This window comes from Taudactylus pleione, unplaced genomic scaffold (assembly GCF_031769625.1).
Source record: "Taudactylus pleione unplaced genomic scaffold, aTauple2 ptg000086l, whole genome shotgun sequence".
Classification (NCBI taxonomy): domain Eukaryota; kingdom Metazoa; phylum Chordata; class Amphibia; order Anura; family Myobatrachidae; genus Taudactylus; species Taudactylus pleione.
Window position 1 is genome coordinate 5,980,129 of NW_028284488.1, and position 60,948 is coordinate 6,041,076.

General features: G+C 44.1%; 1 protein-coding gene across 1 annotated transcript; it reads left to right on the forward strand.

Annotated features, from left to right (window-relative positions):
- The first annotated feature begins 5,242 nt into the window (after nt 1–5,242).
- LOC148529138 (carboxypeptidase A1-like) lies at nt 5,243–60,055 on the forward strand. The gene is made up of 11 exons (XM_088468887.1): nt 5,243–5,306; nt 7,300–7,382; nt 7,641–7,775; nt 37,973–38,077; nt 38,229–38,330; nt 38,573–38,671; nt 39,091–39,201; nt 39,321–39,411; nt 39,820–40,019; nt 40,646–40,730; nt 59,868–60,055. Exons 1-11 carry the CDS (start codon nt 5,243–5,245, stop codon nt 60,053–60,055), a joined length of 1,263 nt encoding a protein of 420 aa, XP_088325013.1.
- Nucleotides 60,056–60,948: the final 893 nt, after the last annotated feature.

Below are 60,948 nucleotides of genomic sequence, written 5' to 3' on the forward strand. Positions count from 1 at the left end.
GAGAATCTATGCCTGAAATAATAGGTTGCCCAGGAGGTGAGGTGAGGGATTTGTGTATTTTCGGTAAATGATAATAAATGGGTGTAGTGGGATGTGCAAAAAACAAAAACTGGAATTCTTCCCTGGAAATGACTCCATCCATCAGAGCTCCATCGAACAAGGTTTGGAGTTCCAATAGTAAACTCTGAGTGGGATCTATATACAATTTCTTATAAAATTGGTCATTTCCTAACTGTCTCATGGCTTCGGCAATATAATCCATTTTATCTTGCACCACTAATCCACCCCCCTTATCAGCCTCTTTAATTATAATAGAGGTGTCTTTCATTAGGTCCTTTATGGCTTTTCTTTCCCATTTATTTCAATTAGATTTCTTCCCATTGGATTTAGATTTACACATTAATTTGAAGTCCTCCAAAGTAGTTTTGTAAAAACTATCTATGCTTGAACCCTTAGATTTAATCAGGTAGAACTCAGACTTTAATTTGAATCCCTTTCCATTTTTCTTTAGATCGAATAATTTTTCAGTTTCTGGTAATGGATTACTATTACTCTCTTCCCATAGTTCTGTTAAGATTTTTAATCCTAAATCATCATTAGTATCCAAAACAATAGGATAGGCATCTTCTTTTCTCTTAGTTAGATTCTGTTTTGCAAAAAAACGTTTACGACATAATGTCCTCACAAATCTATTGAGCTCTACAAACAAATCAAATATATTTGGTGGTGTAGATGGGGAAAATTTAAGGCCCTTATTAAGAAAAGAAACCTCTATTTCAGTGAGTTTTCTAGACGATAAATTGAAAATGGTGGTATTCCTGTCGTTCTTTTCTCTTTTTCTTTCCCTTTCTTTCTTTAATTTCCTTTTTAAATTTACAACTCGTCCTCCTCTTCTTCCTCTAAATCTGTATTTCTCCTTCTTTTTGGAGGTCCTATCTCCCACTCTTGGTTTAACCCATAATCTCTGTGTCGTCTTTTGGGTCGTTGGTCTAAAAAAACCTCTGGGGAATGCTTGGAGACAGATGGTGAAAGAGGCTTCCTGATCTTTGGTCTAGCCCCTGTATAAATAGGGCTAGGCACAAAATCATCCATTTGTCTCAGATGACCATGTCTTCTATTGGAATCTCGGAATTGGTGATCAGGAAAAACTCTCTGTCTCTCCACCTTCTTAATGGTTGGATAATCAACCCATCTATGTGAATGAGTTTGTTGTTGTTTATTCCATTGTTGGGGACGATGTTCTATTCTTCTTTGGTTAGATCTAACATTATTTGTCCCTTTGTTCTTATTTTTATAAGTTCTCACCAGATCATTCCTGTAGTCCTCCTGATCCCTTTTATATTTTTTACATTTTGTCTCTATTAGGGTTTGTTCTAATTTATTTACCCTTTCCATTATCATTCGATCTCTTTCCTTAAACCCTTGTATGACTAGTAGGTTCTAACTTGGTTTTTAATATCTCAATTTCTGTTTCCAGAGTTTTAACTTTTTGTGTCCTATAGGTGATTATCAATTCCATTAAGGAGAAGGAACACTTATCTAGGATTCTTTCCCATTCATCAAGGTATTTCTGTAGATTCGTGCTATCTAACCAATGTTTCAATTCTGATTTCAACAAATCTTCCAATCTATAGAAACCATCTTTAAGTTCATTATTTATATCACTTCTATTTTCTTCCACTGATGAGTCCCATTTTGAAAAATAGGTCTGCCTTCTATTAACACGTTCTTCAAAATTAGAAAAGCAACTCATGACTGCCGCCCGTAGGTGACTAGGTATAAAACAAGATAAAAAGATACCCGATTGGGTACAAACAGGCGCTGAAATGTGTTGCTTTTCTAGCAGCTACTAAGAAAAATAGGGGAGTCACTCCCTATAGGTACAAAATCACATGCAATAGAACAAGTAGCGCTAGTGGTATAGTTATTAACATAACATATAGACTGTGGTATTGGATATATAAAACAATTTATTGTAAAAAATGTTGCTGATTCCACATTAGGATATTATCTATCAGCACATAACATTAAAATCACAAGTTCTCACCCATAATCTCAAGTCTGTATTAAACTTTGATATAAGATCCTAGTGAAGTACCATCGATGTTACCTCAATTGGGGACTGTTCTTTGGATGTTGTCACTAGCTGCCGCTAGAGGAATATCCCTTAGGTATTATAATCCAATTGCTGGGTCCTCAAGTGATGCGGTCTCCTATATATTGTAATTGCTGCTTAATATAGTGCCTAGTGCCGCTAGAGGAATGTCCCTTATATACGATAGTTCCAGTAATGGGTCCTCAATTCATGCGGTAGCTGGATAGCAAAATTCTGGATGCAGCATAAATGATGTTGAGCATTTCACTGAGTCCTCAGCTCCAAAGGCTAGTGTGGTGATTGAGCAGCAGAGTCTGCTTGTATATGAAAATAGTCACCCAATCTCCAGGTCCTTAGCTCCAAGAGCTGCTGGAGTGAGAGATAATGGTACAAGCGATGTTCCAATAAGGATCTATAAAGTAGGGTGATGTCTCAAAAAAATTCTGACGCGTTTCCCTGCATCTAGGCGCAGCTTTATCAAAGGTAAGGAATGTATATCAAACATGGTGCTTTTATACCCTTAAGTAGGGTTATTAAGAGGCACCTGATTTCAATTAAGAAAATACCACAGATACAATTGTTACTAGTTTTCACCAGATTTGTATTTTAACCATACATAAGTAAGTACAAACATATGGACATATAAACATTTAGAGGGCAGACCCATTTTTCGAAAAAACTTTTATTACCATACTATATAGAAAACATTATTAGAGTTTCCGGTTGCTCAATACCTCATCATGTGATGTAAACAAGGGAGTACTGTTTGTATTTAATCCCTTATTCCTGCCGATCGCGGCTGTCTAACTAAATTCTCTCCTATAAGAGAGTTTATACAGGGTCACAAAATCATGATTACCTTTATTTTTAAGCTGTAAGTTTCCGTAGCAGCGTTCCATAGCTCATAGTCCGGTCACATGTCCCTGTCATGTACCGGAGTCACTCCCCCTATGTGACATAAAGTCACATGGTGCGTGGTTAAGCTCATCATTAGCAGTTGGATGTAGATGTTATTTTAATCACGTGTGAATATCTTGTGATCCGCCCTAATCTACATCCCGCGGTCACGTGATTGATATACTCCTGTCAACATAGACAGTTTAGCTGAGGCTTCTGGGACATGTAGTTAGAAGATTAATAATATATATACATAGTTCTTGCAGTATATCTCAAATCTCTGGACACAATAAGACACTATTTACTTCACATATAAGGACACAATAAGACACTATTTACTTAACTTAAACAGTGAACTTTGGACCTGATTCAGAGCTGGATGCTCTTTGAGAGCACTCGCTCTGAATCAGGGCATCCCTTTTTTTTTAAAGACGGCCTCCTGGCCGCTCGCATAGCTGTGGGTGACCACCCACAGCTTATGCGAGCGGCCAGGTGATGGTCGCGATGGTCTTCATTTTAACCTTCTGTTTTGTCCAAAATAAATTACCTAATACACTATTTCTGTAAAATGTTCTCATTTCATGGTTATAAACTGTTATGGTGCATACACATGGTCAGATTTTTCTTCATATTTGAACGATAACGATTTTAAAAATCGTTCAATCATTCAAATCTGAAAGAAAAATCTGACATGTGTGCAACGATGAGCGATACACATTCCCGATTGTCAGATAACGATATCTGACATCTGATGTGTTTGCAGTCAGTTTTGGACGATTTCCATTAATTTTAATACAGTCAAAAATCATTCAATCGTTTACAAATCGTTGGTCAAATCGTTGGGAAATCGTTCAATCGTTCATCTGACATATCTAACCGTGTGTATGCACCATTACAGATGAGCTTGCACTATTTTGTTTCCAATTTGCTTTTAATACACCTAGTAGGTGCATTGTCTTCCAATCTCCCTGGAAATGCACATACTAGCAGTAATACTGGCTTTAGAAAATAAATTCTAACACCAGACTGTTTACACCACCAGACACATCAAACTCAATGCCTGGGACACCCTAACCTCCCGTCTGGGATTCCCAGGTTTGGGAAACCCAGACGGGCAGTATAAAGGAAATCCCACCATGCGGCACTTGTGACATAACTGCCAGTGTATCACCAACTGGACTGGCCCACTCTGCTGCTCTTCCTCCAGCCTGCCCCTGGCCTACCTCCCCTTAATGGTCCTTCTGGGCACCGGTGGTGGAGACAAGTGTAGTTGAGCTTAGTTTCCCCTTGGATAGCTAAAGCTGAAGATAAGAGGGGGCTCTGACAGAAATAAAGGCACGAGGGGCTCTGGGCAGACATAAGGACATGAGAGGGCTCTGGACAGACATAAGGACATGAGTGGGCTCTGGTATATATTGGGGTATGAGGGTGCTCTGAGGCATATATAGGGGCACGAGGAGGCCCTGGGATGCCATTTAATGGGACATGTGGAGGCTCTTTATTAGAGTGGTAAGAAAATGGCTTCAAATTTGACAAACAAAATAGCTGTAACCTTATTGCGGTTTTGCCCACTACCTAACCACGTTTCCTGATCACACCCATGCCAGGAATCTAGCCACTTAAACTTTTCATGTTCCCTAACATGGCTGTAGGGAGGGCGAAAGTTTGAATTGGCTGGTTTACACTTTATAGAGTTACGCTATTTAAGATATATTGAATATCTGTTTCGATATAATTATCATGATTACTTTTCTTGTTAATATATTATTTGACTTACACTCTGTGCTCAATCATGGAGCACCCATTTTAACTGTGATTACAAAAAGCTGCAGAAATGTATTTTATTTGCCCACACACCCTACAAATAATTAGAAGGAACATTGCTGCTCACTACAGCTTGTTGCATGTTATGTGAATTCTGTAAGGATTACACTTTTGCCAAAGTTGATTATGTCAAGATGTAATTTGCCATATTGAAATATGAAATGACAGCATCAAATTTCATAGTACTGCTCCACAGTATTGCATGGAGTTACAATAGCAAGGAGAGATTTCTGCTGACAAAATCAACATTTAAATATAGTAACCTGGCTAGCAGCTGGTTTGTTCCCGGTATGTTAATATATATTAGAAGAAAGACAGATGTACCTGAGGCATTGCCCAATCACTGTGTTGTATTCTGCACTCTTTGAACACAGAACAGTATATATACACATTGTCCTGAATGTTCAAAACGCTACCAATTCCAAGATGAAGGGCGTATTGGCATTACTTGCCTTGGTGGCAGCTGTCACCAGTTTGAAGGATTTTACAGGATAAGTATTGAATCTTTATGGGAAAGCTTTATGTTTAAGCCTTATATTAAAAGAAAAGTATTTCTACAAATAATCTCTATATTAGTTTAATGTTTTAACAACATAGCCGGAACCATGAATTAATATATTCTCCATAAAGCTATTCCATCATCTGAGCATCAATCCAGCGCACTGAACACAAAAAAAAAATTATTTAACGAATAGATGATAAAGAGGCTTCCCAATCTTCCCCTCTACACATCGTATGACATGTCGTTATGCTGGTGACACACAGACAGGGTGACATTACTGTATAACTCATGCATGCTGCCCTTGGCTAGTTTGTCCTCCCATTCACATAGGGGTGCCGAGAGGGGGGGGGGAGCGGGTACAAATTACCTCGGCCCGGGCTTCCTGGGGGACCCGGCGGGGACCCGGGTCCGCCGCCGCCCCCCCTCCCTCACAGCATCCCAGCACACAGCGTGTGCTGAGCTGCAGTGGGAGACTGCTCGTGGCTGCTGAGCAGCAGCCACAGCAGTCTCCTATGCCTGTGGGAGGGAGTGATCACACTGACCGTGCCCCCCCTGGCTTTGCGTTGGGCTGAGGGGGCTCAGAGCGCCCCCCTCGCCAGCACGTGCGCTGAAAATCTTTTTTTTTCCCGAAGGGGGAGTGGCCACGCTTCCCGTGATTAGGCCACACCCCCTGTTACCCGGGCCCGCCACGGCTCTTGACGACCACTGTGTCATTAGACCCGGCACGAGAACCAACCCTAAAGAGTCTATGTACTAAGACCTTGGAAAGAGAAAAGTGGATGAAGATAAAGTACCAACCAATCAGCTCCTGCAATTTTTCAACACAGCCTATAAAGGGACAGTTAGGAGCTGATTGGTTGGTACTTTTTTGTCCACTTCATCTCTCCCCATGGTACATAGACCCCTAAATTTGCTCTTTCGTCAAAAGTAAATAAATCTGAGGAAACATGTAATGTAATGTCTGCTAGTCCTAATGCTTGGTATAATTACAGGAGGGAAAATACTTGATAAATTAAAGTGATTGTACATATTGAAAAGCAGGTATACTTTTCATGCATACGCTGTAGGGATTACTTTGTTGTAGTACAGGATTTATCTGTAATCTACACTTAAATGATATGTCACTGCAGTCACCATGCCAGAAAAAGGGAAAGGGGATGTAATTGAAGATTATTTTAAAAAGTGGAATCTGATTACTGGTTATATTATGAAACTAGAACTTTCAGAATCAGAATGTATAAGGTATAGTCTACATAAAAATGACAAAACCTGCGCTTGTAACAAATAAATATATCAAATATATTCTTAGTATAAGGTACACTTATTATAAACAATGTTGCAAAATGTACTTTATATAAAATATACTAATTTAAGAGCCACATACCCCTGAACCGAGATTCCTCCTTCTGTCGACCCCATATACTGGTCAAAACCGCCAATTCGCTGACATCGATGATATGCGATCCATCAGCGGAACATGAAAATTCAACATGTTAAAATTCCCCGACTCACCAATTCTGATCATTCTTGGATCGGGATTGGGTAATCAAGATTTTTCAACATGTTGAATATCCCGGTTCCACAGCCCCAACGTCAGCAGAACAGGATATTGTGGCAATCTATCACAGATGTAAAGGATGATATTATGTCCTCAGAAGTCCTTTCATGAATCGCAGTAATTTCGATGGACAAATGCAAAGCGTTTTTCAATTCAAATATACTAAGCACCAGACTAATGGAACCTTTTTAGGAAAACAATGCTTCACTTCCACAAATCCCTCCGGATATCCCGATTTAAGGCATCTAGTCAGCTGTACAGACGAATAATAGTTCTGATGTTCAGTGGTTAGCTGGTTAATATACAGTAGGTGTTGTAGTATTCAACTTCCAACTGCATAAAATTCCATCTGCGTCTTTTGCATAGAGCTGCTCTTACTATGAACTGGTCATTTATTGTACAATTATCCCTAATGCTTCTACAGACAACAGGTCCTGCGAATTCTCCCAACTAATGAGGAGCAGGTGAACTTGGTGCGAGACCTGGAAAACTTTGAGAATCTGCAGGTAAGATGACACAGGGTGCAATACATTTATCCAGTTATCTTTCTCATATAGCTTTAATTTTAGCTCTATAATTGTAAATTTGCTGAGAAAAAAATATGAATTTGTAGAACATGAAAAAAACACTATGAAGATTATCGCAAATATGTACTGTAGAATTTTTTATTTTTTTTCAGAAGAAATTATGAAATGTTGGTTTCACATATGTTGTTGTTATTTCTTCAGAATTAGTTGACTTATAATTTGTTTTATGTTTTAAAGCTCGATTTCTGGCAGAAACCTTCAAAACCAGGTAGATTCATTGACATCCGTGTGCCATTCTTCACTCTTCAGGATGTAAAACTCTATCTGGAGTTCAACAACATCCAGTACAGCGTCATGATTCATGACTTGCAGGTGAATTACACTTTCCAGCATGAATAAGGCAATAGCTCTGTTTTAAAAAATTTTAGTGTTAGGGGAATGGAATTTACTAATATAGAATATCGGGGCCGGTTCTAGGCTAAGGGAAAAAATTCTCTTTGGCTCGGCCCCCCACCCGACAACAAATAAAAACCTATACAAACCCATGCAAAAATTAAAGCTGGCGTTCTTCTGCGAGCGCTAAGGCACGTGCACTCCCAAAAAGGGGGTGTGGCTTTGTGAAAAGTCCTCTATTCATCGCAGTAGGGGGCATGCCCACCCAACAAAAAGTTGATGCACTGCTGTTCCATCCTCTTCCATAGCTGCTCCCAAAATGCCATGTGTGACTACGTCATGCACCACCGGTATTCTGGGAGACTAAAGGTGCCCACACACATAGCAATTTTTCATGCAATTTGGCCGATTTTGACAAATCATGACCACGAATCGGGTAATAAAAGTACAAATCGTGGGTTTATACTCACGAGCACGATGCCGATGCGCGTCCCCGCTCGTCGTTCCTTGCATCCTCTGGTCTGCCCTGCTGTAGGGCAGATTAGCCAACCTGGAACACGATGGAAGCCGATCGTGTGCGTTTTTTTCCCTCACGACAAATCGTACGATTCATCGCACAACGCGGAATTTGATAAACAGCTTCCTGTGCACGCCCCATCGCCATCTTGTGCAGCATCGTGTATGGAGGATGATAGACGCACTTTGGGAGCCTGCACACTGAAGTCTTGTTTTGTTGGAATTTGGTGAGTGTTGGTACAGTTTAAATGCAACCACACTGACCACCAATATGTGCTCCCCTACTACCCACCAATGTGTGCCCCCAGATAATAAATGCATGACCCAGCTACCACACGCCGTATTGAGGCGGGCGGTGGCTGGGTCATGCATTAAGCTCCCACTGCCCACCAATGTGTGCCCCCAGGTAATAAATGCATGACCCAGCTACCGCACGCAGTATTGAGGTGGGCGGTGGCTGGGTCATGCATTAAGCTCCCACTGCCCACCAATGTGTGCCCCCAGGTAATAAATGCATGACCCAGCCACCACCTGCCGTATTGAGGTGGGCGGTGGCTAGGTCATGCATTAAGCTCCCACTGCCCACCAATGTGTGCCCCCTACCTAACCACTAACTTGCAACCAAATTAATAGACAAAAATATTTAATCAAGATAAACAAATACATTCCAGGAAGATTATTCATATTGAAATAACATAAAATATTAATAATAAACATGTTTAAAAATCAATTCAATACAGATAAGATACAAATATATTTTAAGTAATATAACAAAAAAATAAATAAAGAAACACGTATTTAACAAAATAATCACCATACATTACATTTAAAAACACAAATTATTTAAAGCTGGGGTTTTCTACCTTTCGGTCTCCAGCTGTTGTGGAACTACAGAACCCAGGATGCCCTGCTACCCACCCTTGGGAAATAACAGCATGTTAAAACTCTTTTTAGGGCATCCTGGGATCTGTAGTTCTACAACAGCAACAGGCCCAAAGGTGGAAGACCCATGCTGTCAAACAAAGAAAAACATTATATTACCAAGAAATGAACAGATGACATTCCTGTAAAAGAAAACACGATCACAATACCATAACAATCCTTTAAAAACCTGTAAAAAATAAAATATTAAAACATTGAAAATATTAACTATAACATTACATTTTTAAAACCTGTAAAAAAGAAAATATAAAAAAATTAAAAATGTTAACTATAACAACATTAAAGTTTTAAAACCTGTAAAAAAGAAAATATTAAAACATTAAAAATGTCAACTATAACAACATAAAAATTTTAAAACCTGTAAAAAAGAAAATATTAAAACATTAAAAATGTTAACTATAACATAAAAATTTTAAAACCTGTAAAAAAGAAAATATTAAAACATTAAAAATGTTAACTATAACAACATTAAATTTAACAAAACTATATACACAAATATTTAAAAGTCCTTTTTTTTCCTCTTCATAGAAAATGTCCATCGATAGTGAACGTGAATTCGTTACAGGATTCATTGAAATCCTGCACTCGAAAGAGTGTCTGTGGAAGATCAGTTCTTGGAAGTACCACAACAAGTTGCACAAGTTGGCCGCACTAGAGGTACTTTTGGAGTATACAAAAAACTACATTTCTGATGCAGACCTGAAAACTGTATGGCAAAAGATTCAAAATCTCAGGACAGTGTACATCAAAGAAAAAAAGAAGGTGGATGACTCAAAAAAATCAGGAGCGGGCGTAGATGAAATATATATTCCTGCGCTCTGGTACTACCATATACTGTCATTCATCAGTGATCAAGAGCCTCAAAGGGAATCTATCGTCTTGATGGCTGAGCGTGAGGGAGAAGAGGAGGTTGCAGAAGTCTTGGTAAGTAGTGACACAGTTTAAACCAAAATCCTTAATGTTTTTGTTGTTAAATACCAAATGTCCAATTTAGTCAGTAGTTCACAGACAGTCCTCCTGCCATGGCACAGCACCTGGTCCGTTAAAATAGGCCATGTACTCCTCCCTCACTTCTTTGGCACGTGCGGTGGATGTTGTTGTAATTGGTGGTGCAGACACAGATGTCAAATGTTCAATGTCCTCCAGAGGTCCTACATCTTCTGGTCTATCTGGGACTGGTCCTCGTTGGGTAGATTTTCTTTGCAGAAAGTTGTGCAGCACACAGCACACCATCACGACCCAGTCTATCTTCTCCACACGTAGATTGATGGTGGTGTGGAAAATGCGGAAGCGGTTGCTCATTATTCCAAATGCATTTTCCACAATTCGTCGTGCCCGGGATAGATGGTGGTTGTATATCCTCTTCTCTCTGGTCAGGCCCCTCTGTGCAAATGACTTCATTACATGTTCATGTAATGCAAAAGCCTCGTCTGCGACGAAAATGTAATTTAGGCTGTGCTTTGTCTGGTCCAGTGAGGGCAAGTTGAGGGTTTTGTTGGCGAGTCTCTGGTAGAAAGCCGTCTTTTGGAAGGACCCACCATCCGAAGCATGGCCATTCTTGCCGACATCCACAAACAGAAAATCGTAGTTGGCATTCACCACTGCCATGAGAACGACGCTGAAGAACCCTTTGTAGTTGTAGTAATATGATCCGGTGTTGGCAGGTGGGTTGATGTGAATGTGTTTCCCATCGATGGCTCCTCCGCAGTTAGGGAAATTCCAACGTTTTTCAAAATCTTCCGCGATGCTGGTCCACTCCTCCACAGTGTTAGAAAACTGTAAAAATAGTAAAAAAAGGGGTTAAAACATGACTATAATATTTTATTTTTCTCTTTTTCCTATATAGACTCCCACCAAGACCCTGATTTAGCATCCATACCAGATCTCAGTCTGCTTGGTGGTGACAGTGAGCCGGAGAATACCACACAAGTGGAAACTCCACTTCCACCTGGACCCTCATCTTCTTCTCAACAACCGCAAAAAAAAAAAAAACAGGGGAGAAAGGAGAACCTTACTGAACGTGAGGACAATTTTTTCCAAAATGCATAACGACTGCTGCAGAAATCCCCTAATGCAATAGATGATTTCACAGCTCATGTGAACATCACATTGATAAATATGGATACAGATATCCAAAGAAATTTTCTCAGGTTAAACTATGACCCGTCGAGTCGCTGTATGAGCAAAAATATCTCCAATTCTACATACATAGCAGACCCAATGCTATTTTCCCCTGCCCCAAATAGGTTTGTCCACCCCCCCCTGCCCAGTTAGATATTACTCCCCCACCAAGCACACCAAGCACCAGCACCACCTTGTATAATTCTCTGCTGGATGCAGCGGATGAGTCGCCCCAATATACAAAGATGTACATTTTTTCTTGCTTTTAATATCACCAAATTATATGAATTCTAATCGGTGCTTGCTGCATGGGATAGGGTGGTGATGACGCCATTTGGACAAGGTCATTATGCACATGGCACAAGTACACATTGCTGGAAGCCGGGGCCACAATGTATACTTGTGCCATGTGTGTATTGGCTTGTTCAAACTGGCGTCTGATCCACCCTATCACATACAGCCAGCTACCTATTGGGATTCATAAAATTTGGTGATATTTAATTTTGTTGTTTTTTTTTCTTGCTTTTAAAATCACCAAATTTAATGAATTATAATAGGTGCTTGCTGCATGGGATAGGGTGGTGATGAGGCCATTTGGACAAGGTCACTACGCACATGGCACAAGTACACATTGCTGGAAGCCGGGGCCACAATGTGTACTTGTGCCATACGTGTATTGGCCTGTTCAAACTGGCGTCTGACCCATCCTATCACATACAGCCGGCTACCTATTGGGATTCATAAAATTTGGTGATAATGTTCTTTTGTAAAATTGTTATAAAAAAAGGATATTGCACACAGTTTAGTGCACACTTTCAGTTGTCTGCAGGTCAGTGCACATTGTACTAAATGAAGGCTATTTTTTGCTTTATGTTGAGTAAAAAAATAATTTTCTTTACACAAGAAACCAATGTGTGGTGTGTTTTTTTTTACTTACCTTGCAATACTGGTACTGTAGCAGTTTAATGATGGCTTTGCAGGTCTCCGGAATGATGACGCCAGTGGCGGAACTCCTGGGGACAATGGAGTCATTTGCCGCCGGGCGTCAGCCCTGAAGGGGGCACCTGGCTGCATTGTCCCCGGGAGCTGCATGGAGAAGGAGCGCCGCTGATCGGCGCTCCACCTCCATTGGCGTAACTACGGAGGGTGCAAGGGGTGCGGTCGCACCCCTGCACCCTCCATTTGCCGGGCGCCCGCTGAGTGTGTTACCAGCGGGCGCCCGGCTCCTATCCTCCTGGCGGTAGCCGGAGGACGGAGCTCCCTCCATCTTCCGGGTCCCGCAGTGTACTATGGGAGTGACGTCATAACGTCACTCCCATAGTGCTGAGGAGCGGACGCCGGGGACGGAGCTCAGGAGTGAGCTCCGTCTTCCGGGTCCCGCAGTGCACTATGGGAGTGACGTAATAACGTCACTCCCATAGTACCGAGGAGCAGACACCGAGGATGGACGGCAGCAGTACTGGAGCGGGGATAAAGGTAAGTGTTTGTTTGTTTGTTTTTTGTGTGTGTGTGTGTGCGCGCGGTGGGGGCCATCACTACTGGGGGCAACTACAGGGGCCTACTACTGGGGGCAACTACAGGGGCCTACTACTGGGGGTAACTACAGGGGACTCACTACTGGGGGTAACTACAGGGGACTCACTACTGGGGGCAACTACAGGGGCCTCACTGCAGGGGACTCACTACTGGGGGCAACTACAGGGGCTCACTACTGGGGGCAACTACAGGGTGCTCACTACTGGGGCAACTACAGGGGCCTCACTACTGGGGACAACTACAGGGGCCTCACTACTGGGGACAACTACAGGGGCCTCACTACTGGGGGTAACTACAGGGGCCCCACTACTGGGGGTAACTACAGGGGCCTCACTACTGGGGGTAACTACAGGGGCCTCACTACTGAGGGCAACTACAGGGGCCTCACTACTGGGGGCAACTACAGGGGCCTCACTACTGGGGGCAACTACAGGGGCCTACTTCTGGGGGCAACTACTGGGGCCTACTACTGGGGGCAACTACTGGGGGCAACTACAGGGGACTCACTACTGGGGGCAACTACAGGGGCTCACTATTGGGGGCAACTACAGGGGCCTACTACTGGGGGCAACTACAGGGGCTCACTACTGGGGGCAACTACAGGGGCCTCACTACTGGGGGTAACTACAGGGGCCTCACTGCAGGGGACTCACTACTGGGGACAACTACAGGGGCTCACTACTGGGGGCAACTACAGGGTGCTCACTACTGGGGCAATTACAGGGGCCTCACTACTGGGGGCAACTACAGGGGCCTCACTACTGGGGGTAACTACAGTGGCCTCACTACTGGGGGTAACTACAGGGGCCTCACTGCAGGGGACTCACTACTGGGGGCAACTACAGGGTGCTCACTACTGGGGCAACTACAGGGGCCTCACTACTGGGGACAACTACAGGGGCCTCACTACTGGGGGTAACTACAGGGGCCCCACTACTGGGGGTAACTACAGGGGCCTCACTACTGGGGGTAACTACAGGGGCCACACTACTGGGGGCAACTACAGGGGCCTCACTACTGGGGGCAACTACAGGGGCCTACTTCTGGGGGCAACTACTGGGGCCTACTACTGGGGGCAACTACTGGGGGCAACTACAGGGGCCTCACTACTGGGGACAACTACAGGGGCCTCACTACTGGGGGTAACTACAGGGGCCCCACTACTGGGGGTAACTACAGGGGCCTCACTACTGGGGGTAACTACAGGGGCCTCACTACTGAGGGCAACTACAGGGGCCTCACTACTGGGGGCAACTACAGGGGCCTCACTACTGGGGGCAACTACAGGGGCCTACTTCTGGGGGCAACTACTGGGGCCTACTACTGGGGGCAACTACTGGGGGCAACTACAGGGGACTCACTACTGGGGGCAACTACAGGGGCTCACTATTGGGGGCAACTACAGGGGCCTACTACTGGGGGCAACTACAGGGGCTCACTACTGGGGGCAACTACAGGGGCCTCACTACTGGGGGTAACTACAGGGGCCTCACTGCAGGGGACTCACTACTGGGGACAACTACAGGGGCTCACTACTGGGGGCAACTACAGGGTGCTCACTACTGGGGCAATTACAGGGGCCTCACTACTGGGGGCAACTACAGGGGCCTCACTACTGGGGGTAACTACAATGGCCTCACTACTGGGGGTAACTACAGGGGCCTCACTGCAGGGGACTCACTACTGGGGGCAACTACAGGGTGCTCACTACTGGGGCAACTACAGGGGCCTCACTACTGGGGACAACTACAGGGGCCTCACTACTGGGGGTAACTACAGGGGCCCCACTACTGGGGGTAACTACAGGGGCCTCACTACTGGGGGTAACTACAGGGGCCTCACTACTGGGGGCAACTACAGGGGCCTCACTACTGGGGGCAACTACAGGGGCCTACTTCTGGGGGCAACTACTGGGGCCTACTACTGGGGGCAACTACTGGGGGCAACTACAGGGGACTCACTACTTGGGGCAACTACAGGGGCTCACTATTGGGGGCAACTACAGGGGCCTACTACTGGGGGCAACTACAGGGGCTCACTACTGGGGGCAACTACAGGGACCTCACTACTGGGGGTAACTACAGGGGCCTCACTGCAGGGGACTCACTACTGGGGACAACTACAGGGGCTCACTACTGGGGGCAACTACAGGGTGCTCACTACTGTGGCAATTACAGGGGCCTCACTACTGGGGGCAACTACAGGGGCCTCACTACTTGGGGTAACTACAGTGGCCTCACTACTGGGGGTAACTACAGGGGCCTCACTACTGGGGGTAACTACAGGGTACTCACTACTGGGGGCAACTACAGGGGGCTCACTACTGGGGGCAACTACAAGGGGCCTCACTACTGGGGGCTACTACCAGGGCCTCACTACTGGGGGCAACTACAAGGGGCCTCACTACTGGGGGCAACTACCGGGGGCTCACTACTGGATGTACTGCATAGGGGGACCATTACTGGGGAGCACTACATAGGCGGACCACTACTGGGGGCATTATATAAAAGGAACTGCATAAGGGGGGCGGCGGCAGCTGGGGCTGGCATAGGTGCTGGGGGTCGTACATTTTAGTTTGGGGGGGGGGCACCAACATTTATCTTGCCTCCAGGCACCTGGGGTGAAGTTACGCCACTGGATGACGCCCAAGGACTGAGGTGAGATGAGTGTCCCAAACTTCAGGTCTTCAAATGACCTTCCCGTAGCCAGGTACCTCAGGGTAGCCACCAGTATCTCTTCAGCAGGGATTGCTCTCCGCCACCTTATGTCCTGTCTCTGGATATGGGGGGTTACCAGATGCAGCAATTCCTGGAAGGTCGCGTCATCCATGCGCAGGTAGTTCCGATAGTCATCCGGGTTGTTCTCCTTGATCTCCATCAGCAGGGACATGTGAGAGCGGGTATCCCTTTGTAGAAGCCACTCCTTTTTCCAGAATGCTCTCGTCCTTCTTTGCTGGGCCCTCTTCCTAATCTCCCGGACACCGGCTTCAACGACCAACACTCTATACCGATAGGGATGCATCGGTACAGAATTCAGGAACAGGATAGAATGCAGGTAGGTAGCACACACTTGCAGGTAGAATACACTTTGTAAAAGGCAAGCCAAATACAAAGAGCACAGTAGCAATGTACAGGATTCAGCAGGAATACACCTAGCCTCATCTAGTAGCAGAGCAGAATGTACACAGATTTTAAAGGGTGCCTGCTTTTTAAACTCCCTAGATAGCCCCTCCCATTGTTATGGCTATTTAAATTTCCCACCAATAGTCAAGAGTCTGTTTTTTTGGGTTTTTTTACCTCGCGATTTGTTATGGCCAATCTCACAATGTGTACGATCCGATAGATCGTGAGATCGTAAACAGATGTCTTTTTTCCAAAATCGTGATCACGACAACAAGGGAGCTCTCGTGAAAGTTCATGAAGAAATTGGACACGAAATCGGATCGTGAGCACACGTGTATGGGCAGAGGGATTGGGAACAAGAGCACAGTTTGCGAATATGGTGCCGCCAGAGATTGTATGTTATGCCACACAGAGCCCATTCACATTATGCCACACAGTAGTACTCCTTATACACATTATGCCACACTCTAGTAGTACCCCTTATAACACATTATGCACCCCTTACATATTATGCCACGCAGTAATGCCCCTTACACATTATGCCATGCAGAAATGTCCCTTAAACATTTTGTAACACACAGTAATGCCCTTTCTAACACATTATGCCACATATAGTAATGCCCTTTACACATTATGCCACACTAAGTAATGCCAATAACACATTATGCCACACTCAGTAATGCCCTTTACACATCAGTATGCCACACTCACTAATGCACTTTACATATTAATATACCACACTCAGTAATGCCCTTTACACACTAATATGCCACACTCAGTAATGGCCTTTACACATTAATATACGACCGTCCCCAAGGCAATAGCTATGCTTGGTCGCCCCTAGAACTGCTACTGTAGACTATTATTAATGCCGTCTAGTCGCTATGAAAAATAATAGCTTTCCAATCTAATCGTGTTGTTCCAAAGCACAAAAAGTGATTTTATGTAAACAGGTAACATGATAGAAGTTTAACAATTACAGTAAAAAAAAAAAATATATACAATAAGTACAGCCGATACATACGCACGCGCACTGGATCCACCATACAGTCATTCAGTCCTGAAGTCTGCAGTCACAAAGAAGATGACTTAATGCTGGAGTCAGAACACCGGCATATATACGGTTCAGGTTACATAGATAACAAAGAAGACAAGTTGGCAGGTTTTCATTGGTTCCGGCTTCAGGTCAGTCTGGTACAATACAGGTCATTGGTCAGTTCATAAGATGTCATCAGAGGTATGGGTCAGTTCTCCAACAGCTACATTGTGTCATTTTCCCGCCGAAGAACTAGTTCAAACTGGCTAAAACACTACATACAGAGAATTACATTCTAATCAATAACTCCCTATTATCCATAACTAGCGTACGCATGGTGCGATCTCTTTGCTGATAGTAACGGATGTCTGCAAATAAATAGGGATTTAGTATGGTACCAAACATGACATGTCTACTGTATCCTGAACCTTAGATCTTTTTTAAATACCTTACATCGTAATTATTAGCTAACAATACCTTTAATAACTCTGGTTATTAACTATAATGTGTAGGAACCATTTTATAAGTGCGTGTGTGTGGGTGCGTATATGTGTGTGCGTTCGCATGTAATTGTGTTAAATTCGCACCAGCATTCAGTAGCGTGCCAGTCACATGCTATTAGACAAGGGACGATAGTGTCGACAGATAATAATTGTTAAAATGATCCCATCCAATCATCTGACATTGACACTATATAAAGAATTTTAAAACTAGAAACTACTGGTTTGTCCATTTTTATTATTTTGTAAATCGATTTTTAATTTTACATGTAGGGAAAATTCTTTCCATTTTGCCATAAACTTCCATGAGAGATATCATGTAGTGTGACTCCGGCAGTGGTGTGCTCAATGGGCCTGATTCAGAGCCGGACGCTCTGACCAGAGCACTCGCTCTGAATCAGGGCCCTCCTCCATTAAAATGGAGCGTCCTCCTGGACGCTCATATAGCTGTGGGTGACCACCCACAGCATATACGAGCGTCCAAAAAGATGGTCGCGATGGTCTTGACCATCGCGAATATCGGACTTGCGACGGAGACCCTGCGGTAGGTCTCCCTGCCACAAGCCCTGGAGTGATTTTGGCTCTATCAGAGCCAAAATCACTCCCACTGGCATCACTAGTGATGTCAGTGGGGCCGGCTTCAGACGGTAGGCGTTCCCATGGGAACGCCTCCGTCTGGCAGGCACGCCCCCGGCACGCCCACCAAAGGGGTCGTGCTGTCAGTCACCATCGACAGCACGCCCCCTTTGGTGCGAGACCCGGAGTGACAGCTTGGCTGTCGCAGTCCGGGTCTCGCGCATGCGCACGACGGAGCTCCCTCCGTTGTGCGCATGCGCAGTGGGGAACATCGACCCACTTGCGAGCGTACTGCCGCTTGGGAGTGGGTCTGAATGACCCCCAATGTCCTTAACGACATTGAGCACCCACACTGAACGATATATATTGTTTAGTGACGTCACCCTCCCTCATCCCCGTACTTGCAGAACCTGACTATATCATCAGGTTGCTTTGCAAAAACGGGTGATAATATATGTCGTACATGACCAGCGGGAGCAGGCATCGCTGGTCATTGATGACATATCCACTGGCCGATATAATGAACGATTGAACGATAACGATAAAATATCGGTTAGTGGATACTCGGCTTTAGTGGTATCTAAAGCTGGGTACACACCTGTACAATCAGCGAACAATAGAGTAAAACTCTCCCGATCAGCCATGCAGTGTGTCCCCAGTGTGACCCCCTGTCAGCTACCTGTGAGCCACGTACACAGGGCCTGATACAGCAAGGAACGCAGTTGCTAATACGCATGCAATCGGTCTATTAATTCACACTGCGTATGCAACGCTCCGAACTGCGATTGCAGAGGGTAAGCAGACCCATGGCAGAGTGATTGATAGGAAGTTTGTTTGTTGGTGCTGAAGGGGGGGGTTGTCGGGCAAACGCAGGCGTGCCAGTGCATTGCAACACCGTTGCAGGGGCGTGGTTAAATTATCCACTTCATGGCCATACGCACATACGCAGCCTTAGGCCTTATAGCATACACCGAGGTTAACAATTCCTGAGTGAGGTCTTTCCTGCCTTAACTGTGCGTATGGGTCTGATGTTACTCGATGTTACCGATTATTTTGCTATTTTGCCCAAGTATACAGATGTGTGTAAGAGGAAGTGGGCGTCCTTATGGTAGGCTGTGATCACAATGCGATTGCAAACATTTGCATTTCACAGCTGATATTAGCAACGGCGTAGAGTGCATATTAGCAGAATAGCGATCCTTGCTAAATCAGGCCCACAATGTGCAGATATAGCACAGTGTGTACGGGCCTCTATGGGATAGGGTGGTCAGTCCGATGGATGAATATGAATATAAGTATTTTAAAAATATTGATGACCTGTGAAGGGTTTGACATTGCAGCTCGCAATCCAAAGAAAAATGTCCATTTATTTAAAAATATGTTTGGTAATTAATTTAGTTTGCATCAGTCCCAGTGCCTGATTCAGAGTTGTACGCTAATGCCACCGCAGCAGGGCTCTTTGTGTAGCGTTTGTGCGAAAATATGCAAATGTCGCAGCTACCCGGATTTCTACTGAGATGCCCACCTGGCGGCTTTGCAAATCTAAGCGACTGCGTACAAAGACATGCGGGCCTGTGTGCAGCCTTCTTTTGGGCTCCCTCATCTCTGTCAGAAACTACTGCGCATCCGCGGGTCTCCGGGAAAATGGCACCTGCGCCTTTTTCCCGGGGCATCTTTTTTGCGGATGCGCCGCCATTTTCCCAGTAATTTTTTGCTGCTCTGCAGCGCCAGTCCGGAGCTACAGACTAGCACACCTGAATCTGTGGAAAGGTAAGTAAAATTAACTATGGGTGCAGGGGCACCGCACACCTGCACCCATCATGGGGGCAGCACAGATGGTGTAATGGTCAGCGTTACTGCCTCACAGCACTGAAGTCGTGGGTTCAATTCCGACCATGGCCCTAACTGTGCAGAGTTTGTATATTCTCCCTGTGTTGCGTGGGTTTCCTCCAGGTACTCCGGTTTCCTCCCGCACTCCAAAAATATACTGGTAGGTTTATTGGCTCCCAACAAGAAATTAACCCTAGTGTGTATGTGTGTGAGCATGTGTTAGGGAATATAGGCCCTGATTCAGAGCCGGACGCTCTGACCAGAGCGCTCGCTCTGAATCAGGACCCACCTCCATAAATATGGAGCGTCCTCCTGGACGCTCGTATAGCTGTGGGTCACCACCCACAGCCTATACGAGCATGCAGGATGATGGTCGCGATGGTCTTGACCATCGCGACCATCGCCAGTGCGAGCAGAAGCCTGCGGTTGAGTTTCTCAACCGCAAGGCCAGGAGTGATTTTGGCTCTATCAGAGCCAAAATCACTCCCACTGACATCACTAGTAATGTCAGTGGGGCTGGCTTCTGATGGTAGGCGTTCCCTTGGGAACGCCTCCGTCTGGCAGGCACGCCCCCGGCACGCCCACCAAAGGGGGCGTGCTGTCAATCAACATCGACAGCACACCCCCTTTGATCAGACACAACGAGCGAAGGAAAGTCCTTCGCTTGTTGCGTCTCGCGCATGCGCACGGCGGAGCTCCCTCCGTCGTGCGCATGCGCAGTGCACACCATCGACACACTTGCGAGCGGACAGCCGCTCACGAGTGGGTCTGAATCAGGCCCATAGATTGTAAGCTCCACTGGGCCAAATATTCTCTGTAAAGTGCTGCGGAATATGTGTGCGCTATATATAAATAACTGGTAAAAATAAATAAATGATAAAGACGCCCCTGGGAGCAACTCAGACGCATGCGCTGATTACCCATAATCGCTCACCTGTGTAAACATCGGAATTACGTCCATCTCTGAATCAGACCTTCAATCTCCTATATGTGTATAAAGATAAGAGAAAAAGAACTCCTTGTATGAGGCACACCCCTGATAGTACAGAAAGGGGAGAGAAAAATACAAATAGCATGTACTCTAGATAGAAAAAAAATGGATAATATTAAAATTTTACCTTTATTAATACAACTATAAAACCTAGTGTTGACCGATAGACAATAATAAATCTGCAACCAAAGTATACTAAGACAGCATTAAACCTGCAGATTATTCTGCATAATCAATCTTTAAATGCATGTACCAAACCAGCCCATATCCTAATATTCCTGAGCCTGTATAACGGCTACAGTAGCTGGTTAAAGAGGCATGAATTGGAATCAAAATAATGACATATAATAAATCATAGAGGTATACAACCTCTTATACCTTGGCGAAGATATAACTTAAACAAATATAACAATACAATGTGGACACAACACATAATTAAAAAGCTGTACACCAAACCCACATATCACTTAGTGGCAATTCACTGGTATAGGATACTGAGAGGCGTCCCTCTATTTAGATTTAGTGGAGAATATATATATAATATCTGTATAGATGTGAAAGGTAAAGTGTGTGTATTTATGGGTCAGATTCTGCTGTTCCACGTCATATGTATATATAGAGGACGTGGAATGAGTTTCACTGGCACCCAGCACACATGGAAACAGTGCAGCCTGCTTCTACTGTTAGTGTCAATCTTGCTATGAAAAGCCTGTTGCTATCAGCAGCGCAGGAGTTCACAGCATAGACATCTAATGAGAGAGCAGGGAAAGAAGATATTAGGACAGTACCTGTCAGAAATTTCTCCAAAGGGGTATGCGGTGAAGGGATCCTCAGTGCGCACTGGGATCCCCCAGCTGGAAGACCGACGCGCATTTCGCCGGGAGCGGGCTTTTTCAAGGAAGCTGTCATAGTACAGAAGGAAAGCCGGGTATTGTAGTCCCGGAGGCTGCATGATTGTCTTGTTTTACTTGACGGACAATAGATAACAGCCAATCAGAGTTACACCAGGCTAGAGGGCGGGATTAAGTATCGTCGTAGTGTTGAAGTGAAAGTAAAATAGAGTCAGTTCACATCCCATTGTGAACTGTACAGTTACATCGTCTTTTACATCTATCCAGATAGAAAAATAATAAAGGACATCCTGTTATGTTTGTGGGCAGATAGATTATTCTGTGGGACATAAAAGCCAAAATTTGCAATATGTCCTTAACAAAAAGTATATATGTGATGAATATTTAATGCACAGGGACTGGTTAATTGAATATCAGAGCCAGAATGGCTGTGCCATACACAAAAAAGTGCTTTATTAATCACGGCCACCAATCCTACATTAGAAAGACATGACTCCACCATAAGGCTATGGTCTATTAGGAAGTGCCATAGATTCTAACAATCATCACAATACAACAACAGGTAAGTACGTTACTGAATAAATAGTATCACATATAGAACAAGAGAGACATATTCTATCAGAGACGGATGGATACACTACTAATGTATATTTATCTTTATATAATCTTTTTCTCTTATCTTTATATACCATTATACTTACTCCTGGGAGCACCCCCTGTCTCTTTTGCTATGCCTATTTTTAATGAATTATATGTGAAGAAATACTCCTGTGCAACTGTACTTTCCCCTTTTCCTCTTTTTCCCTATCTATATGGCATTGATTTATCCTGGTTTATCCAGGTTTCTTGCGGTTAGCACGGAGTTCACTATCATAATGAAATACTGATTATCCAATATAGTTATCAATAGGGTCTTCTTTTTCTTCTCTTCTTTTTTCCTTTTTCGTATTTCTTTTTTCTTCTTTTTTCTCCATCAAATGGCAAGTTTCAATTTGAGGAGTGAACTTATCAGTAAACGTCATACACTAGAAGAACTAGAGAACATTTTTCCAGAAAAAATCCAAGACATTTCTCCTAATGTCAATTGGGAAGAGGATTTTAATTCTCTAAAACAGATCTTACAAAAAAGGACTAGAACCCACTGGGATGTTACAACAATAGAAAGCTATCTTAAACAAAAATTTTCCCCTAGAGGTCTCAGACCTAAAATCTTCCCTGCCTTTCAGCTAGCCACACCCACTTTACAAGGAGAATGGGAAACATGTCTCCTTAAATGTTCCCAGGATTTGATGACAATATTAGTAAAGCACGATCTACTCATCCTGGAGGAATGTGATAAGGAGATTAAGCTATTAAGCAAAAAACTAGAACTATGGGAGAAAGATCTGAGTTTTCAAAAATGCTTTGAGAAGGCCAAATTAGACCTAAATGAATATGAAAAGGGGATCATTGAAAGGAAAAAACAGAAGTTCGCTAGAGATAAACGAGACTTTATGAATGGACTGATTTTCAAATGGAATAGGAAAACCAAAAGGGATTACATTAAGCCATACAATCCCCAATACACTTCATCTGAAGCGGAATCATCCGGTACTGAGGATATTTTGGACACCAACACTACCATCTCTAGATCCTCCCCCGGTGTAACTACTTTTTTAGAGAATCCCCAGGGACCCAGATCAAGGTTAAAAACGTCAAGAGGAAACAGACAAGGAGGGGCCAGAAGAGAAAGAGAGGACAGAATATGGGATACACCAATGCCACAACGACAGTCTCAACGGATCAACAGACGACGTTGATGGAAAATGATAAATTACTTATTATGAATCTGTCAAATAAAATATTAAGTAACCAACATATATCTGTCCTTCAGAGGGGGCTATCCTTTTCACCGACTGGAAAATTTGATCGTTTCAGCTGGGAAAAGGATCTGCATCTCTTCTGTAGAAAACTCTCTCTAGCTAAGTTCTTCTCTAATAGTAAAAATGAGGACCACAATGATACACACAGGGAGGATCATATACCGCCCATAAGCAAATCCTCAGGAAATCAAAAGGTTTCGAATGAGGGAATATCTGGGTTGGAACATTGGATTATCCCTAGAGACCGTCCCCTGAAACAAGTATCTGATCCTCTCACACTTGAAACATCAGAAGAAGTAGAAGCTCTGGAAAATCTAGAGGATTTATGGGAATCCAATTACATTTCGAATTCAGCAGTATTGACAGGAACCAACAGACCAATATGTAGAAGAAAATCTTCTTTTTATCCTCAGAATACCAATTGTCCTGAAATTAAAATCTTTCAGGACTTGGTATCCAGAGACATGGATGAAATGTTTATAAAAAACACAAGGACCAAATATTCATCTAGGAACCAAAATCTGGATGTGTATGAAACTCAAGCACTGAAAGAGATTAGAACATGGCAGGACGTAGTTATCAAACCCTCAGATAAGGGGGGTAATGTGGTGATATGGCCGGTTGATATGTATCTTAAAGAGGCATACCGGCAATTGGATGACCGTGAATGTTATCAATATCTACTCTTCAATCCCACTAATAACTATGTAACCCTATATAATAGGATCATTGAACATGCCAGAACTGAGGGAATCATTACAAAACACGAGTTCGAATTTTTGAAAGTGGCCTATCCAAACCACCTGGATGACCCATTGTATCTGGTATAGGGGGGCTATCTGAACAGGATAGTACATTTGTTGATGTTCATCTCAGACAGTATGTAACAACATTGCCATCTTATGTTCAAGACACTCCAGATGTCTTGAGGAAGTTAAACGGCATCAAACTAGAAAAAGGCCAAATTTTAGCCAGCATCGATATTGAATCACTTTATACGTGCATACATCATAATAAAGGCATACAAGCTGTACAATTCTTTCTTAATATGGCTGGCACATCGGACTTCCACAAACTACTGATTGAACTACTTGATTTCATTCTGCATAGGAATTACTTTATGTTCAATAGGAACTCCTATCTTCAAGTAAGGGGAACGGCGATGGGGTCGGCGTGTGCTCCCACCTATGCAAACCTTTTTTTGGGGTGGTGGGAGCGCACGTGTGTTTTCAATGATGAAAATGAAGAACTAAACTCATCAATATCACTCTGAATCCGATATATTGATAATATTTTTGTCATATGGAACGGACCAGAAGTGAATTTTCATCAATTTATGAGAAAACTGAACACAAACGACCTTAATCTGAGATTCACATATGAGATCAGTAAAGAATCAATAACCTTTCTGGATCTTAAATTATCTGTTGATAATCAAGGTAATCTAGTGTCTGATCTCTATCGCAAACCTACCGCTACCAATAGCTTGTTACATCATAACAGCAGCCACTTCCCACCAACAATCTTTAATGTGCCAAAGGGAGAATATTTGAGACTAAGGAGGAATTGCTCCAATGATCAAATGTTTAAAAAACAGAGTGAAGAATTGGCCTTAAGATTGAAAAATAGGGGATACAGCAATAGGTCTATCAAAAAAGCACATCATTTGGTTTCCAGGATTGACAGGGATACATTAATTTTTCCCAATAACAATAAGAAGGAGGAAACTCCAGACAGAATCCGATTCATTGGCAATTTTTGCCAGGATTGGCAATCTATACGAACCATTATCCAAAAACATTGGAATATATTGATGTTGGATCCTGATCTACAACAGTGTCTGGGTCCCAAAGCCCAAATAAGTTGGCGAAGAGCCAAAAATTTAAGGGATATATGTGTTCGCAGCCACTTCAATGTGGAACCCTTAAAAAAGTCAAAAATAACAGGGTCATTTTCATGTGGACATTGTAAAGCCTGCCCTAATATGATGAACAATAAAAAAGAGATAGTGAACAAAAAAAAAGATATGTCGGCATGACGACAAGACCCCTGAAGCAGCGAATTCTGGAACATATCGGAAACATAAAGAATGTGACCAGGGACTCACAGAGGATGAAAAAGATAACAACGGTAGCTAAACATTTTTCCTCTTGCCATCATGGATCCTGGAAAGATCTAAATGCTTTTGGATTGGAAAAAATCTCTATTGGCCCTAGACAAGGGGATATAACCAAAGAACTTCTAAAAAAGGAGTGTGAGTGGACGTTCAGACTAGATACAGTTAGTCCACGTGGGATGAACGAAATGATGAACTATAGTCCATTTTTGAATATTTAAAATCGTCTACGAGTCCTTTTTTGAACCTTTAAAAACGTCCATGTTATGTATTTTCTTAAATTTCTTTAGGTTATCATTTATTAATGTGTCCATATTATTTAGATATTGGAGGACATATATTTTATAATCACAAGGGCGATACTTTCAATGATAATATTGTCATGCACAGAAATCATACAAACTAATATCACATTATCTATAGCACTTCTCCTATTTCACGTAGTGGTTACACAATCACTTATGGATTTGTTCTTACCATTATCACATTTTTTGTTTTTTTATTCACGATTTTTATTTAGTTACCATACACTGTATCTAGGCCTATAATATCATTATTATTAAAATGTATACACTTTTCACATCACTTAGTTGACACTATAAGTGGATATATATGTGTTCATGCACAGGCGTGCATACATGTGCACATGTGTATGTATGTATATGTGTGTATATATATGTATGTATATATGTGTGGGTGGGCATGGGTATCTCATTTTATTTCATTTTTTAGTATATTTCACTTAATATATGCACGACCATTAATGATCACTTTATGTTGTCACTATTACTATTGTCATTAGGGATTATTGGGGAATCCATGCCCAATTGATTGAAGGGATTTAGGATTGTATCATTATAGTGTGGCACCATATCCAATGGGATATACTAGTGTATTTTACAACATGAATGTTGATGGTACTTCACGATCTTAAACTATTTACTATTCATACTATTTATTCTTCTTTATATATTATTAATTCAATTTTTTTATTCTATATTTTTTATTTTTACACATGTGTTTGACATAAAAATACTTTTAAATCACTGCAATTAGTGTATATTTATCTTTATATAATAAGTGCTGAATAGTTACTACAATTGTGGATATTGGGATGTTTTTTATAACGCTTAATCACATTCACTTTTCCTTTCTGCCCTTCTTCCCTTCCATTTCATGATCAAATATGAATTCCTGTTCTAATAATATGATATATAACTCAGCGTGATATACTTATCCTAGTTTACTTAATTTTATTTATGGACAGTATAATACTGATCTCTTGCGCTATATGCAATGTCACTTACCTAGTAGTATATCCAACCATTTTTGTTTTTGTTATTGTTTTCCTGCTCTATTTGGGATATTTAACTAGTAATGTACTTACCTGCTCTTTCGCTATGTGATACTAGGAATATACTTCATTTTGTTAACTAATATCACAGGTGACGCAAGTGATCCTGGTGACATGCCGGGAATGATATAATATTGTTCTCTTGTTCTATAAGCAATATCACTCACTTAGTAGTGTATCCATCCGTCTCTGGTAGAATATGTCTCTCTTGTTCTATATGTGATACTATTTATTCAGTAACGTACTTACCTGTTGTTGTATTGTGATGATTGTTAGAATCTATGGCACTTCCTAATAGACCATAGCCTTATGGTGGAGTCATGTCTTTCTAATGTAGGATTGGTGGCCGTGATTAATAAAGCACTTTTTTGTGTATGGCACAGCCATTCTGGCTCTGATATTCAATTAACCAGTCCCTGTGCATTAAATATTCATCACATATATACTTTTTGTTAAGGACATATTGCAAATTTTGGCTTTTATGTCCCACAGAATAATCTATCTGCCCACAAACATAACAGGATGTCCTTTATTATTTTTCTATCTGGATAGATGTAAAAGACGATGTAACTGTACAGTTCACAATGGGATGTGAACTGACTCTATTTTACTTTCACTTCAACACTACGACGATACTTAATCCCGCCCTCTAGCCTGGTGTAACTGATTGGCTGTTATCTATTGTCCATCAAGTAAAACAAGCCAATCATGCAGCCTCCGGGACTACAATACCCGGCTTTCCTTCTGTACTATGACAGCTTCCTTGAAAAAGCCCGCTCCCGGCGAAATGCACGTCGGTCTTCCAGCTGGGGGATCCCAGTGCGCACTGAGGATCCCTTCACCGCATACCCCTTTGGAGAAATTTCTGACAGGTACTGTCCTAATATCTTCTTTCCCTGCTCTCTCATTAGATGTCTATGCTGTGAACTCCTGCGCTGCTGATAGCAACAGGCTTTTCACAGCAAGATTGACACTAACAGTAGAAGCAGGCTGCACTGTTTCCATGTGTGCTGGGTGCCAGTGAAACTCATTCCACGTCCTCTATATATACATATGACGTGGAACAGCAGAATCTGACCCATAAATACACACACTTTACCTTTCACATCTATACAGATATTATATATATATTCTCCACTAAATCTAAATAGAGGGACGCCTCTCAGTATCCTATACCAGTGAATTGCCACTAAGTGATATGTGGGTTTGGTGTACAGCTTTTCAATTATGTGTTGTGTTCACATTGTATTGTCATATTTGTTTATGTTATATCTTCGCCAAGGTATAAGAGGTTGTATACCTCTATGATTTATTATATGTCATTATTTTGATTCCAATTCATGCCTCTTTAACCAGCTACTGTAGCCGTTATACAGGCTCAGGAATATTAGGATATGGGCTGGTTTGGTACATGCATTTAAAGATTGATTATGCAGAATAATCTGCAGGTTTAATGCTGTCTTAGTATACTTTGGTTGCAGATTGATTATTGTCTATTGGTCAACACTAGGTTTTATAGTTCTATTAATAAAGGTTAAATTTTAATATTATCCATTTTTTTTCTATCTAGAGTACATGCTATTTGTATTTTTCTCTCCCCTTTCTGTACTATCAGGGGTGTGCCTCATACAAGGAGTTCTTTTTCTCTTATCTTTATATACCATTATACTTACTCCTGGGAGCACCCCCTGTCTCTTTTGCTATCCCTATTTTTAATGAATTATGGCCCTCATTCAGAGCCACTCGCAAACAGCAGTATGCTCGTTGCGTTCCGATGTTGAATAACCGCGCATGCGTCGGTGTAACACTGCGCATGTGCGTACGGCAGATTGCGAGTTTTTTTGGTCTCGTTCGTCAAATAGCGTACAGGAAGTGACATGTCAAATGTGATTGACAGAACAGGGCGTTTTTGGGTGTTGACGGGGGGTGGAGATGGAAAAACGCAGGCGTGACGAGGCGTTTTTGGGGCGTACATACATTAGCAGATGCGAGCGTAATATGTGTTCGGACCGACTCATACGTCACTGGATGATCCTCTTTCCCTTCAAAATGCTCGCACAGCTTAGGGTCTGGATTACTCGACCACATTGGCGATGGCCTTCTCCTCCGTCCTGGGACTCCACGATGTTGTTGCGATTAATCGCGGGTGATTTGAAAAGCAATTAGTGTTGGATTGAAAACCGGCTTGGTATGTGTTTTGAAATCAGTTTTTTGGGATAGCACAAAACTGTACGCAGGTGGAAATCAGAGCTGCTAATGTCAGGATGACACAATCAATTTGCGTACATTTGTGGGGGTTTATTTTGGCCTCAATTTGGTGGTTAGGGCCTATTGTAACAATAATGTCATCATGTTTTAATTTTCTCACCATTTTATTTTTGCCTCTTGAATTTGCCTCGTTATATGAATTTTTTAACGTTCCTTAAAGAGCCCTTTTTAAAAAAAAATTATTTATTTTTTTTTGGCAAGTTTTTGCCTTTTGGGCCAGGATTAAATGTAACCCATTTGTACAATAATGTCACAATACAATGTCAGATTTTTGGCGTCAATTTATTGGTCAAACCAAAACTAATTTACTAAAAAATTTGGGGACATCTTTTTTTGGCAAAGATCAGTCCCAAAATCAAACAAATTGGCCCAACATAACTGTTGACATAAACATACAACAAAAAATTAAAAACATTTCACAAGAAAGGAGAGGGAAGTTTTGACCAGAAAGGAATATGAGCCAAGCACAGAAGGAGTGTGGGAAAAGTCGCCATTGCTGTCACCGTTTTTTCACCCGTTTGGATGGGGGAGGGAGGGTGCCAGACCGTGTCCGGGATGTCATCGGGCTGGCCTGTCCAGAGGCAGATGTTGCGGCCTCTGGACTAGGCACAGGGCTAGGCACATTTGGAGGATTGGCTGATGTTGTGCCAGAGGTGGAGGATCCTGATGTTCCGGCAGGAAGGGAGGTCGGCTCCACCATGTGCTGGCGAACGAGCTGCTCCAGGGCATTGGCGATGCGGATGTTGGCCCTGGTATTTTCCGCCAGGGCCTGACCAATGGTCACGTTGGCCGCAGCATTTTGCTCCAGGGCCTCAGCCACCCGTAGCAGACTGGCGTCCATCCTCTGCAGAATCTCCGTATGGAAATCCGATTTGAAATTGAGTTCTGTGAGGAGGGACACTGCCTGCGAGGGGGATCGCCCTGGACTGGCTTCTGCAGGGTCCTCAGCCGGATGTACTGGTTCCTCCCCTGCTGAGCCAGCAGAAATTCGGCGGCCAAGGCTCCCCTCTGGAGCAGACTCATCCGCCTGTGTCTCTGTTAGGAAAAATGAGAAAAGACTCACATTAGAATCTACATATTGGCCCACTAACATTTCAGAGTTGGTGAAATCAAAAGATTTACCTGGGACAACATGAGGAGCCGCAAAGTCTGGCATGTCCGTATCCATGTTGGACACGCCAAACACCTCCACAGGCTGCACACACCCCTGTGCCAGCTCTTCTAAATCCGTCAACTCCAATGGCACAGGGGTGGGACCCCCACCTGTCCCCCTTGCATGCCTAGCCCTGTCCGCGAGTTTTTGCTTTAGGCGATATTTGAAGTCGGCCCATCTGTGGGAAAAAATGGAAGCCATTATCCTTTTGTTTAAAATGGTGTTTGTTTTTAGGGGGGGCAAGTGTTTACTTACCGCCGTTTGACATCCCGGGCTAGACGGACATAATCACCCACCCTATTGACAGCAACGGCTACCTCTTCCCACATTCTCCACTTCTGGCTTAGACTCATATTCCTGTCTGCCTGTGGCAGGATGTCCACACACTTCTGTATCAAAACCTCCATCTCCTTTCTTGTGAAATGTGGCTGCCTTTTTTTTTTTGCAGCTTTGGCCGGAATACTGGGCCCAGCAGCCTCTTCCATGTCATCCTCCTCACCTATTTGTGTAAATATTCAGATTTCACAAATTCACAACTTGCCCAATCTTATGTTTCAAATTAATCATTGATACAAAATGCATGAAAGACTTACCGCCTGACTCTTGGGCATTGTTTCCCTGGTCTGTCGCCATGTCTGAGGTCCAAACAAGAAATACACCAGAATTTAAATGTGTTTTCGTGACGTATTTATACATGCGTCCTTATTTTGCGGCCGCATCATTGATTGTGCGTTCCTATGATCCCTCCTTAATTTGTGCGGGAAACGAAACACTATTTATGGCTTGGTGTGTCTCGAGTCGAGGTGGCGTTTTTGGATTGTTGGAGGTTACCTTGGTTGGAGTTTCTTGTTTGCGGATAAAGGAGTTGGCGTTTGGAGTTTATTTTGTTTGCTAGATTTGCGTTTTTATTTTCCGTTCTCTTTTTTGGTATTTTTTTTTTTTGGCCTCGTTTCTTGATTTGGTAAGTTTTGTGAAGTCTAACTTTTGTTCAATTGGTGTCTCATTGTGTTTCTTCTTGTTTTTAATTTTTGGATCCATAATTTCATATCTTTTAGCTTTTTATTAATTTCGGACCCAAAGACCTTTTGATTTGGACTCTTATATATTTGCTCTTGGTAAGTCCATTTTTTATCTTGTATTTGTGAACTAATTAGCGCATTTTTCTCAGTTTGTATAGTGACTTGTATTTGCGAACTAATTAGCGCATTTTTACTACTTACTATTGTGACTTGTATTTGCGAACTAATTAGCGCATTTTTACTACTTACTATTGTGACTTGTATTTGCGAACTAATTAGCGCATTTTTACTACTTACTATTGTGACTTGTATTTGCAAACTAATTAGCGCATTTTTACTACTTACTATTGTGACTTGTATTTGCGAACTAATTAGCGCATTTTTCTCAGTTTGTTTATTAACTTGTATTTGCGAACTAATTAGCGCATTTTTAAATGCTTATTAATCCTGTAAAAATTTTTGTGGTTGCCCTTTCGCTTTTTTGGGAAACATTTCAACCCATTTTGATGTACTGTGTGCAATGTCATTTTGCTCTTTGGCCAAATGTGTGTTTCGCATATTTTAAGTTTTGTCTAGCACAAAATTTAGAAACATAAATGCACAGAGTAAAATTTGTCAAATTATTTTTGTGATTAATTTCAGTTTGGACGTATCATGACAATACCCCGGCATGTAAGCAGCAATGGATGGTATCATCAAGCTAAGTTGTTCTTAATTTTCTTTTGGGGTGGGTCCAAAGCCTTACATTCCAATCTTGCCATTTCAGGTTGATCTTGGGCGGATTGTTCTGGCCATGCTCCCGGAAGCCGACCAACCTCAATCTCGTCCCAGGCGTAGGCATCGTAGGCGTGCAAGGCCCCAGATATTTCAAACACGTGTCACCCTTTTTGGAATGCCCGATGATGAGGTTTTAAGACGCTACTGTCTTCCTCCCAAAATCATCATAGACACTCTCTCATTAATAGAGAGTGAATCTTGAGCGGCAAATTGACAGTCCAACAGCAATACCACCACTTACGCAAATTATGGCGGTGTTACATTTCTGTGCCTCAGGATCGTTTCAAACAACGGTGGGAATAGTGGCGGGCATCTCACAATCCTCCTTTTCCCGGATCCTGAGGGCAGTGATGGAGGCACTTTTCAAGCACCTCCATCATTTTATTCAAATGCCTTTGGATATGGGTGCCCTTAGTGTGGCCAAGGCCAATTTTTACCAAATAGCTGGCTACCCACACATCATAGGGGTTGTGGATGGTACTCACATACCACTTCAGCCTCCAGCACGGCTGGAGGCCATATTTCGAAACAGGAAACACTATCACTCCCTGAATGTAATGGTGGTATGTGATGCCTGCCTCCAGATCCTGTCCCTGAATGCAAAATTACCAGGAAGTGCACATGACTCCTTCGTCATCCGGCAATCAGGGATATGGCACAAATTAAACAACCTACAAGCTGGTGATGCGTGGCTTCTGGGTAAGTGTAGACCTTTAGTACATAACAATGTTAAGCTTGATACACAGTGATCCTGATGTTGTCTATTCTTTTTCACAGGAGACAGTGGATACCCTTGCATGCCCTGGCTGCTCACTCCTTATTTGGCTCCCACACCAGGTCCACAAACTGAGTTTAATACCGCACTTACAGCCACCAGGCAAGTGGTGGAGCACTGTATCGGCCTTTTAAAAGGCCGATTCAGATGCCTCCACCGCTCTGGTGGCAAGCTCATGTATTTGCCGGATATGGTTTCAAAAATTGTGGTCCTGTGTGGGATCTTTCACAACATCGCCATAAGGAGTGGTGTTCCAATGCAGCCAGAGGATGCCTTACCTGAGGATGGCCCCCCCGAGGTTGGTCGGAGGTCAGTATGTGGGGGGCCATACGCGATGATGTGGTGGCCCGATATTTTAGGTAATTATTGACCAAACAACAGTGTGTATACCCAATGTGTTACGGTTTTTTAACGTTCATCTTTTTTGATATTAATTCTTGCACCATCTTCTGTTTGTTTGCATAATCTTTGGCACTCCCACGATGACTACTTCCTGCTACCCTTCAAAAACCTTTATGTTGAAACTTCGGGAATATATTCTGACACCAATATTGCAACGCCATATTTTTGAAATCATGTGGGCATGGACCTTCGTCAACCAGTTCTTGATTTGTTGTGTGTTTGTTTCGTGTTTTTGGTATGTGGTGTATTTCTGATTATCACTGTGTGTTTTGTTTGTGAGTGACCACTTTGTATTTTGATTTCTGTTGTGAATAAATATTTGGAGAGTGTAATTTGTTTCCTTTTTGGGCACGTTAGAAGCAAGTGTAAACAAACTCCCAAACGTTAATTTTACCTAAGGGGTAACCCAGTAATGAAGCAAGTGGAGCTAAAATGTAATATGTTTTCGGGGTACTAACCAACACAACAAGGAATCGTGTACAATCAGTTGCCTTCGTAAGATTGTCCTAAGCAGTTTGGCCACCAAATAGGAACCTGAAAAATGGTGTAAACTATCATGTTGACCACCACAAAAAAGGAAAATGACATTGGTACTGGGAGGTGTTTCTTGTGCCTGTTTGCCTTCAAAATACAACACACAATCTGTAGTGAGATTCTGTGGCAATCCTTGCTTGAAGAGTCTACTTATGTCAGTGTAAAGAATCTTGGATTTACTCCAAACGCATGAGACAGAGCTTGATTTAAAACTGATTTATTATGAAACAAATCGAAAATAAAATGAAAAAAAAACTAATTCCTAAGGAGGACCAACAGATGGTCAAGGCCCTGCATAAGCCCTGTGACCTGCTCCCGCATACGGCCCACACAATTCACTAGCTCTTCCCGACGCCTCTGTTCCTCTGTGGGTGACAAAAGTTTGGGGATTAATAAATCGATAATGAAGCAACATTCTAAAAAAACACAAAACAAGCAAACCAAAACTTACAAGCTTGTGGGCCAAAAAAACATTACACGGATAAAACCCAGCACCCCAAAATGTCTAAGGGCAAAAATACAAGGGCCCTTAAAAAAGGCACACAGGTGTGATATGTGTATGGTGACATCAGCAGGAACAGGTAAAGACAACCCCCAAAAATACCCTAAGGCGACAGAAAGGCAAAAAAAATGGGGACGACACATGATTACATACAGTTTGTGGTGTCCAAAATAAACTTTAAAAACATACCGTTCTCCAAAACGACAGAGCCAGAAGCCACTCCCTGGACCACCTCGGAGGTGGCTACATTCCCCAACCCTAGGGGCAAGGTGTTTGAGGAATCCTGGGAGGGGGTATTTGGAGGAGGGACGGATGGAGGAGAGGGGGAATTGGGCTGGAGGGGAAGTAGGCCTGAAATTTCGGCCACAGGGTCTGGGGAGGAGGGGGTAATCGACGAATTGGGGGTTGGAGAGATGGGCCGGGACCGGCGTCTTGTGTGGCGATGCCGCCGTAGTGTTTGCTGTGCCCCTAAAAAATGACAAAAATATTGTGGTTAGTTTCAACAGGAATCCAAAAAAAAAAAAAAAAATTACTCAATAGGACAGACATGAAAACATGCACATGCAGATATGACTACAATGACTAAATAGGACAGACATGAAAACATGCACATGCAGATATGACTACAATGACTCAATAGGACAGACATGAAAACATGCACATGCAGATATGACTACAATGACTAAATAGGACAGACATGAAAACATGCACATGCAGATATGACTACAATGACTAAATAGGACAGACATGAAAACATGCACATGCAGATATGACTACAATGACTCAATAGGACAGACATGAAAACATGCACATGCAGATATGACTACAATGACTCAATAGGACAGACATGAAAACATGCACACGCAGTTAGGGCCCACAAGATAAACTTGAAAACCACAGTCCAGAACACTTACTTTCCGCAATCTGCATGCGAAAGCATGCCAGCAAGCGGGGCGTCCGCCGGTGCAGGTCCGACCACCTGCGCTCCAGCTGGCCAATATGTCGGCGTGAGCCGAAGGAGCGCAGGCGTCGACGTACCTCCGCATATGCGGAACGCTTGCGCCTATTGGAGATGGGTGGAGGCTGACTGGTGATCCGCCTGTCCATCACCTCCGTCAGCACCAGCAGTTCGCGCCTGGTGAATGCGGCAGATCTCATGATGGCAATGGGGTTTTTTTGACAAAATATTTTTAATAAAGCACCCCAAAAAAATTTATTGCCTAATGTATTTGGGAAATTAACAGGACAAATTCTATTGGTTAGTGTATGAGTCATGTGTTCGACAGGGCCACAAATCTCTTGAGAGTTATGATAGGCTTGATGCAGTGACATGCGTAAGCAAATTTAAATAAAGAAATGAACCACAGAAAAATTGTGGGGAGACAAACAAATAGAACAATTGTTTAATTGGGGCTAACATGTCTTTTGAACAATAAAAGCGAAGGTTTCAGCCGTACGTATTCTGCGAGCAAATACAAACACGGACAAGATTAAAGTTTATTGCATTGTGTTGAAAAAAAAAAAAAAATTAAGCTAATTGATACATTGATTGCCATGATACAATTGAGGGAGGTAGGCCGAAAAAACGAGCAGGTAATCGGAATCTGACATTCCCACTTCCGGTTTGTACTTGTGCGTGCGTTCCCTTCAAGCCATTTCGGGGATGTACGCTCGCTATTTGGCACGCTCGTTAGTTAGAGGAGGGGTCGCCTTAGTTTGGGGCGGATTTTTAGCTGCGTATGAAAATACGAGCGAGTGCTTGAATTTAAATATTTTTTTACGTACGCCGAACGTGCGTACGCCCACTTGCGAGTGGGTCTGAATCAGGGCCTATATGTGAAGAAATACTCCTGTGCAACTGTACTTTCCCCTTTTCCTCTTTTCCCTATCTATATGGCATCTCCTATATGTGGTCAGGACTGAAGGCTTGTTCTAAGGCAGGGGCGTCCAAACTTTTTCTTGGAATGCCATACTAAGAAAGTGACTTTGAAAGGAGGCCACATTTTTTTTCCTCGCAGTTAGCCTCCCAGCCATTAGGTAAGGTTTCCTTGCTGAGAATATTTTATTCTAAGAAACGCAAAAAATATTTACTTGTAATATGCCTCACATCTGTGCCCCCAATTCAAATACCACACTGTAATGCCCCATTTGATAATATGTCATACATTCATGACGCAATGACCCAACTGGTAAAATGGCACACAGTAATGCCCGCAATTGCCGAACACAAGTAGTTTTGGAATTACGGGCTGCAAAATACAAATGCAACAGGGGGTGTCTGACACAATGGTTGCCCCTTTGGTCAGGCTGTGGTAGCCACGGCCTACCATAGTCTGGCTGGATTCTGTTAGCCTGCGAGGCCAGGAAGTCTGCATCTATGGACACAGATCCTGGCCTTGTCACTCCTGTTTTTGGGAACGCAGGCTGTCCCCGCCCCCACGCTGCCCCGCAAATGCACCGCATATGGGGGCCTGCATGCAATTTTGCAGGACCCATTCTGCACATGCGTAGAACAGATCCTGTGCATGCGCTGATTCCTGATAATCGGGAATCTGTGATCAGCAGTGCACTAGAACGCACTGCTAAGACGAGCCATGAAAAGCTGAATTGTTCACATTAGAGGCCATACTCTGACAGATTCTGCACCAGGCATGGGACTTATGCAAGTTTCCATGTAAAGATGCCTGAAGTAGGCGTCCCAGTCCTTGCACAGTTACTTATAGACCAGGGAAAGGGTTGATACTAGCATTAGAATAAAATTGCAGACGTGACTACAGCAAAACAGGCTAAAGTGGTTGTAGCAACGTGTGACTCGGAACCAGCCCCATTGTGCACAGAATGTCTACCTTTAGTGAATTTGGTCTATAGAGTATGGTTGTACCAACTGTGGATTATTAAGTACAGTAGCTTTGATAATACTATGGTTCTAGCTAAATTACATGCTAGTATAGAATGAAAGAACGCTACCAGAGAGAATCACGAATAGAAAGCATTTAATAGTATGCAGTACTCAAGCCTTCTGGACCTGAACATTTCCCATTGTGTAATACGTTTTGTTTTTCCTGTCTTGTTCAGTCATTGGGGCTAGTGATCCCTCTTTTCCCTTTACTGGTGAGGGTTTTGTGATGAGATTATTTTATACATTATTACACAATAGGGGGTATATTTACTAAAGTGAGAGTTTTTAGAAGTGGATATGTTGCCCATAGCAACCAATCAGAATCTAGCTGTTATCTTCTAAAAGGTGTAGAATAAATGTTAAGTAGAATATGATTGGTTGCTATGGGCAACATCTCCACTTCCGCTTAGCCTCAAATTTATGTTTTTTTATGTTGATAAATATCGTCACTGTTAATTATCACTGATATGTACAATGTAATTGTCTCATTACAGTCCTTATTGGATAAAGAGAAGAGAGACATGAAAATTGGTCGTGCCAGGGAAAATGTCCGTTCAACTGACACCTTCAACTATGCCACTTATCATACTTTTGATGAGGTAAGTCATTAAACCTCTTGGTGCTTTCAAAGTAAAATATTTCTTAGAGTCCTTTCCATAGATTGCAGCACACAGCATTCTAAGACACTCTAGAGTCACTAGCTGTATCTTTAGGAGAACAGTGTATTGCTCATAACTCATGTTTTCACAGATTACCAACTTCATCGACAATTTGGTGGCTGAGAACCCTGGTTTAGTGAGCAAAATTGAGATTGGCAAAAGTTATGAAGGTCGCCCACTGAATGTTCTGAAGGTAAGATGACCTCCTCGAAAGTGACGTACAAATCCCTGTGCCTCTTTCCTTCAATATTCTCAACCTTTGGTTTTGTTTATATCTTTTTCTAAGTACACTGCCATACTGGCTTCAAGCGAGTCAATATGTATATCCAATACATTCTTCCTAATCTAATATTTCTATTGTTAGTTTACAGTTTTAACTTTTAAGGTATTCTATAAAGTTACACATATATGATATTTGAGCTATTTGTCTTCTAGTTCAGTACTGGAGCCAACCGCCCAGCTTTTTGGATTGACACAGGAATTAATTCCCGTGAGTGGGTCACTCAGGCCAGTGGAATCTGGTTTGCTAAAAAGGTACACAATCACAATTCACAATTCTAGTGTTAAACACTGACTATATGGCTATAAAACAAAAGTATACTTTAATCAACTAGACTGAGCATTTCTTCTTGGTCATATAATGCCTTAGTCAGCCCAATGCTAGCAGTGCACCATACATTTTTTTTAAGCTCTAACTTTAAATAACAAGAAACAAACCTGTTCCCATCTCAAGTTTAAATAGATACACTGTAGGACAAAAAAATGTAAAAGAAAATCCAAATGAAAGTCAATTTGGGATAATTAAATACGCTATATAATCTAAAAATGAAATTGACATTGGTGGAAAGTAAGATGGAATCACTTTTAAAGAGGAAACATCCAACATTTATGGGATCCTAGCAAACTGGAAAGGTATTTGTTTTTATGATCTAACACTCACTTCTTATTACCAGATTGTTACAGATTATGGCAGCGATGCTTCTCTCACTGCCACCCTGAACAACATGGATATTCTCTTGGAAATTGTGACCAACCCTGATGGCTTCGCTTTTAGCCATTCCTCGGTATAGAATTTTATTCCTGTTATAATATAATTTTTGTTACGTGTTATTCACATGAGTAGTTAAACCGAGAGTGTTTTTGTTGTTTCTAACAACAAAATAATTAATGTAAAACATTACAGGACCGTATGTGGTGTAAGACCAGATCCCGTAATAGCGGCTCCAGCTGCATCGGAACTGACCCCAACAGAAATTGGGATGCTGGCTTTGGCGGTAACATTCCTAGAACTGATTTTATGCATTTTTGGTTGTGACAATGCCCTATTTTCATTTTAACCTCAGGAAAATAATAATTGATATTAATTTTTTGGAAACGGTATTGAAACATTTTGTGTATCCTTGAGTACAGTAGATCACTTGTCAAAGTTGTTGAATATGTTGTATAATTGTATAATCAAGTTCATGTACTGTAACACACATTTCAAATAATATTCATAGCTCATAATATTGGTAAATAGAAAATAATAACTCTTGTCATGCCTAGCGATCATGGGTATTTTGGAAACCCAAAATCAAGTTAAATGATATTGATATTAAAATAAATGAGGGCTCTAAACTAGTGCACATCTTGGAAATACTATGACTGTAATTATTACATCTCTATTATGCATTGGTCTGTAGGTGGTGGATCTAGCTCAAATCCTTGTACTGAGACCTACAGAGGACGTGCTGCCCATTCAGAGCCAGAGGTCAAGGCAATTATGGATTTTGTGAAGAGCCATGGCAAGATCAAGGGGTTTGTTTCTATCCACGGTTATTCCCAAATGCTCCTCTTCCCATATGGATATACCACTACTCATATCCCAGACTATGCTGAACTGGTATGCTCCTGGTATACAGTATCTAACTATTTGTTGTGGCTTTTATAGTAATAATCAAATTTATAAGCAATGATTTGAGGGTTCATAAGAAAATATTGCTAATATTTTGACTAGCATCAGATTGCTCTTTAATAAAAGATTATGGGGTCTATGTACTAAATCTTGGAGAGTGATAAAGTGGAAAGAGATAAAGTACCAACCAATCAGCTCCTGTAATTTTACAGACTGTATATGAAAAATGTCAGTTAGGAGCTGATTGGTTGGTAGTCTAAAATGCTTTGCCCAATAGAAGCCTATGGGCTTCTTTTCGCATTATGCTGTGAGAGGGATCCAAGCGGATTCCTCCCAGCACCCCCCCTTTCCCCGCGGTGTGTGCGTCGTGTGACACATGTGCAGAGCAACTTCTGGGTCATTAACCCGGAAATCTCTCTTCACATAGGACAGCTCTTTTCGGGAAGATCTATCTGTTGCACTTGCAATCGCTTTTCTAACGCTGATATGTACCCGCTAAGTGGCGGGATGTATTGCATCAACGATGTGATGTTTAGTACATCCCGCTCTATGTTATTATTTATCTGCCATTTTACTTCCTATCTTTAAAATGTTTTACCCTATTTTGTTTTTAGAACAATTTGTCTAGAACTGCCGTTAATGCATTGACCGCAGTGTATGGCACAGCATACACATACGGAGATATCTACACCACCATCTGTGAGTATTACCTCAACATACAAAAATATACAGTATACACGAGATATGCAGTATACTACAAGTCTAAGTTGAAAATAGTGAGGTCACTAGTGGTTGAGACTGGACATTTGGAACATACAGTAAGAGAAGTTTAGATTACAACATATCATTCTCTTCCAGATAACCTTTAGTTCAAGCAATCTAACATGGTTCATGGAGTGCAGCACTTTATTCTTGTTTTTAAACACTCTTACCAGTATGAGTACTGTATATAGCTAAATGGGTGGGCAAACAAAGCTAAATATGGGACCTTCTCTATAACAGAATAGTTTTAATATTTATTAAAAACAAATGTAAGTGTTTCCTGTTAGTTATGAATATTAGCATAACGCTTTTCAATTTTGGGCCCGATTCCGACCAGCTCACTAGATGAGTTTGCACGCAGCCAAAATATGCAAATCCCGTGAACGCACGGCAAGGCATTAGCACGCCCACTATGTCTTGGCGTGCGATCGTGGTGTGTATTTAGATTAGGGGTGTGCACCGGCCACTTTTCGTGTTTTGTGTTTTGGTTTTGGATCTGGATCTTTCTTCGTGTTTTGGATCTGGATTGGTTTTGCCAAAACCACCCTTCCGTGTTTTGGGTTCTGGGTTTTGTGTTTTGGATCTGTATTTTTTTTTTAAAAAGCATAAAAACAGCTAAAATCACAGAATTTGTTGGTTTCTCTGCTCCTATGCTATTATTAACCTCAATAACCTTAATTTCCACTCATTTCCAGTCTATTCTGAACACCTCACAATAGTGTTTTCATGTCCAAAAGGTTGCACCGAGGTAGCTGGATGACTATGCTAAGCGACACGAGTGGGCGGCACAAACACGTGACCCATCTAGGAGTGACACTGCAGTGGCAGACAGGATGGCAGTTAGAAAAACTAGGCCCCAAACTGTACATAATGCAAAGAAAAAAAAGAAGTGCAAGATGGAATTGTCCTTGGGCCCTCCCACCCACCCTTATGTTGTATAAACAGGACATGCACACTTTAACAAATCAATCATTTCAGCGCCAGGGTCTGCCACACAACTGTGGCTGAAATGATTGGTTCGTTTGGGCCCCCACAAAACAAGCTGGCAATTAATGTGTCCCTGCACAAACTGGCTCTACGGAGGCAAGATGTCATCCTCATCCTCCTCATCCACCGATTCCTCACCCTCTTCAGTGTGTACATCCTCATCCTCACAAAGTATTAACTCGTCCCCACTTGAATCCACCACCACAGGTCCCTCTGTACCTTCTGGAGGCTGGTCTCCCTGGAAGAGCTGATAATTCATTTTGATGAACATCATCTTCTCCACATTCTGTGGAAGCAACCTCCTACGCCTTTCGCTGACAAGGTTCCCGGCTGCACTAAACACTCTTTCGGAGTACACACTGGAGGGGGGGCAACTCAGGTAAAATAGAGCCAGCTTGTACAGGGGCCTCCAAATTGCCTCTTTTTCCTGCCAGTACAGGTATGGACTGTCTGACATGCCTACTTGGATGCTGTCACCGATGTAATCCTCCACCATTCTGTCAATGGTGACAGTATCATATGCAGTGACAGTAGACATGTCAGAAATTGTTGCCAGGTCCTTCAGTCCGGACCAGATGTCCAAACTTGGTCCTGCCTGCCCTGCATCACCGCCAGCGGGTTGCTTAGGATACCTAAGTTTTTTCCTGGCAGCCCCAGTTGCGGGAGAAAATGAAGAAGGAGCCGTTGACGTGTCACGTTCCGCTTCAGCTGACAGTGTGTTCACCAGCAGGTCTTTGCACCTCTGCAGGCTTGTGTCGGCCGGAAAGAGAGACACCACATAGGCTTTAAACCTAGGATCAAGCACGGTGGCCAAAATGTAGTGGTCTGATTTCAACAGATTGACCACCCTGGAATCCTGGCAAAGCGAATGAAGGGCTTCATCCACAAGTCCCACATGCCGAGCGGAATCGCTCCGTCTTAGCTCCTCCTTCACTTTCTCCAGCTGCTTCTGCAAAAGCCTGATGAGGGGAATGACCTGACTCAAGCTGGCTGTGTCTGAACTGACTTCACGTGTGGCAAGTTCGAAGGGCTGGAGAACCTTGCACAACACGGAAATCATTCTCCACTGCGCTTGAGTCAGGTGCATACCCCCTCCTTTGCCTATGTCATAGGTGGATGTATAGGCTTGTATGGCCTTTTGCTGCTCCTCCATCCTCTGAAGCATATAGAGGGTTGAGTTCCACCGCGTCACAACCTCTTGCTTCAGGTGATGGCGGGGCAGGTTCAAGAGTGTTTGCTGGCGCTCCAGTCTTCGGCACGCAGTCGCTGAATGGCGAAAGTGGCCAGAAATTTTTCGGGCCACCCAAAGCGTCTCCTGCACACCCCTGTCGCTTTTCAGAAAATTCTGCACCACCAAGTTTATTGTGTGAGCAAAACATGGGACGTGCTGGAATTTGCCCAGATGTAATGCCCGCACAATATTGGTGGCGTTGTCAGATATCACAAATCCCCAGGAGAGTCTAAGTGGGGTAAGCCACTGGGCGATGATTTCCCTCAGTTTCTCTAAGAGGTTGTCGGCGGTGTGCCTCTTACTGAAACCGGTGATACACAGCGTAGCCTGCCTTGTAACGAGCTGGCGTTTCTGAGATGCTGCTACTGGTGACGCTGCTGCTGTTGCTGCGTAAGGTGATACATCTACCCAGTGGGCTGTCACAGTCATATAGTCCTTAGTCTGCCCTGTTCCACTTGTCCACATGTCCGTGGTTAAGTGGACATTGTGTACAACGGCATTTTTCAGGACACTGAGTACACTTTTTCTGACGTTTCTGTACAGTCTCGGTATCGCCTGCCTAGTGAAGTGGAATCTAGACGGGATTTGGAACCGGGGACACACTACCTCCATCAATTGTCTAAATCCCACTGCACTAATGGCGGATACCGGACGCACGTCTAACACCAACATAGCAGTCAAGGCCTCAGTTATACGTTTTGCTTCAGGATGACTGCTGTCGTACTTCATCCTCCTCGCTAAGGACTGTTGGAGGGTCAATTGTTTAGTAAAAGTAGTGGTGTTCCTACTTCCTCTCTGGGATGATGAACGACTCCCAGCAGCAGCAACAGCAGCAGCGGCAGCAGTAGGCGTAGCAATGCAGGATCCTCCAGAGGAATCCCGGATAGGAGAGTCAGTCATGCCAGTGACATGGCCTGCAGGACTACTTCCGATCCTGACTAAGGAGGAAATTGACGAGGAGGGAGTTGACGGTGTGGTTTGCAGGCGCTTGGATACAACAGGACAACGGGATTTAGGTGTCCCTGGACTGCTTACGGTCTTAGCCAAAGTTTCTGAACTTGACAGTAACTTTTTATGAACGCGCTGCAGGTGCCGTATAAGGGAGGATGTTCCTAGGTGGTTGACGTCCCTACCCCTACTTATTTCACCTTTACATATGGTACATATGGCAAGACAGTTGTTGTCCGGATTTGGATAGAAATATTGCCAGACCAAAGAGGTGGAATGTTTGGTCTTCTGCCCAGGCATGACCGTGATGGGCTTTTTCATCCCACGGACAACAACTGTCTCCCCCGGAGCCTGATTTAAACAAACCACATCACCATCAGAATCCTCCTCGCCAACTTCCTCCTCAGCGCCAGCTACACCAGTATCCTCATCCTGTTGTACTTCAACAGTGACATCTTCAATTTGCAGATCAGCAAGTGGACTGTGGGTGCTCCTTTCAGCACTTGCAGGGGGCGTGCAAATGGTGGAAAGAGCCACCTCTTCCCGTCCAGTGCTGGGAAGGTCAGGCATCGCAACCACCACCACACTTGGACTCTCCTTGGGGATTTGTGATATCTTCTTAGAAAGCACAGTTCTTCGCTGTGCTTTTGCCAGCTTAACTCTTTTGATTTTTTTAGTGGGAGGAGGGCTTCCATCGTCATGTGAAGCTGAACCACTAGTCATGAACATACTAGGGATCGACCTCAGCCGTTCCTTTCCACTCCGTGTCGTAAATGGCATATTGGCAAGTTTACGTTTCTCTTCAGCTGATTTAAATGTCTTTTTCAAGGTCATTTTCCTGAACTTTGCCATTTGGGATTGTATGTGCCCTCTACTATGACATTGGGCATCGGCCTTGGCAGACGACGTTGATGGCATGTTATCGTCTATGTCATGACTAGTGGCAGCAGCTTCAGCACTAGGAGGAAGTGGTTCTTGATCTTTCTCTATTTTATTTTTATCTGAGAAAGTTTGGTCCTCCATTTATGTTATATCGATTTGATATATACGTGCGGCTAAACACAGAAAATAATTTTTTTTTTGGTTTGGACTGGAGTGTACTTTGTGGGTTACAGCACCCTTTAACGGTCAAGCCAGCCGGCCCTTTACTTATGACACAGGCGCACTCTTGGCACTACTTTGTTGATGCACGTGCGGCTACTGCGCACACAATTCACAAACACAGAAAATAATTTTTTTTTGGTTTGGACTGGAGTGTACTTTCGGGGGTTACAGCACCCTTTAACGGTCAAGCCAGCCGGCCCTTTAATTATGACACAGGCGCACGCTTGGCACTACTTTGTTGATGCACGTGCGGCTACTGCGCACACAATTCACAAACACAGAAAATAATTTTTTTTTTGGTTTGGACTGGAGTGTACTTTGGGGGTTACAGCACCCTTTAACGGTCAAGCCAGCCGGCCCTTTACTTATGACACAGGCGCACGCTTGGCACTACTTTGTTGATGCACGTGCGGCTACTGCGCACACAATTCACAAACACAGAAAATAATTTTTTTTTGGGTTTGGACTTGAGTGTACTTTGGGGGTTACAGCACCCTTTAACGGTCAAGCCAGCCGGCCCTTTACTTATGACACAGGCGCACGCTTGGCACTACTTTGTTGATGCACGTGCGGCTACTGCGCACACAATTCACAAACACAGAAAATAATTTTTTTTTGGTTTGGACTGGAGTGTACTTTCGGGGGTTACAGCACCCTTTAACGGTCAAGCCAGCCGGCCCTTTACTTATGACACAGGCGCACGCTTGGCACTACTTTGTTGATGCACGTGCGGCTACTGCGCACACAATTCACAAACACAGAAAATAATTTTTTTTTTGGTTTGGACTGGAGTGTACTTTCGGGGGTTACAGCACCCTTAACGGTCAAGCCAGCCGGCCCTTTACTTATGACACAGGCGCACGCTTGGCACTACTTTGTTGATGCACGTGCGGCTACTGCGCGCACAATTCACAAACACAGAAAATAATTTTTTTTTTGGTTTGGACTGGAGTGTACTTTGGGGGTTACAGCACCCTTTAACGGTCAAGCCAGCCGGCCCTTTACTTATGACACAGGCGCACGCTTGGCACTACTTTGTTGATGCACGTGCGGCTACTGCGCACACAATTCACAAACACAGAAAATAATATTTTTTTTGGTTTGGACTGGAGTGCACTTTGGGGGTTACAGCACCCTTTAACGGTCAAGCCAGCCGGCCCTTTACTTATGACACAGGCGCACGCTTGGCACTACTTTGTTGATGCACGTGCGGCTACTGCGCACACAATTCACAAACACAGAAAATAATTTTTTTTTGGTTTGGACTGGAGTGTACTTTCGGGGGTTACAGCACCCTTTAACGGTCAAGCCAGCCGGCCCTTTACTTATGACACAGGTGCACACTTGGCACTACTTTGTTGATGCACGTGCGGCTACTGCGCACACAATTCACAAACACAGAAAATAATTTTTTTTTTGGTTTGGACTGGAGTGTACTTTGGGGGTTACAGCACCCTTTAACGGTCAAGCCAGCCGGCCCTTTACTTATGACACAGGCGCACGCTTGGCACTACTTTGTTGATGCACGTGCGGCTACTGCGCACACAATTCACAAACACAGAAAATAATTTTTTTTTTGGTTTGGACTGGAGTGTACTTTCGGGGGTTACAGCACCCTTAACGGTCAAGCCAGCCGGCCCTTTACTTATGACACAGGTGCACGCTTGGCACTACTTTGTTGATGCACGTGCGGCTACTGCGCACACAATTCACAAACAGAAAATAATTTTTTTTTTGGTTTGGACTGGAGTGTACTTTCGGGGGTTACAGCACCCTTAACGGTCAAGCCAGCCGGCCCTTTACTTATGACACAGGCGCACGCTTGGCACTACTTTGTTGATGCACGTGCGGCTACTGCGCACACAATTCACAAACACAGAAAATAATTTTTTTTTTGGTTTGGACTGGAGTGTACTTTCGGGGGTTACAGCACCCTTAACGGTCAAGCCAGCCGGCCCTTTACTTATGACACAGGCGCACGCTTGGCACTACTTTGTTGATGCACGTGCGGCTACTGCGCACACAATTCACAAACACAGAAAATAATTTTTTTTTTGGTTTGGACTGGAGTGTACTTTGGGGGTTACAGCACCCTTTAACGGTCAAGCCAGCCGGCCCTTTACTTATGACACAGGCGCACGTTTGGCACTACTTTGTTGATGCACGTGCGGCTACTGCGCACACAATTCACAAACACAGAAAATAATTTTTTTTTTGGTTTGGACTGGAGTGTACTTTCGGGGGTTACAGCACCCTTAACGGTCAAGCCAGCCGGCCCTTTACTTATGACACAGGCGCACGCTTGGCACTACTTTGTTGATGCACGTGCGGCTACTGCGCGCACAATTCACAAACACAGAAAATAATTTTTTTTTTGGTTTGGACTGGAGTGTACTTTGGGGGTTACAGCACCCTTTAACGGTCAAGCCAGCCGGCCCTTTACTTATGACACAGGCGCACGCTTGGCACTACTTTGTTGATGCACGTGCGGCTACTGCGCACACAATTCACAAACACAGAAAATAATATTTTTTTTGGTTTGGACTGGAGTGCACTTTGGGGGTTACAGCACCCTTTAACGGTCAAGCCAGCCGGCCCTTTACTTATGACACAGGCGCACGCTTGGCACTACTTTGTTGATGCACGTGCGGCTACTGCGCACACAATTCACAAACACAGAAAATAATTTTTTTTTGGTTTGGACTGGAGTGTACTTTCGGGGGTTACAGCACCCTTTAACGGTCAAGCCAGCCGGCCCTTTACTTATGACACAGGTGCACGCTTGGCACTACTTTGTTGATGCACGTGCGGCTACTGCGCACACAATTCACAAACACAGAAAATAATTTTTTTTTTGGTTTGGACTGGAGTGTACTTTGGGGGTTACAGCACCCTTTAACGGTCAAGCCAGCCGGCCCTTTACTTATGACACAGGCGCACGCTTGGCACTACTTTGTTGATGCACGTGCGGCTACTGCGCACACAATTCACAAACACAGAAAATAATTTTTTTTTTGGTTTGGACTGGAGTGTACTTTCGGGGGTTACAGCACCCTTAACGGTCAAGCCAGCCGGCCCTTTACTTATGACACAGGTGCACGCTTGGCACTACTTTGTTGATGCACGTGCGGCTACTGCGCACACAATTCACAAACAGAAAATAATTTTTTTTTTGGTTTGGACTGGAGTGTACTTTCGGGGGTTACAGCACCCTTAACGGTCAAGCCAGCCGGCCCTTTACTTATGACACAGGCGCACGCTTGGCACTACTTTGTTGATGCACGTGCGGCTACTGCGCACACAATTCACAAACACAGAAAATAATTTTTTTTTTGGTTTGGACTGGAGTGTACTTTGGGGGTTACAGCACCCTTTAACGGTCAAGCCAGCCGGCCCTTTACTTATGACACAGGCGCACGCTTGGCACTACTTTGTTGATGCACGTGCGGCTACTGCGCACACAATTCACAAACACAGAAAATAATTTTTTTTTGGTTTGGACTGGAGTGTACTTTCGGGGGTTACAGCACCCTTTAACGGTCAAGCCAGCCGGCCCTTTACTTATGACACAGGCGCACGCTTGGCACTACTTTGTTGATGCACGTGCGGCTACTGCGCACACAATTCACAAACACAGAAAATAATTTTTTTTTTGGTTTGGACTGGAGTGTACTTTCGGGGGTTACAGCACCCTTAACGGTCAAGCCAGCCGGCCCTTTACTTATGACACAGGCACACGCTTGGCACTACTTTGTTGATGCACGTGCGGCTACTGCGCACACAATTCACAAACACAGAAAATAATTTTTTTTTGGTTTGGACTGGAGTGTACTTTCGGGGGTTACAGCACCCTTTAACGGTCAAGCCAGCCGGCCCTTTACTTATGACACAGGCGCACGCTTGGCACTACTTTGTTGATGCACGTGCGGCTACTGCGCACACAATTCACAAACACAGAAAATAATTTTTTTTTGGTTTGGACTGGAGTGTACTTTCGGGGGTTACAGCACCCTTAACGGTCAAGCCAGCCGGCCCTTTACTTATGACACAGGCGCACGCTTGGCACTACTTTGTTGATGCACGTGCGGCTACTGCGCACACAATTCACAAACACAGAAAATAATTTTTTTTTTGGTTTGGACTGGAGTGTACTTTGGGGGTTACAGCACCCTTTAACGGTCAAGCCAGCCGGCCCTTTACTTATGACACAGGCGCACGCTTGGCACTACTTTGTTGATGCACGTGCGGCTACTGCGCACACAATTCACAAACACAGAAAATAATTTTTTTTTTGGTTTGGACTGGAGTGTACTTTCGGGGGTTACAGCACCCTTAACGGTCAAGCCAGCCGGCCCTTTACTTATGACACAGGCACACGCTTGGCACTACTTTGTTGATGCACGTGCGGCTACTGCGCGCACAATTCACAAACACAGAAAATAATTTTTTTTTTGGTTTGGACTGGAGTGTACTTTGGGGGTTACAGCACCCTTTAACGGTCAAGCCAGCCGGCCCTTTACTTATGACACAGGCGCACGCTTGGCACTACTTTGTTGATGCACGTGCGGCTACTGCGCACACAATTCACAAACACAGAAAATAATATTTTTTTTGGTTTGGACTGGAGTGCACTTTGGGGGTTACAGCACCCTTTAACGGTCAAGCCAGCCGGCCCTTTACTTATGACACAGGCGCACGCTTGGCACTACTTTGTTGATGCACGTGCGGCTACTGCGCACACAATTCACAAACACAGAAAATAATTTTTTTTTGGTTTGGACTGGAGTGTACTTTCGGGGGTTACAGCACCCTTTAACGGTCAAGCCAGCCGGCCCTTTACTTATGACACAGGCGCACGCTTGGCACTACTTTGTTGATGCACGTGCGGCTACTGCGCACACAATTCACAAACACAGAAAATAATTTTTTTGGGGGTTTGGACTGGAGTGTACTTTCGGGGGTTACAGCACCCTTAACGGTCAAGCCAGCCGGCCCTTTACTTATGACACAGGTGCACGCTTGGCACTACTTTGTTGATGCACGTGCGGCTACTGCGCACACAATTCACAAACAGAAAATAATTTTTTTTTGGGTTTGGACTGGAGTGTACTTTCGGGGGTTACAGCACCCTTAACGGTCAAGCCAGCCGGCCCTTTACTTATGACACAGGCGCACGCTTGGCACTACTTTGTTGATGCACGTGCGGCTACTGCGCACACAATTCACAAACACAGAAAATAATTTTTTTTTTGGTTTGGACTGGAGTGTACTTTCGGGGGTTACAGCACCCTTAACGGTCAAGCCAGCCGGCCCTTTACTTATGACACAGGCGCACGCTTGGCACTACTTTGTTGATGCACGTGCGGCTACTGCGCACACAATTCACAAACACAGAAAATATATTATTTTTTTAGCACTTGGGGGGAGCACCCCTGATGGACAGAGCACCCCCTGGACAACACTACAGCACTCCTTTAGGACTGGGACACTGCACAGGACTTTGGAGTGGACACAGCCCCTATGGAGAACTGACTGCACAACACAGTCCAGCCAGCCCCTATGGACTTTGAAGTAGTGGACACAGCCCCTATTAACAACAGCAGCACAGCACAACACAGCCAGCCCCTATGGACTTTGAAGTAGTGGACAACAGCAGCACTACACTACACTACACTACACAGCCCTAACTCCCACCCTCCCTCTTCACTGTCCACAGCCGAGTGAGAAAATGGCGCCGACGCGGGTACCTTATATAGGATCCAAAACCCGCGAGACTCGGAAGGCGGGATGATGACGTTTTGCCTCGATTTCAGATCCGAGTCAGGCGGGAAAAGTCGAGCCTGACTCGGATCGGACTCGGATCGGGGGGGCTCGGGGGGGTTCGGATTTCAGAAATCCGAACCCGCTCACCCCTAATTTAGATGCCTATGAGCCTGTCTTAAGACGCCCACTTTCCCTTAGTGATACATGTCATCTCCAGGAAGTGTATGCAACTATCGGTACATCGAGTACCATCGGAAGCGTACGCAGCACTTGTGGCTAACCATACCCTACCGTAAGCGCTGCAAGTGCTTCAGTGTGTAATTCAACCATGTGACATGTACTATGACGCTGCATCTTAATTATGCACGCCTCTGGCATTAAGACGCTCAGACACGCCTTCGTTCGCCCCACCACCACTCCCCCGTTTCCATCAACCAACCCCTGTCACCACCCACAAACGGCTTGTCCTGTCACTCCAGCTTGCGAGGTGTCTATGTACAAGGGGCGATTGCATGGACTGGTTAGCGCACGCGCATTGCGATGCATACGCATGCGCACACAGCAAACATCAGCAGACTACATGCAAACGCAGCCTAGTGAACAGGTCTGAATCAGGCCCTTAGGTCCATCAAAAGTGTATAGATCAGTCATCAGAATGCACTTCGTGAAATGTAGACAAAATTCTGAATAGGGTTGAGGATAAATAAGACTGATGGTTTTTTGCTGAATGTTGTAGGTATGACAGCCTTGTTACTGGGTAAGTTTCTATGGTCAGCTGGTGTGATAAGCCAATGACATTGAGGGAAGGAGGAGTTTGATTGTGGTATATATTGGCCGGCTCGTTTCTATCCAGCCTCTTTTGCTGGATCTTCACAAATAGCTGAGTATTCTGTGATATCTTCAATTGTGCTTGTTTCTTAGCAGTATCTATTGTGTGTTCACTCTTCTTTCATTCCCTTTTACATCTACATTTTGTTCATTTCCTCGCAAAATGCCCCGTCCCAGATGCTCTGTCCCCCCTCCCAGCTGGCTGGCTGATTTTGCATGCCCCCTGTTAGTGGCTCCCTCCAGGCCTTTAGCCCCAATTCCCTCCACATCCCTTTTAGTGCTTCCTGCAGAAACTCATGCCCGCTCTCCCCGTGTTGTGGTCCCATCTGGGGCGGCGGCGGTGGCTGCGCCCGTCGCGGCTGCGGCAGACGCGGTCATGGGCCCGGCGTCCCCTACTCCCTCAGGTCTGCCTCCACCCACGCCGCACCAGGTGTATCACTCAGACCCTCCGGCCCGCCCTCCCTGCTCAGCCACTACATCGGCTGGGGCGGGCGGATCCGGTCTGTCGCGGCTGTGGGGGGCGTGGTCACGGGTCAGGCGGTCACTTCTCCCCCTCGTCTCTCTCCTACCACGCTGCCCCCCATGCCAAGCTCTCATGCCCCTCCAGCAGGTATGCGCCTGCCATCCAGCTCCCCCTGCCCATCTCCCCTGGGCAGCTCTTATCCCGCAGCGCCGGCTCACCTGTCCAGGGCCTCCTCCTCCGGCGGTGTGTCAGGCGGGGATCTGGGTGCGCGGCCATGCGTCCAGTCAGCAGTTTCCCCCATGCAGGTCTCAGGGACAGGGGCAGCCTGTGTTCCTGTACATGCCAGGAACCTGCGCAGCAGCCCCTGTGTGGTCCGCCCAGCCTTGTCTTTGCGACGGGCTCGGTGGCCATTTTATCTCAAGCAGCAACTTTGGGACCAGGTTATAACAACTTTGGAGGAGGTTATAACAGCCCCTATCATTGGGCAGCTTCCCCGCTTTTGGCCCCCACCAGTTGGCACCCTGCTCTGCATGTGGGTGCATCAAGTAATTATACAACACCTGCCCTTTCACAGCCCCCTTGGTACACGGCCGTTAGTGGTCAGACAGCCATTTATATTTCTCAAGCCTCCCTTTCGGCTGCTGGCCCGTCCTGGGACCAGGCATCATGGAGCTCGGGTATGGCACCCCCAGTTTTTTCCTTCGCTGCTGTACTTTCTACAGCCCCCTATTTTGCCACTCATGTTCCGTCCTCCTCTGTTGCCTATTCACCATTTTCAGCAGCCCCATCTGTTCTACCCATATTTACCACCCTGTCAAAGTTACGCCCCTGCTCTTGTACGTCCACCTACCCCGTCCCTTCACCCCTTTCATAGGGATTTCTCCCATCCCTTGATACCTGCGGTGTCTAGATCTGTGCAGGCATCGGCCACCCTTGCGGCTCCTCCTCCTCTACCTCTTGACCCTCCCAACCCTCCCCCCCCACGCTCGTGGCTGCTCTATCTTTGCCAGTGCCTCACCCATCTCCTCCAGTTGCAGGTTTTGAAGTCTCGGGAGGTCGCAGTGGAGAACCGGCGGCGGTTCAGGCGGTTCCCGTGACAGGTCCGAGCGAAGTGCTTGCAGTCGTCGAAGCAGTTAGGATGCCTCAGGTGCCAGTGGACGAGGCGACTCCAGGACCCTCTGGTTCTGGTGAGTATGATGTGGTTTGTTCTTCATCCTCTGATTCTTCTTCTGATTCTTCCCACTCTTCTGGTTCACCAGCGCGCCCACGTAAGATTGCCAGAATGGTTGCGCGTCGCTTGGCCAGGAAGTCAGGTAGCGCTGCTAGAACGGATGCAGAGATAGGGAGTAAAGAGCAAGAGGCCGGGGCTGACATAGGACCTCATTCAGAGCCAGACGCTATTTGCGGACGGTCGTTCTGAAAAAGGGGCCGGATATTTAAATGAAGCACTCGCTCTTTGCGGTCTGTTGACGCCTCTATGTCTGAACGAGCGAACAAAACATGCGGACGTTTTTTTTTAAAAAACGCCCTCTGGCCGCTCGCATCATACGTCATCTCCGCTATTTATTAGATTAATCGTGTACATCGAAAGGCGAATGAACTGCTCGCTGTTCTTGTGGTTGCATTTTCCTACCGCAATCATGCGAGCAGTTCTGGCTAAAAGACACCCAACTGACGTGGTCGATGATGCTGCTTTGTTAATTATGCACACCCTTAAAATGCCCATTTTGACCGTTTGGCACGCCTGCGTTCGGATCTCCACTCCCCGTTTTCAAGCACCTTCCCCTGTTACCACCCACAAACGCCTCATTCTGTCACTCAAATTAGCAGGCATTCGCTATTTTGCGAGCACACGATTTCTGACCACACTGACTGGTTCGCGCATGCGTACTAAAACCCATACGCATGCGCAGATGTGTGAAAATCGCTCGGAACGAACGAGCGGCCGCTTACGGGCAGCTCTGAATCAGGCCCACAGTCCATTGTGCTTCGTGGTTTGCGCAAAAGTGTGCGAGGCAGGGTTCGGAAAGGGAAGTTTGTTGATATTTTCTCCCTCACTGACGACATGAAAAAAGTTTTGCACAGGCTAAAAAGACCGGGGGTGTGGGGGAAGATGCTTATTGTGGTTTTAATAACTGGTTAAAGGGTATGCTCATATTCGCTACATGCTATCTCGAGACGCAGGCACAGGAACATGTGAATATTATTAGATACTTATTTTGGTATTGGACATGTTTGTTCGGTCTCGTAATTTAGCATGGCGAGAATATGATGCGCAGTTTAGAAAGAAACATGATGGCAGTATGATCATACCGTTTGTGGTTAAGGACATGGAGGTATGGTTAGAGGTGTCACAGAATCGTCGGCCTCTTTTGGATCCGGTACAAACCCATAAGAGCTCGGCGATCGGTAGATCAGAAATGGCAGGATGGGCGAGAGGAAAATGCTTTGCCTACAATGACTCCCGCTGTAGGCGTGGGTCGGGCTGTCGTTTTCGCCACTCCTGTCGTCTCTGCGGGGGTGAACATCCGGCCAAGGACTGTCAACGTGGGGTGGGAGGGGCTCCACAAGAGCGCGGAGATGGCTCCAATGGCACTGGTTAAGGTAGATCTCCCGTCTGTTTAGCTTCTCTTAGCAGATGGCTTCAGCTATATCCCTGTAGGGAAGATTCCTTGTTCTTGTTGGACGGTTTTTCGTTTGGTTTTCTCCGCCAGAGATTTCCCTGAAGAATTAAAGGATAAAGTGGGAAGGGATGTCCTGCTGGGGCAAATGGGGGGTCCTTTCCCCTGTCCTACCTGGCAGGATATCTGTATATCCCGGTAGGTGTCGTTCCCAAGAAGGTTCCAGGAAAATTTTGTTTAATTCAACATCTTTCATATCCTCCTGGTAGTTCGGTCAATGATGCTATCCCAGATAATTTTTGTAGAGTTGTGTATCAATCGTTTGATGAGACTTTGGATTTGGTGCGTAATTTTGGCCGTGGTGCCTTGTTAGCAAAATTGGATATAGAATTGGCCTTCCATCTATTGCCAATGCATACAGAGCCTATGAAGTTTATGGGTTTTCGTTTAGATTCAGGTTATTTTGTGGATAAATGTTTGCCAATGGACTGCGCGGTTTCCTGTGCCTATTTTGAGAAATTCAGTTCCTTTTTGCAATGGTGTATTCAGGCCGGAACAGGGCAAAGGGGTGTGGCTCACTATTTGAACGATTTTCGCTTTATAGGTCCAGGAAATAGCGAGATCTGTTCTGATCTTCTTTTTTCTGCTCAGGCTTTGTTTCAGGTTTTGGGAGTACCCGATGCGCATGAAGAGACAGAGGGGCCTGTTTCTTGCTTGGCCTATTTAGGAATTGAGATAGATACAGCTGAGGGTTGTTGTAGGCTGCCCCGTGATAAGGTGGATAAGTTGCTAGATCAAATTGCAAGCTGTTTAGCGGTGAAATCAGTTAGGCTAAGTAGGGTTCAGTTACTGCTAGGTTCTTTTAACTTTGCTTGTCGGATAATTCCAATGGGTAGAGTATTTTGCAGGAAATTGGAGAGAGCCACAGCCGGAGTGGTGGTCAGGCCGCATCAGCATGTACGCTTATCAAGGGAGATAAAAGATGATCTTCGTATTTGGACCAGGTTTTTGGTTCATTTCAATGGAGAGCGAATTTGTTCTTCACCTCCGGTAGCTAACAGTATGTTGCAACTGTTTACTGATTTGGCCAGATCATCCGGTTTTGGGGCCTTTTTCAATGGGGAATGGTGCGCTGCCCCATGGCCGTTAAATTGGCGCGAGGAAGGTTTGACGAGTAATTTGTTGCTGTTAGAGCTGTTCCCAATTGTTGAAGCAGTGGAACTTTGGTCTGCGCGACTGAGTAACCATCACGTAGTTGTTTTGGTGTGACAATCTGGGTGTGGTTCATGCCATCAACAACCAGCGCTCGTGTTCACCTTTAGTATTGTGTTTACTCTGGCATTTAATACTGCGCTGTTTTCTAGGCTAATATCAGATTTAGGGCCAGGCATGTGCCGGGGGTTGTGAACGAAAGTACTGATGCTCTCTCTCGCTTTCAATTTGCACGGTTTCGAGCGCTTGTACCGTCGGCTTCTAATGTTGGTTTGGTGTGAAACCTCATTTGTGTGGCAGATCATCAAGCCGGCTTAGAAAGTTTGGCACTACAATCGTTGGCTCCATCCACTCTACAAACGTACCCTGCCGCCTGGCGTGACTGGTGCGCCCATGGTGAGCTCTCGAGCATGTTAGGTAAGTCTCCAAGCAAGGTGCTCTCCTCCTTTGTTTGGGAAAAGTACCAGCAAGGTAGATCAAAGGCCTTCATGGGGTCGACTCTGGCGGGTGTCTCCTTCTTTTGTAAATTGAAGGGTTTGCACGATCCGACAAACTCCTTCATTCTTGTTCAGGCATTAAAAGGATGATCGAAGGGGTTCCCTGCTTGAGCCAACTCCCGTCGACCTGTTGACTTCAGTTGTTGTCAAATCTGTTAGCAGTTATGGGGAAGTTGGCCTCTGACAATTTTGAGGTTTCCCTTTTCCGGCTAGCTTTTTCTGTAGCATTTTTTGGGGCTTTCAGAGTGAATTGGTGGCAGTCAATAAGACATCCACTTCCTCTGGGCTGTTGTATAAAGACATTGTGTTTAGGGATGCAGCGGTTCTGTGTAAACTAAGTTTCTCTAAAACAGACCAAACAGGTAGGGGTAAATGGGTTACGCTTGCGCAACATAGGGATTTGACTATCTGTCCAGTGCAAATAGCTTCGAAGTACATGGCATTGCGGCCAGAGGGGGGGTCACAGTGGTTGGTACATTCGGACCTTAAGCCCCTCACTAAATTTCAATTTGCCGCTGTCTTTAAACAAGGTTTAGTGGAGTTAGGTGTCAATCTGACAGACTATGGTACGCATTCGTTTCAGATTGATGCGGCTATGGCCGCAGCGCTGGCGGGAGCATCTCCCGCGTCTATTCAGTTGGTAGGGCGTTGGCAGTCAGCTGCATATAAGAAGTATGTGCGTTGCAATAAGCTGTAGGTGCGCACCTGGCAACAACCCGAAAACGTAGTTTACCTGCCAATCGTTGAACAGCTAGCGTTCAACAATTGAGGGTGTGGGGGAATTTTTTAATTTTTATTTTCCCGGTAGCCATGATCTGACCCACTTTGGTTCCCGGGTATGTTTTTTAGTTTTTCTCCTTCACTCGGGTTTCTGTTTTTTCCCTGTTATGCATCCCTGCTATTTAGTTGCTATGTGTTTTCATTTGTTCATTTCAAGTTGTGTTGTTTTGAATTGGGTTTGGTGTGGTTTCTCACGGTCAGGATTTCTCTTTTTCCACAGAAAGGGCAGCAGAAGATGGCCAGGTGTGGTTTGTGGGTCACTCCTTTATTTATATTTATTTTTTGGGCTAAAAACATGTGAGAGCTCAGCGTGTTAAGTTGTCAGTAGAGGGACGTCAGATGCGTTGGTTTGGTGTTAGAGGTTTGCGTGTGGTGTCAGTGATGGATTTGATTGTTTCCTCTGTGGCTAAATGGGGAGTGCCAGAATATATGGTTTTACACATTGGAGGGAATGAGTTAGGTAAAATGAAGGGTGTGGCTTTGATTGTACGTTTGCGTGAAGTTTGTTATGAGGTGCGATTGCAATGGCCGTCTGTGCGATTCGTATGGTCTGAGATGATGCCTCGTTTGACTTGGAGGAGAGTGCGGAAGCATGGCACATTGAGTCCATAGGTGGATTGGTGGTGAGTCATGGCTTTTTGGTCGGAGATATTGGTCGTTTCTTTAGGAATGATGGTGTGCATTTAAATGCGTTAGGTACTGGTTTCTTTGTGAGGGATTTGTTTTCTTTTTTGGGCTAGTGGTCTGGGTGGCGGGCCAGTCTCCTTAGGGCGTCGATTTTTTGTGCGTAACTGCCTCGGATTGGCCCAGGAGGGAAGTGAGACTCTCACCTCGTTAGTACGTCTTGAGGGGGGACGTTTAGTCGTTCCTCGATAGATATTTTGGTTGAGCGAGATGAAAGCTAGAATTGAGCTTGCAGCGTCTCTTTGCCACCATGGTTAGGTTGATTAATTCTAATTTATAAATAAAAAGCTGTGACCTTTTTTAGCCAAGCTATGGTGTCCATGTCTTTATTTTATAGTTAAGTTAAGTAAGCCAATAAGGTGTATGGTGTAAAGCAATAAACATATGCAGATCTTATAACTAAATAGCAGCTTTCATGCATTTTTTTGTGAATTCCTCCCTTAAAAATCCATATCAGATTTAGCCTTCACCAGCATAGTAATTTAGTTTTAGTATAAATACAAAGGGCCTGAGGGCCAGATGTACTAAGCTCTGAAAAGTGATAAACTGGAGAGTGATAAACCACCAGCCAATCAGGTCCCAACTGTCATTTTTCAAACACAGCCTGTAACATGACAGTTATGCTCCCTGAGCGATATCGTGTAGTGTGTCCCCGGCAGGCTGTGCTCAATGTCGTTCATGACATTGAGCACAGCCGCTGAACGATATCATTAACGATATCGTTCAGCACCGGGCTCTCTCCCCCATTCCCTGACATACAGCAACCTGACGAGATCATCAGGTTGGCCTGCATGTCAGCACGATGAACGATAATGAAGAACGACCCGCAGGAAAGCGCATCGTCATTATCGTTCATCTTTTTGGGGTTAAAAATGGACGATAAAGTGGACGACTGAACGATAACGATATCGTTATCGTTCAGTCGTCCACTTTATCGCCCAGTGTGTACGCACCTTTAGGAGCTGAGTGGCTGGTCATTTACCACTCTCCACTTTATCACTTTTCAGAGCTTAGTACATCTGGCCCTGATTTTGAGTCACACAGAGAAGCAGACTTATCTAGTGACTTTAAGCAAACTGCACATGCAGCTCACCTTGCGTACACACAGTGACAGAGTCTCCGTGCACAGCCATTTCTCTGTCCATAAAATGGGCATTTCTGGGTGTAAACTGGGTGGCTTCCTTACAAACACATGACTCTAAGAAGTATCAATTTTGTGGAAGTGTCATGGGGCCTGTAGCCAGACTTCTGTGCTATTATAGGGCCCTGGCAAAGGGTAAGTGTAAGTGCTGATACTAATGATAACGTCTGCAGCTGCGGAATGGAACATTGGGAAATGCAACTGTACACATGAAGCTGTAAGGATTCTTGCATTAACATAAAGGGGGAGATGTATCAAGCCTTAGGGCCTCATTTATCAACAAGTTTATCACTCAAAACTAGTGATAAATATCACTTTTTATGATAAATAGTGCTCCAGCCAATCAGCTCCCAACTGTAATTTTTCGAACAGTTGACAGTTGGGAACTGATTGGCTGGAGAATCATTTATCATACACAGTGATATTTATCACTAGTTTTGAGTTATAAACTCGTTGATAAATGAGGCTGTGAGAGAGAGCTAAACAGGAGCAGTTGTGCAAAGCAATCAAACAGCTTATAACTCATTTATCTAGTAATGTCTTCAAAATGACAGTTAGACACTGCTTGGCTGCTTTGAGCAACTACTTTTTATCTCTCTCAAAGACTTGATACATCTCCCCTAAACTAGTAAATGTGTCTGTCATGGCAGTCTGCACTTATGGACAATTTCGTCCGACTCAGAGTCAGGTTGTAACTATATAGATATCTATTTAGTAATAAATATTTGACAAATAAACCCTAACAATAATATATAGCTGTACTTACTCTGCATAGGCCTTGCTTATCATTAACAACTGTACATTTTACCTTGCAGACCAAGCGAGTGGTGGAACCATTGACTGGACTTACAACCAGGGCATCAAGTACTCGTTCAGCTTTGGGGTCCGTGACACTGGTCGCTATGGGTTCGTCTTGCCTGAGAATCAGATCATTCCTAACACTGAGGAGACCTGGCTGGCCCTTACTACGCTTATTGAGCATACACGTGACAACCCGTATTGAGCAATAAACTTCTAAATGAAATAAATATTGTTATTTAGACTGAAAGATTAGTCTTTATTTGTGTTTATATCATTAATTAAAAATATTGTAGAAAAATGATTAAATCTGTGTTCATATCAAATCAAACTAATTACTAAAACGTAAATATTGTAATTTAATAATTTTACATTACTACCATATTGTACATTTCAAGTCCAAAATGTATGTAATTTCCCATATCCATCAATGCATCATTTTATAGCATAATCCCTATAGTTAGGTACTGTCCATAATCAGATAAAGCCAAAAGTGACAGTAAATTGATAATAAGATGATGGTACAACAAAAACCAAGACTCCTTCTATGCTTTACCACAGCTTTGTTTTATTGAATAATGAGCATTTTACCACCAATTCACCTGTCCTATTTTCCCCTATCATGTTATATTTCTGTGCCACTGAGGAATAAGAAAAGATGCCTAGGCATTTTGTAGACTTGTAATAGAAGAAGCTTTCATGGATGAAATTGCCCACCTCAGTGGTGCGTGCTTTGAAAGAGGGGAAGGTGATCTCCTCTGCCTAAACGCAAATGTCAGTGTAACTGTGTTATTTTGCCATAAGAGAAGATGCCGGGGAGAGGATACTGCACTTATTATGAGTAAACTTTTTTAGGCTTAATAAGTGTACAGTGCCACACTTGGCGCTTAATGGTGAAATCTCCCACCATCAGGTGACTCACTATTCATAAAACAGTTTCCATGGGGTGAAAACATCCTTACATAAAGTTTAGTTAGGTTAGCTTATTATGGCCCCCATTTACTAACGAGTTTTATCACCAAAATGAGTGATAAATATCACTGTGTATGATAAATGGTGCTCCAGCCAATCAGCTCCCAACTGTCAACTGTTAGAAAA

Excerpts from the sequence above, each read along its gene's own strand:
- LOC148529138 (XM_088468887.1), top strand. The coding sequence starts at position 5,243 with ATGAAGGGCGTATTGGCATTACTTGCCTTGGTGGCAGCTGTCACCAGT. Across the intron at positions 7,383-7,640 it reads AAAACTTTGAGAATCTGCAG|CTCGATTTCTGGCAGAAACC; the intron begins GTAAGATGACAC and ends TATGTTTTAAAG. Across the intron at positions 7,776-37,972 it reads TCATGATTCATGACTTGCAG|TCCTTATTGGATAAAGAGAA; the intron begins GTGAATTACACT and ends GTCTCATTACAG.